The sequence below is a fragment of the Pinus tabuliformis genome, chromosome 7, assembly GCF_031772625.1.
Source record: "Pinus tabuliformis cultivar Carrire ecotype Pingquan chromosome 7, CPIR1, whole genome shotgun sequence".
NCBI lineage: Eukaryota > Viridiplantae > Streptophyta > Pinopsida > Pinales > Pinaceae > Pinus > Pinus tabuliformis.
The window spans coordinates 89,798,928-89,871,016 of NC_142293.1; the positions used below are offsets into that span (position 1 = coordinate 89,798,928).

Sequence of the window (72,089 nt, forward strand, 5' to 3'; positions counted from 1 at the left end):
ATGAAATCATTATTAACATTTCTTTTGTTCTCATCATGTGTTTCCTTTACTACCCTTTCACCACTGACCATTTCTTGTAGAAACTTATTAAAATTTATCTTCGATTCTTCCATTTTATCGTCCTTGCCATTCATCTTAGCTTCCATGCCATTGATCTTGTCTTCATTTACCTTTAGTGAGAGTGAAATTTGTTCTACTTGTTCTTGTAATTTTGATATATCATGTTGCATTTCTTCCTCTTCTTCACGGGTCATGCTAGAGCTTTCAGGTTGCTTACTAGGTGTTTCCATTTTCTTTCTTCAAGGCATTAATTAATGCTAATACTTCTTTACTATTCCCTCTGAATTCCTTCAAAATAATTTTTCAAACCATTCTTATGCAAAATTAAAAAAATTACACACCTTTTTTTCACTTTGTAGGAGCTCAATATTGAATCTGATGTATCTTTTTAATTTCAAAACATCCAGTTCTGAAATTGCAATAGGTAGTAGTCCTCTGCATCCCTTTTCCAATGCCACTAGTTTGATCGAATTTAGATTCTCGAAGGAAGAGTTATACACAATATCCCAAGATGACCTGATTATATACCTTTCAGAAGAGCAAACTTGTATGAAGTGCCATGTGTCACTGTTTTGACCTTCGGGTCTAAATTATATAAACAGGAAACTACAGTCCATCCTATTTCTATAACTTCTTACGAAATTTCAATCTGATGCTCAAAACAAAAGTTATGACGATTTTCCCCAGGTCACCTGTTTGGAATGTAATTCGGGAGTTTGCAAAAAGGCCAATTTCCTCATATCATATCTCCACAAATATAGCACAAAAAGCTTTGAATTTTGGACCTGAGATTCAGAACACCTTCTGCTCAAATGGGTTTTTTTTGGCATCTGAAACATCGCCAAAAAAAGTTACAGCGCAAATTCCATTATGACCTGTTTGGAGTAGCGAAACCCTAGAATCCAAAGCTCTAATACCAAATGTTATGAAACCAGCTCACAAAAAGATAGAAAAGATAAATCAACGCCTTAGAATCCAGCCTCTTCAAGGGGGCAACCTCATTTACATTACACAAATGAACAATTCCTAGATGCTACAAATGACAAGACCTCCTTTATATATATAGGAGTCTAAGGGGTCATAATATAATAAGAGCCGACATAACAATAATAAAGTAAGAGCACAATAATAACAATAGTGGGCTTCTATGGGGCACAATAATTACAATATGGGGACTACATGGACCCAACAATATAATAAGGGGGTTGTACTAATAACAATAAGGGGTTACCCTAGTAGTATAAGGACCTAAAATAACACTACTCTCCAGAAATGTGCGGAGAAGTCAGGCAACCAACACTGCTCTCCAGAAATGCATAGAGAAGTCTAGCAACCAACATTAATCTACATAATTGCACAGAGTAGTCTACTTGCCTACATTAAGAAACTGCCCAGAGGTGTCCTCCTAGGACCCCATCCCACAGTAGGGTCCTGTCATCATAAAATGTGCATTATTGTCCCTCAACTGCTCAGGCTGCACTGCATTAAGAAATTGCGTAGAGTAGGCAGCCAAACCTTTCTCTTGAAAATTGCGCAGATAATCTCAGCAGCAATCACTGTTCGCTGAAAATGTGCTTATCTATCTCCCAGTGACTACAGGAAAAGGTGACATGTTGCATGACTCTCAAGGAGTTGAGGAGAAGGAACAAGAAACTAGTTTATGATTGGGACCTCATGTAAACTCTGTCAGATGTATGATCATCTCGAGGGTAAGTATGGTAAGTAAATAATATATTTTCAAGTACATATCTTAGTGAAGCTTGAAGGACTGCTTGTTATTTTCATATCATTATGTAAACAATGTCGCGCTAGTGTCATCACAATCATTTGAAGACATATTTCAATTGTCGCACTTGTCGCTCTCAACCTGTGAGTCAATCTCAATGAGAACATGTTATCTTGTTAGCTTGAGGTGTCTTGTCATTGACTCGTGCTCAATTTGTGATCACATTGTTGTGTCTACGTGAGTACACTTGTTTTCACACTTAGTCAATCCCTGAAAAATATGTTGAGCAGACAACCCTCCATTAACCAAACCCAATCTCCACGACCTTGCACTACTGCCCAAAATTGCGCAGAGCTTGAGGTTGTCCTCTGAATATTTTTCTCTATGCAATTCTGGAAATGAGGTAGCTGAATGACTCTTAGAACTACGAAGAATTTGCCTAAGAAACCAATCTAGTATGCAGTTCCCGCAAGACCTCTCATTAAGCCTCGAGTTGGTCATCTGGAGAAAGAACTTGCGCTATGACCTTGGGTTGTACTGAGCTCCAAAATTGTATAGCTTTGTCCTACTGCCCTTCTTCCCCATTCTACAACCAGGCCAAGAATTGCGCAGAGCTGTCCTTCCATTCCATCCTTCTTCCCCGCTCTGCAACCAGCTCAGAAATTGTGCATATCTATCCTACCAACCCTTCTTTCCCTATTTACAACCAGCCCAGGATTTGCGTAGAGTTGTCCTGCCCAACCCTTCTTCCCCGCTCTACAACCAAATCATAAATTACACAGAATTTTCAAAGCTAGGACTGCCTCTTAGGATTGTGAAGTTTTTACCAGCAACTCCCATAACCCGACCTTGTGTTCCTCTGGAAAACTACACATATTTAACTGCTAGTGCCTCCTGCTTCCTGCACTATCTTCCTAGATAAATTACATAGATACCAGTTGGATGACCTGTCGAGTTCTCCCTTGGAAAATTGCGCAGATTGGCCCAACAGCTCCCCGACACGTTGCTTTTCCTTCCTCCCACAAATTTCACAGTCTTTCCTCCCAATTGGGTTTTGCCCCGTAGATGTCATTGTTGTCTCGGATTGCGAAATTTTGTCTCCTAGTGAAATTTACGCAATTTTTCCCGACAGTGCTCTGGAGCCTTGCATCGAAACCTGTGTTGTTCTCCTGTAGTATTAGTGCCTTGTCCCTCTCCTAGTCACCTGCACCGAAATGGAAAACAATGCATCATGATAGACTAGGAGATTTTTTGGATTTGATGTCGGCTCATCATGAGTGATTTCAAGAAAAGGTACATCAATGAAACATGGTGCAAAAATGAATGGGATGGAAAATAGGCACATAATAGAAGACTTGCTCACAGTTGAATGAACATATGAAGCACATCGAGCAAGCAAGAGAAAGGGAGACATTCACATGCACCATCAAGAAAAGAGCAAGACTGTTGAGGACCCCACACAATTTTCCATGCAGAGGTGATGACATGTTACATCGAGAGCATATCGTCACTCAGTAGCACAAAATCTCAACACGAGCACCAGAGTCAGCTCGTACATGTCAACAGTGTCATGTCGAGTTGTGTCATGAGATGTCTCGACCACATCACTACTATGGGCTATACTTGTTGTAATCAATGTAATGTAAAGTGGAAGTCCAAGAGACCCACATTTGAAGTCGCAGATTCACGTAAATTCAAAAAGTCATAGGACGTCAAATAGTCATGATGTAATTCTAAGAGTCACAAGGGTTAGTTATACCCCCTTGGCTATATATACCCCTCCATTTTATGAGCAAAGGAATTTTCACCTTGGCTCCTCCCACATAGCCTTGAGAGTCTATAGTATGTTCTTTGAGGAGCGAGGAGTGGCTCCAATGTCCCACTACTGGCGCTAGTGATGTATGGTGTACAGATGTGTCTTCAGTCTTTTGCTTAATTTAGACACTTGTCTCAAGCCAACAAGTTTTCATGCATGTTTTGTATCCATTTGTAAGACTACTCTTTAAACGTTTGTAATGCATGTTTTCTTAACCTGTACTAAGATAGTTGAACTACTTCAGTTATTTTAATACTCATATTGTTGAAGATGTGTCGTATTTCTTGTCATTGTTGTCCCATCCATGTGGACTACTCTGTTGGAAATTAAATAGACCATATTTGTTTATTTCTTGGTGTTAACGACCATCACCTCTCTGTGGACTATTCCACTGGACGGTGTATGTATTTTCCTTGAGCTTTGGTTTTCATGACTACTGCACCCACTGTGGACTATTCCGCTAGATGTTGGACAACCCCTTCTTGTTGTTCGTGTGTGTCTCTTCCTGGGTTGGGACTATTCCCCCTCATCAAGAGGCTCACTTTTATCTCCCCCTTTCAACAATAAGAGAACCCGGACACAGAGTTACATTAAGAACTCACCAGGCATACTCACCTCACTTTCTTGAAGTTACAAGCATAATACTCTCATGTGTTGAATAGCAAGAGCTAAGTAAAATCTCTAAGATAATCGAAACTGGGCAATCATACCAATGAGACTCCTACACCTAATAGTGTGAGGTCTAGTTGAGACTTCATATCAGGGAGATCCCCTTTGTTGGTGGTTCCAGCACCGTCAACAAACTCAAAAATACATTGGATTCTGTAAAAAGAAAATCATTGAGACAATGACCCTTTCAGTTCCTTCCTATTTGCAGTGAACACAAAAATTTTGGAGTGTTTTGAGGGCAATGTGTATGAAATCCATGTCATGTGAATCACTTTGAGATAAATCCACTGATTTTGTCCCACCAAACAACTGTTTGTATACATGCCCGAATTGTTCTGACTTTCCTTCTAAGAATACGGTATGGTAATACTCAGAATTGAGTCAGGACCTTCTCTTCTCTTAGGAAGAAATTGTGCATAGGAGTTGGAAAAAGTAATGAGAAATCTCATGGGAGGAAAAAGGAATGTTGGATATGTCTTTCGAAAATTGGAACGAATAGTGGGTAGGAGATGCCTCAGATTTGACATTGAATGAGGGGTGTTTTTGCATAGGTAAGAGAATCATCGAGTTAAAATAGTTAGCTCTGATACCATTACCAGCTAGGATGAATAAATCCACGCTTGAATGAATTTCTTCAACTCATAGCATGCATATATACAAGAGGAATTGACCTTTGTTTCATCTTCTAAGAGCTCCAAATGACTTTTCTTATTCACCTATGACCATTCATATTTCTCTTATATTAATACTTTCAAATTTAGTTACAATGTACCTCAATCCTTAAGGATTAGGCATCTAACATTTCCCCCATAATTTGAAGGGGTTTTTTGTGAGTCCAAGCATCGTTCTCAACATTTCAATTTTTTCTGTTCCAAGTGCTTTGGTGAAGATGTTTGCAATTTTCTCATTTGAGGATCAATGTCTCAAATGAATATTTTTTTCTTCTACATGATATTGAACTAGATGGTACTTAGTGTTGATGTGATTGGTTCAACCATGGAATATAGGATTCTTGGCCAATTTTACAACAAAATTATTGTTAACCAAAATAGGACAATGTACCCGTTCTCCTGAAAATTTTATAGGTATTTTCCTGAGCCAGACAATCTTTTTGACACTTGCACTTCTTGCTTCCCTCCCTTCTCTCAGAAGCTTTTTGAATATTTCACTTCTCACTTCCACTCCCCGCTTCCAACAACCTTCAACTAGATTTTCTAAGGTCTAGGGTTAAAATGTGAGCAAGGTCATGGCAAATAAAACTACCAATGGGTATGAAAATAAACTCAAGGAATGGTAAGAACTACATGGGTGAGCCAAGGAACTCCATGCAAACAAGATAAGAGAGTTGAGAAATTCAACATAATCAGAAACTTTTTTTTTACTTGGGGATCTAGTTGTTATCTCATGTGAAACGTTGAGGACGAGTTTATGAGGTGCCTTGAGTGGAACCGTTGTGTTCGTCGCTATTAGATAGAGGAATTTTAGTTTCTAGCTCCTCCAAAAGATGGATTAAAAGGTCTGAAATCATGCCTAGACTTCATCATTAAGGGCACCTTAGGCCTTATGATAGTGTTCATAGGCCAGTTATGGCTAGCTCAGGGTAGTGGGCATCATGTAACATAAAGGACGAGGGAGATGGCTTGAATAAATAATTCACTACTAAACTCAACCCAAGCAGAGATTCGCTATCCTAGTTGTTAGAGTTATTCATTACCAAGTGTCTTACAAATAGTTGCAACAAAGTATTAACGTCTCAGGTTACATATGGCATGCCAACAATGGATTCAACCACAAGGTTGAGAAACCCTAGGTAAATATTTCAAGAGATTGTGGACATGAGTCTTGGTGCAATTTTAGCCAAATCACATGCATGCCATTGTCTTTTATTCAAAATTACACCTTAAGGAAGAAACTCTAGCTTTTGGCTTATGTCTGTGTGATGTGCATTTTAATCCAAAAATTTCACGCCTAGAAGAACTAGTCCAAGGGACGAAAAAACTTTGCAAAAACTTAAACTGTGAGTAGAGAAGTATGTTGCTCCAATTGATGCTTCCTTATATTTACTAAAAAAAACCCATGAATGACCTTGTTCAAGCATCCATGCAAAATTCCTGACAATGTCACATATTGCAAGCCTTCTTTTACATTAATCTTTTTTCTTGGAAAGATTTCAATTAGAAATTAAGTATGTTATATGATTCAAGGTACATGCAATCTCTTTGCTTCTCACTATGGTTTTAATTTTGCATAAATATTCCAGAATTTTTTAGTATTCTGATAAAATGTTGGATTGATAGGAAAATATTTGAATTATTCTTATGGTGTTGTTTGTTTCAACACAGAGTTGGTGAAATTAATCTATTCTATCAAGTCAAAGCATATTCATAAAATCTAAGTCTTGTGTGTGTTGGTGAAAATAAATTGCTAACTTATGTTAAGTTTGAAATTAAATTGGTGAAAATAATCTGCTAACGTCTCCACAGGATTTCCGTTGTTCCTGTTGAGCTGATGGTCCCATTTGTACAATGTCTCCATTAGTCAAAGTTCACTCTTAGTAGTGTGATGAGAGCGCGCTCGAGTTTAGAAGCTCTGGATCAAGGTTTACAGGTTCATGCCCACATTATGAAAACTAGATTTGAGGTAGACAAGTTTGTGGGTACTACTCTTGTGGAGATGTATGCCAAAAGTGAATGAATGGAAGAATTTTCTAGGGTATTTTACCAAGTGTACGAGCCGAATGTTGTCACATGGACTGTTATGATCTCAGGATATACTCAAAATGGGAAACTCTTGAAGGCACTGAAGGTTTACAATTGAATTCTTGAGTTTGGAATTGTGAAAATATCATTAATTATGGTTAGAGTTCTAAGAGCATGGGCATCCTAGGAATTATTGGACTTGGCTCACAAATTCACACAATATTGTAAAAATTGGTATATTCTCATATGTCACTATGGGTAATGCTCATTTTTACATGTGTCTCAAGTTTGGGTATATAGAGTCAATGACAAGTGTTCAATATAATGCTTGAAAGGCATATAGATTCTTGGAATTCAGTGATAGTCAAATGTGTACAGGGTGGGAATAGTGATGAGGTTGTACAAATGTTTCAGCAAACCATACAAGTTCAAACCAGACCAGTTCAAACTAGACCAGTTCACTTTTACAAGTTTTCTTAGGGCATGCCCTAGTCTAGAAGCTCGTAAACTGGGCATATCGAGGCAATGCAAAATCACCAGGTTTGGCTTTGAGCCTTTGTACGAAGTGCACTTGTTAACATGTATCAGAAATGTCGAATGTTGCACCATTTTTTCCAAATGTTTGATGAAATGCTTATATGAAATGTATCATGGACTGTAATGATTGTTTTATATGCTCAACATGAGCATGGAAAGAAGGCTTTGAAACTCTCTTGTGAAATGTTCGGGACAGGAATGGGTGCAAAAGAGTATACCTTCACAGGTATACTTCTTGCCTATTCCAGCCTAACAACCCTGAAACATGTAAAAATGGTTCATGCTTATATTATTAGGACCAGATTTGACATAAGTCTCCATGCAAAATGGCCTTATTAACATGTATGGAAAATGCAACAGTATAGTTGATGCATTTCACGTGTTTTAACATAATGTTTTCTTGAGATGTTGTTTCATGGAATGAAATAAGAGTGGGATGCACACTGAATGTTCATGAAAAGGACGACCTTAAACTATTTGGTCGGATGTAAATTGTGGGTATAGAGCTAGATGAGTTCACTTTACCCAATGCTCTTAGGGCATGTGCGAACCTAGAAGATGTATAATAAGGTGAATGCATCCATAGTTACACAATCAAAACTAGTCATGAGTCTAATATCTAGGTTGCAACATCTCTCCCTGATATGTATACAAAGTTTGCAAGCATCAAGTCTGCTTGTAAGATTTTTAATAAAAATCCTGAATGCATCTTGATTTCATGGAGTGCCATTATTACAGGATATACCCAAAATGGGTATTGGGAAGAGGCATTAAAAAACTTTGGCTAAATTCTACAAGCAGGCTCAAAGCCAAATCAATTTAGTTTTTTCGGCATCATCGATGCTTGTGCCAACCTAACAATACTGGAAATTGGAAAGCAGGTTTGCTATCCAAAGTGGGATTGACTCACATATCTTTGTTGGAAATGTCATTGTTGACATGTATGCAAAGTATGGAAGATTGGGAGATGCACAAAAATTATTTTCCACAAAATGTGAATGTGATGCTCCCTCATGGAACATAATGATTTATGTATTTGCACAACATGGATATGGCAAGAGGCTCTCCAACTCTTCGACCAAATGCAACAAGTCGGTTTGAAGCCAAATAATATCACTTTTGTTTCTGTTATGTCGGTTTGTAGTAGCATTGGATTAGTGGATGAAGGGAGTGGGTTGTTCAATTCCATTGATCAAGATTATGGCATTACATTAACAATGGAGCATTGTGTGTGTATGGTTGACTTTTTTGGTCATCCTGGGAAATTAAATGACACTGAAGATTTAATAAATAAAATGTTGTTTGAACCAAATGCTTTGGTATGGCAGACCTTGTTGTTTTCCTGTAGAATCCATGGAAATGTGGATTTAGGGAAACAAGCAACAAAACATATTCTCAAGTTGGAACCCTAAGATGCTCCAACATATTTTCTTTTGTCCAATATATATGTTGTAGTTGGAAGGTGGGATTGTCTCACAAATGTGACGAAAAGATGAAAGAGAAAGGATTTTAAAAAGTAACCAAGAGTCAGCTGGATTGAGGTCAAAGGTAGGGTGCATAGTGTCAATGTCAAAGACAAAAGGCATCCACAAATAAAAGTGATATGTGAGAATATGGAGGAATTAACCAAGCTGATGAAGGAGGAAAGGTATGTGCTAATACAAACTTTGTTTTGCACGATATAGAGGATGAGTAGAAAAAATATTTTTTGTCCTATCATAGTGAGAAACTAGCAATTGTGTTTGGGCTTATTAGTATTCTTGGGAGAATGCCTATTCGAATTATCAAGAAGATTTTCATTTGTGGTGATTGTCATACTGCTTCTAATCTCATTTCTAAAATTGCAGGGCCAGAAATTATTGTGAGGGATGCCAGTTAGTATCATCATTTCAAGGATGGAATATGTTCTTGTGGGTATTTTTGGCGATACTAAAACAAGAGACAATTATATGTATGTGATTCCCTCTTACAAGGAAAACTAATTGATTCCCAATCTCTAGCCTCTTGCATCAACAATCTATACTCCAAGCATTAGAAGATGATCAACACTAAATTAACAAAAATTAGGATCAAAGCCCAACTAGTCTTTCTGAGAAGACACAAGTAACGTAAAATTTTATTTGCTTGGTAGAGCCAACCTTGTTGTTGGTAAGCACTATTGTGATCTAGATTCATGCCCCATTGTTCTCTTTTATTTCTAGTATCTTGTTACCTAGAACTAGAGGACATAATTACTAATGCAGAAGACAGTTTTTCCCAAAATTTGTTTCTTTGCTTCTGTTTGGTGAAACACAAAAGAAAAGAGCAACAATATTTGTTGTATCTAGATACAATCTTAGCAAAGGTATTTAACTTTTGCAAGATTAGATACCTGCTTGAAGAAAGATCACAAAATGGTGCTAGATGTTGATGGGATGCAGGAAATGGATTAAGTGTTAGGTGAAGCCTTTCACACCCTTATAAGATCATCGAGCTAGCACAAGAATTTTTCCACCAGAAAGAGCCCCTAAAAACTTACCACTATTACGATGTACAAAACATACATTAATATATAGACCATTTCAGTGGCTGGAATGAGTGGTGAATGTCAATTTCATGGTAATTTGCAATACTCACCTCATTATTTGAGTATTAGATATTCTTTGGAAAAAATTATGGAAGTATTATTACCTCTAATAAAGGTGTTGGAGAATTGACATTCAACCACGGAAACTTTACTTGTAAAATATTTTGATTATCTCTCTTATGTAAGTTATTCATATGATGTCAAATTTCAGGGTCTGTATTATAATACACCCAAATTTCCACTTTGCATATGCTTTGGATTTAACACATTCGTTGATTCAACAATTTATGGAGGGTACTAGTTTTTTCTCTGACACTTTTGCAAAAGGAGAAAGAGTAGTTGTTAGAGAGTAAAAAATAGGGTTTGTTTTCGCCAAGATGAATCCCCTACTCGGTTGAATCATAAATGAAAGCTTATGAATCTTGGGGAGACTATTTCTTATTTGGGCAAGTCCTTCGGTAAATAGTTTTTCAATTGTTGATAATTGGATATGGATGATATCCAAGTTTTAAAATTAAAAATTCAAGCTTGGAGTAATATTGACTTACTACCTTGTAAGAAGATTGCAATTGTTGATAAATTTCTAGCAGTGAGTCGCATTGGTTTCTCTGTCTTTTTTTCTTCTCAAGTAGCCTATAAAATGTTGGAACAGGTACTCCAAAATTTTATTAGGCAAGCAAGGTGGGGTAAAAGGGATTGATATGGTGTCTTTGAGTTTTTTGTAATTTCACTTTATCAAGTGATCAAGGGGGATTGGACATCCCCAACATTAATAGACACATGGTTTCCATTGTTCCTTTGGATTTGTGTAACATCTCTACAATTTCTTTTTTTGGGATTCTGTCAGACGTTGATATACTCTCTGCCTATAAATATTACTAATGTTTTGGGACATTTATGTTAGTGTAAGTTTCTTCTTAAATTTAACCTCTTTGCTACATGTTTTAGAATATATATAGAAACTCAAATTTTGATTGTACTTCACTTTCGATATATTTCACTTGCTTATTGGCTTCCACATTCCCATTTCTATCGGCATTCAGTTGTACCTATTGGTCCAATAGTTAGTTTTAAAATCATTGCCTATATATGCAATTTAAAGGACTACCATAACTCTCACATAATTCTTTAAAGGGTGCCAGCTCAAAGGTAGAGCACCTACTTTATACGCAAGAGGTTGGTGGTTTGATTCCACTGTGTTCTAATATGAATTAATCAATGATATTGTAGTTTTCTTTTTAATTAAATACTTTTAATATTGGTTTATTTCGATGGTGAGATATTTTTTTAGATTCATTATTTTATATTGTCTCTAAAGAGACAAAAGTGATGCTGTATTATCTTTAAATATAATTTTTTATTTTCTCTAGAGAGACAATAGTCCGGATCAAAGACATTGCCTCTTTAAAGACAATATGTCGTTAATCCCAACTATTGTCTCTAGAGAGACAAAAAAGAAATTGTCTCTAGAGAGTCAAAACTGAAATTGTCTCTAGATAGACAAAAATGCTTATGTTATATATTGTCTTTATAGAGACAATATTTTAAGACAATTTAATTTGAGACGCCCCCTTAAAGACAATATTTAAGACAATACATAAGCTTTCTTTTGTCTCAAGTTAAGATAATTTACCCAAAAATTGTCTTAAATATTGTCTTAAAACCACCCTTTGGGTTGTAGTATATAAAATGAGTTATGATTTTTTAATTACGTGATATTGATAAACCATGGTGTTGACACATTATTGTAATAAAACATATATACAACTTAACAAAATCCTTTATATGTATATAACCATTTTAATCTAGATGAACCTTCTCTTTCCTATGGGTTAGTTTTAAAAGGAGTTGTCTAATGAGGTCACAAATTTTTTTTGTGAGAAATTGCTCAAAAAATTCTAATTATTGGAGTGTTGAATCCTTTTTTTATGATAGAACTAGATTCAAAACCAACAAAAACTTATGAGAAACCCAAAATCTTAAAGTTCAAAAAATATAATCAAAATTACTAAAAATTTCAAAAATTTATTAAAATCTTACCAAAATTTCCATTATTTTATAGACAACATCATTGGTCTGTTACACAATTTTTTTTAAATATTTAAGAAAAATACACACAAAACGTAAGCGGAACTTGCAATGTTGTGATGGTCAGTACGCGACTATGGATATCATCATGCGATAAATCCTTTTATGCAAATTATAACTTCCGTCGTAAATTTCTGGGCTGCTAGGAAGTGTTATTATTTTATTATAAAAAAATCATGTATTCGAATGCACACGCAACTTGCAATGTTGTGAGGGTCAGTACGCGACTATGGATATCATAATGCGATTATAAGTTCCATCCTTATCATCAAAATTATAAGTTCCGCCATAAATTTGTGGGCACTCGGAAGCGTTATTATTTTATTATAAAAAATAATGTATTAAAATTGTGGGGATAGAGAGGGTTGGAATTTCAAAACAGATTACGCAGTCAAATTTGACAGTCTTACTTAGAAAACCTCCAACAAATTTACAGTCTGTCGCTTTAAACCACTCTCCCCTCCCCTTCCTGCCCCGCTAAATCTGTTCCTGAAAACGTACGTCTCCTGTGAGTCGAGGCACTTAACGTACCTCTCCCTTAGGGTGTCCTTATGACTCTCCCTTATGGTGTCCTTATGGTGTTTAGGCCTTACGACACGTTTGGGTCAATCCCCCTCCCCCTTCCTGCCCGGCTAAATCTGTTCCTGAAAACGTACGTCTCCTGTTAGTCGAGTCACTTAACGTACCTCTCCCTTATGGTGTTTAGGCCTTACGGCACCTTTGGGTCAATCCCTCTCCCTTATGGTGTTTAGGCGGTCAATCCTTGGACTGTTGATAGCGGGGTGGGCTGTTTCGACATCAGAGATGATTGCGACAGTCTTCGCAAGCTCAAGAAAAATCACCGAGTGACATGCCAATCAAATTCCATCGCTCGAGAAAGGTAATCGTATCGTTATGGTTCGTTATATGGATGGTTTATATTTTATAAGTATTTTATATAATAAAATTTGGTTGAATTTCCAGTTTAATACAAAATTGCAGTTTCAAGGTGACAACGCAAAAGGGAAGGCCGTATTCATTTCCACGTATAAAAAGAAAAGTTCGGTATTCAAATAAATCATAATGTTGTACGGGTAAAAGTTCTTTTCAATGAAGTTCAGTTATTACGTTAACATTAATGCCGTCTTATCTGAACAACTTCTCCGCCGGCGGCGCCTTCAATGCATTTGTTGAGACAAAGGAAACCAGAAATTGCGTCATCTTCCGAGTTGCCTGCCAGTGCCAGTTGTGTTAAACACCTTATTATAGCCTTATTCTAATGAGGTTTGAGGAGTTGCTCATTAATTTGTACGAAATGGTTGCCGTCTTATTTGAACAAATTCTCCGCCGGCGGCGCTTTCAATGCATTTGTTGAGACAAAGGAAACCAGAAATTGCGTCATCTTCCGAGTTGCCTGACAGTGCCAGTTGTGTTAAACACTTTTATTGTAATGAGGTTGAGGAGTTGCTGGAAAAGTTACTAAAATTTTGGTTAAATTTCACAACGATTTTTGTAAATCTAAATTATAGTTGTTAAACTTCAAAATTTTAAAAGTTTTAGAAATTTTTAATAATATTTCCACCATAAAAACAAAATTCAAACACTACAATTATAAAAATTTTAAATTTTTTCACCTAAATTCCAACTACCTTTAACAATCCGAATCAGTCAATTCCTAGGCCTAGGCCTCGGTAGACTACTGGATGAAACCGATGAAACTGAAAAATGTTCATTTCAATGATTCCACCCGGCACCATGCTTCTTCTTCAATGTACATGTGTCTCTATATGCCGGTCAAATTTGCCATCGCCATACAACCCAGTTACTCTCCAAGCTGGCACGCCTTTAAATACTATGGTGCCATTATATTCATTCATCTATCCATTATCCAATTCTCCCCAACGGCAAGTGTTTGTCAGATTAAGCAAAATATTGTTTGCTTCTTTGCTCCCCCACTCGAACACAGAATCGTGTGTTACTTCATCTTTAATTGACTCCATCATTCCAAATGGACTATCGATCAATTGATCATCGCTGTCTGCTTAATTTAATTAATATTGCAATGTTAATGGTAGCAGTGACATCTTCTGTAATTGTAGCGAATACGAATGGGTTAAAGGTAGGTTACTACCGGGATAGGTGCCCTGAGGCCGAGGCAATTGTAAGTGCCGTGGCCAAAGCCGTGACAGCAAATCCTGGCGTTGCACCTGCTCTCATCAGAATGCATTTCCACGACTGCTTTGTGAGAGTAAGTATACATTCTTATAATTACATATCACATATATGTAGTGGTATATATCAATCTCATGCGATAATTTGGTCATTGATGGTTGCAGGGTTGCGATCAGGCCTGGAAATTTGTGCACGTCTAAAATATATTGGAGTTCCGTCATTTTAATGCATTAAAAATTCAAATCGCAAAAATCTATTATATCGGAATTTACAAATCCTTAAAATTATTTATTATAATTAATGTTGAGTTGACAAAAATCTAATCATAATGTACATATTACACATAGGTGATTCACATGGTGATGCAGTAGGATTGCTTTGTACTTATAGGCCGACTACATGGCTATAGCAAGGTGGCAGGGCTATGGCTAGCGTGCTATATTCTTTCAAGCTCTGGTTGTTGAGAATTAATGGGACATTATGAGCACTACACGGCTATGGTAGCGCAAGAGCTAACCAGCTTGCTATCGGGCCTTTAATGCACCCGGCTTCACCATACATACATGCCCATGCCATCCATCATTTCTCCTGGAGCTCGACGACAACTTTTTCCGAAAACGGGTGACCCACCACCTCCGAGCTGGCACATGCTGTGCTGGCGCATTTTCAAACCAACGCCGGTGCATTTTCAAACGATCCCTCGCGACAAACATTCATTTGCTCCATTCGCGCTCTCGGAACAGGTCCTCTTCAACCCTCTCGAGCATTCGTTTCTCTTGCTCACGGTGCTGGCTCACCTCGCAGGGCCGCTCATGGTGTTGAACCCCGGCAGCCTGTGCCCCAGGCGTAAGGTAAATTATACTCTGTGAACAATGACATCCACCATTTTGGCTAGCGCCCGGAAGGCCCATGCATACAAATTCCACCCCGTGCTGCTATAAATCGTCTGCATTGGCAGCTCCCTAGCGTCCGGCGAAACAGATACATTCAAGGTCTCCATTTGGGCGCAGGTTCGAGCGACGCTGAAGGTGAGAGAATAGTAGGACCCTTTCTTTACCTCGATTCTTTGGGTCAGTCGTGCCTCGTTTCCAAGCCTTGCAGTGTTGATCATATCCATTTATCATTGCAGCATCATCCATTTATCATTGCAGCATCATCTGTAGTTCACATCTGAAACACACAATTTGGTCTGCTGATGCTGCAATGGGAGGCATTACTTCCTAACATTTTAGCACGAGTAACAACTGCAATTACGATTTAGTTACATTTTCTTGAATACATTTCTGGCGTTTGGCAATCGTTGTTTATAAATATTTTTGACAATTTTAACATTATATAATTCATTTATTTTCTTTATAATTGTGTGTTTAGATTATCATTATGAGCCTTCTCAAACAAATTTACTTTGACATAGAGGCCTAAGGAATCAGGATCTGCAAAACCGAATTGTGTTAACATTGCACAAAGGTTTAAAGACCTTTTTCCTTCAAAAATAAGATTAAGGAACAATCCCTAACACTGTTAACATTGTACATAGGTTTGAAGATCATTTTAATTAAGTGCAATTTATTTATTTTTTATTTATTTATTTTTTTTAGGGTTATAATTTTCGGTAAGATTATGATTTTGTATTATTTAAATTGTTTTTTGAATAGATAAATAGATTAGTTCTATGAAAATTCTTTCTACTCACACATCTGGATTATGAGATTTAGATTATGTAGATTTTACAACTTAAACTTGTGATTCTAACTTTTTCTTATTAAATTTCAACAAATTAAACAAAAAAATATAACAAAAAAACACCAAAATATAAAAGATTTGACTTAATTAAACTAACCCTTACCAAATGGAATATTATAAAAGCATGCTTTCAATGTTTAAATCAATGAAAACTATAGCGACTCCCGACCCACAAGATTAAACATTTCTATGAAACAAAGATATCAGAAATTGCAATAGTAAATGGTTTAATCAAACAGTCAGAAATATGGCAATGAATCTAAATCAATGAAAACTACAGCTACTCCCGAGCCACAAGATTAAACATTTCTATGAAACAAAGATATCAGAAATTGCAATATTAAATGGTTTAATCAAACAGTCAGAAATATGGCAATGAATCGAAAAAATATGTCCAAGCAAATATCAGTGGGAAAAAGCCACTCAAGGTTATACATCAAATCCTTCAAGAAAATAAGTAAAATTTCATGCTGGAACACATTTTCCCTTTTAATTTTCATTCATCCAGCCCAATTTTGAACCAAAATTGAAAAAATATTAATACAGAACATGAAAAAAATTATAAATTTGCATGTGAGAAAACACAACTAAATTTGCATGGGGAGAAAACACACTACTTTTCGTCTGACATCAATATCTACTATAAGCTGTGTATAATCATGTCTCACATAACTAAATATCAGGAATCTACAAATTTTACAACTAAAAATGAAAGGTATCATGTTTACATTTTCTAAAAAGTATTTTATAAGGGAACAAATTACATAATCTCCCATATCTATCTAATTGGGACCCTGATATATGTAAGATCTTGAGCCTGCCAAACTTTAGGGCCTGCTCATATCTAGAGGGTTTAAAACTATCTTTTCTTGTGCCCAAACTGGGGTGAGAACATGTTCTGTGCTTAATATACAACAAACAATATATAATTCAGCTTAAGCCATATATAGATCAAGGCAAGTGATCAAAGTTCCAGCCCTTCCCATTTTATAGTGGGTTACTGTATCATGTTGATGCAAACATGGAACCCCAACGTTACCCCTATTAATACAGAGTTGTGGATCCATGTTAAAATGAATTATTGTATTGTGTTAATGCTGAGTTGGGGGCATGCTAAAATAGGTTACTGTATTATATTAAGTTGGGTGTTAGGGTTCAAAACTCATTACACATCAAATAAATATTAAAAACTCGTCCAAAAGCCCAAACAAAAAGATTCAATCCGTAACATATGCAATAGCAAATTCATCCAATAATCTACATAGGAGAATGCCACTGTGAAAACATATACCCACCATAGCGCACAAACTATCTATAACCTGATACCATCAACCACAAAATCCATGAAGAGATGGCATATCTGCAACTGAAAATTAAAACAGCAGAGAAAAATTCTTTTAGTTCTTTTCATGTCCCTAAATGCCCCTTACACAGGTGAAAGCCTAGTCTCTGAAAGCCTAATCTCTGAAAACAACCTTGATATTAGACTTCAGCCAAAGATACAATTCTGATATATACCATACAATGACAAGAAGCACCTTTCACCAATGCAAATAACCCAGAACTAAATAATATTGCATTTCTAATTTATGAGCTGATATGCCAACCAGTCTTCAACCAGCAACTAATATACCATGCAATACTCTGAAATAACACCATTCACTGATAAATATGAGCATCATTAACAAGCTGGAAATTGTAGGGCCATTATACAAACTCAATAAAGAAAATACATGGCATTAAGTATAACAGAGGAACCTGATATCATACACAGCAATGAACCTTCATTTCAATATTCAGCCCCTTGAGGAATATCAGCAGGGATGACTACAGAAATTCGAGCTCTTCATTCCTCAATCTTTAGCCTCTGCCACAGTCCTGAATACGCTACAGGAGTTTACTTGGTGACTGATATACACGCACATCAACTAGATGTATCTCGGCCTCCTTTTAATCTTAAGCTTCAGCCACTGAGGATAGTTAATGCAGCCAGCATATAAAGAGATAATTCAGCCCAACGATATAATTGCTGCTGCCTGTGCATAAGCGGGTACTACTATTCTCATTGGAAATGATTTAATAGAATGTGCCCAGAACCACTGTGCAAAATATGAAACTGCTACAGCTATCGAATTCTTGAGTTGGTTCATGGTTTCACCATCATTTTTTTTTTTACATTTTGGATGTTGGCAAAGAGGTAATATTTGGTGTGCCTTGTTGAAGAAGTCCATTCACACTTAACACCAGAAGTGTATGCAGATTGATTTTTCCATGAGAATAAAGATTTCTGCATCAAGCCAATTACCTTTTCGGGGTAATAATGTCCATTGGAAGTTTTGATATGGAAGACATATTAGAGCTAAGCTAAAGGTTACCTAGATTTTCTAGAGTCCATTTCTATATTAGCATGTTTTTTAGGGATCTTGGACATATGTTCATATGCAATATTAAGGGTAGCCCCTTCAGGAACAACAAAAACATCCATATCATTGATTTAGATGCACCATACTTCCAATTGGAAATACCCAATCATATTTTTGTCTATACATAGTTTAAGGTTTAAGTTCTTAATGTTGCTGCAACAACAAGCACTCTCCCAAATGTGTGCCCCCCAAGATGTCTGTAAACAACACAAAAATTAACCATATAACCTACAAGCCAATGGCCCTTCTTGTGGAGCTTATCACTGGCAATAATTGAGGGATATGCATTGCTTGTAAAGCCCAGTCTATGAAATTCTCTTGTTGTCAGTCTTTTTGTTGTAGCTAATGGGGTAAGGAGAAATTTACTGAACCAGGCAATGGATCCATTATGCCTACAGGATTTACTAATTTTCTCATAAAAAACTCATCTGAAAATTCACTATTGCAGGTTACTGCAACATTGACTTTTGCTGCTGCCTGTGCATAAGCGGGTACTACTATTCTCATTGGAAATGATTTAAGAGAATGTGCCCAGAACTCGTCCATGGAAATTTGTGGAGACTCTGAGGGTATGTGCACTTATACGAATCTTACAAGAACAAGTCAAGAGTGAGAAAATTAGTGGGCATTAAAATTGCAGTTTTTGCAAAGTTATGAGTTCCTGACTTTGAACTCAACTACTGTCTAAGAAGCATACCGTAGTGCAAGAGAGGATTGGCAAAAGAGATATAAGAATGTAGAACAAGCATAGAAGGACCAAAACTTAATTGATAAGACATTGGAGCAGGCAACATTTCACAGGCATTTGTTTTCAAGCCTACAAGTTGTACGCTAGTTTGCAAAACCTGTTCACTTTCAAAACATTAAGGTTTGTTCTTCTATTTGAAATATAAAAAATATGGAAAACTTTTTGTCATCATCTGCATGTCAAACCATCAAACTTTGTCCATGTCAACTCACTTGCAAGGCACGCCAACATAACTATTTATATTTATAATGTTATACCAGCTTCATTTTTGCTTTGCAAGAATTAGACAGGGGATTGGCTTAATTTTCAGAGGCAGGAAAAGGAATTAGACTGAAAGAAATCAGACAAACAAACGTAAACAGAGAAGTGAGAAATCATTGTGCAAAATCAAAATTGCTTCTTGTTTTCAAAACGGAAGAAAGATACAATGGTAACTGAATTCAGGTGGTTGTATATGAAAGATAAGGGCACATTGTTGAAGAGTTTAAAATCTCAAGCAGATGTATTAAGCATCAATTTGTGAATAATATCTTTTTCTGCGTAGACAAAACAGTAAAAAAAGTCATTTTAGTTGTGCTATAATAGTAACTTAGAAAGTAGTATCAAGATATGAAACTAGGTGATAGTCCTTGTTTATATATATAACAACGAAAAATCCTCTAACAGCAGTAAAGTTAAATTGCCAATCAAACAGGAATAAAGTTTAAATAATCAAGAAAGCATATATATATAACTGAATGAATTCAATTGGGAATTAATTTTGAATCAAAATTATAAGACTCTGTATCTGCTCTATGGCTAATGTACAATTGCAGATTTATCATACTCCTATGAAAAAATTGTGTCGTGCACATACAACAACGGGAGCAGTGAGCTGCTACTACAGGATTGTTAGAGGTACACTTATCATCAAAAATATAAAAGGTTTCTCCAAGTACTAGTTCATTTTGAATGACAGGATCACTGCCAACAATGCTCTGAGATGAATTTCCATACAAGTCCCAAGCTTTATCAATCAAATCGGATGCCACAACCATCGAAAACAAGTAATGATGTAGAGTCTTGGCAGAAGTGCTGGAAGATTGTTGATGTTGAGATTGTGCTGCAGGGACCACAGCCTCTGAGCATTGATCTAGTTCACCTCTTGGCTGCAACTCTTTCCAATTGACAACTTCGAAGCTGGCACTGCACTTTTCTTCTGTGAATGGAAGCTCCTAGATGGAGGAGACATTACTAATGTTTGAATTTAGTAATGTCTTCAATTTGTATTTAAGCTCCTGGATGGAGGAGACATTTCTGCAAACAAAGCCCTTCATTATTTCTAATTATGGTTAAATACCTACTAGTCACTTCTATCACATTGGTTAGGCAGAGATTAATGATGCATTTAATACTTTGCTTGTTTCGATCTATTTTGGAATTATTCCTATTATACCTACAATGGGGAAATAAGCAAGGAATTGGGATGTTTGAAATGGGGCAGGTTTTGAAGTGCCACTTTCAAAATTTCAGAAATGGGAAATTGCATGTGTTATCATGTTCTCCAAAAGGGAAAGAGGTTGATTTACCTGGAAAATAAATAAACTGCTTTAGTGTCCAAGAAGATGTTAGAACCCCCCCACCAAACTAACATAAATAGAACTTACGCAAGGAGTTATAATAATATTCTTTTCCTACCTACTCTTGAACGACATTTTCCCTAACTATCATGCCCTGAGTTTGTTCCTGTCCTTGAAGAATTTGTTGAAAAGGTTCACAGTAAGGATAACTTGAAAAATATTTGTTGAATGTAACGTGTTGATAGCCATCTATTGCGACTGATGAGAAGGGGCAATGAAATGAAATCAATATGATCTTAATTGTCAATGAAGCAAGGTCATTTGGATTGGATTATTATATAATTTGTTATCTATCTTGGTAGTTTCTGGGTGGAAAAATTGGAGGAATTGGCTTCCAGACCCATTTTAGTGGCATGTCCTCATTTGGAAAATAATGCAAGTGGATATGCTATTGGAGTGGTCTTGATGGCAGGGGGTAAGTCGGTATGCTATCATTCTAATATGTATCATAGGGGTTGGGGGGTTGTCTTGAACTACCTTATGTATGATAAGGAACTCTATGTGACATCCAGTTTAAAATTATGGAAATTATGTTCTTAGATTGGTTAATTTCATAGTGTCGACCATTCTCTGATTAGGTTTGAGCAAGGAACGGTTTTAACGGTGGGCTCTGAAGTACTTAATGCCCACATCGGAACAGTATCAGTATGGAGTCTCTCACAATGCTTGGTTGATAAAGATGGATGAAAAGTGAGGGTTGGGTCCTCTCTGAATGCTTGTCATCTCAATGTCGGAGAAAATCGGTGGAGGAAGTGCTATCAATCCTCATTAGGCCAACCATCCACGTCGTTCCCTTCTTCCAACTCCCTAGTCCCTTCTTCTTTTCATGGATCCACACTCTATAAAAGCCCACGTCAGGCTTCTGTAAACACCAATGTTAGTCTGTCAGTTCTGAAATTACGACGAGCTTGGATGGGATTTTGTGTCAAGATGTCTAGAGGAGGACTCTCTACTAGTTTTCTACGTTGCATTTTTCATATTTTGGGGCTCTTATGGGTCGTGGAACAGAATTTACCAGCGCCCACTAGAAATGGTAAGAATTTAATGCATGTTTTCCTGTTTCTGAGATTACTAATACTAGATTGAATTGATGGATGAACTGTTGCCATAATGCATATATCCGTAGGTTTGTTGCCGAATGGGGACTTCACGTACGCCCCGAAGCCCTCCCCCATGAACGGCACAGTGGTCATCGACAAGAATTCTATTCCCTTCTAGCAGATTAGGGGCTTCGTGGAGTACATATCCTCTGGGAAAAAGCAAGGCGATATGGTGCTTATAGTTCCAAATGGAGTTCACGCTGCGAGGCTTGGAAACGAGGCACAACTGACCCAAAGAATCGAGGTAAAGAAAGGGTCCTACTATTCTCTCACCTTCAGCGTTGCTCAAACCTGCGCCCAAATGGAGACCTTGAATGTATCTATTCCGCCAGGCGCTGGGGAGCTGCTAATGCAGACGATTTATAACAACACGGGGTGGGATTCGTATGCATGGACCTTCCGGGTGCCGGCCAAAATGGTGGATGTGAACAATAATTTACCTTACGCCTGGGGCACAGCCTGCTGGGATTCAACACCGTGAGCGGACCTGCGAGGTGAGCCAGCACCGTGAGCAGGAGAAATGTCTGCCTGAGAGGGTTGCAGAGGACCTGTTCGGGGAGCGCGAATGGAGCAAATGAATGTTTGGCGCGAGGAATCGTTTGAAAATGCTTGGCCATTGGTTTGAAAATGCGCCAGTGCCACGGGTACTAGCTCGGAGGTGGTGGGTCCCCCGTTTTCGGAAAAAGTTGTTGTCGAGCTCCTGGAGAAACAATGGATGGCATGGGCATGTATGTATGGTGAGGCCACTATCGGGGTCATTAAAGGCTCGATAGCAGGCTGGTTAGCTCTTGCCCTATGGTAGAGCTATGGCTAGCGTGCTATATTCTTTTAAGCTCTGGTTGTTGAGAATTAATGGGACATTATGAGAGTAATCGTCGGCCATATGAATATTGATGACAGAATTTAATGACCTATTTACTAGCATTGGAATTCACTCTCTTGCAAAGAATCTACCACTTTCGCTAACCATATGTGGTTTGATGAATTATGTGTTTTATGGTTTCACATTTTCCTTTGCCATTGCTCTTTCTTGCTAATTGGAAAAAGCAATAACATCCCTACAATCTTTTAATTTACCCTACTGCACTCTTGAATTTGTTAGCATCTGAATATGGCATGCTTTCTTGTTCAAAACTGCTAGACTAGTGGTATCAACCTTTCATGTATGTAATCATTATTTACTTATGCTGTTATTTTATTGTAAAACCTGAAAAATACTTACAAGTTATGTAAAATTTGATATGGTATACAACCCTTGAGGAAATTTTGAAGTAAATTAAGGTGTGGTTGCTTTATTTACTTATGTTGTTAGTTATTGTAAAACCTGGAAAATACTTACAAGTTATATGTAAATTTTGATATGGTATACAACCTTTTAGGAAATTTTGAAATAAATTAAGGCGTGATTTCTTCCAACCAACTTAGGGGAAATTTTGAAGTAAATTAACGCATGATTTCTTCCAACCAGCTTGTGGAGCACCTCAAACTCAGGTTGTAGCCTAATACACCCTCAAATTTAAGAAAAAAAAATGTGTATTTTATTTTTTGTATTCTAATCTATTATGTGTTTTATGGTTTTATGTTATTTGGTAGTTTTGGGAAGTTGAGGATTTTGAATTTTCAAAATTGGAGTAGATAAGAGGTTTAATGTTATTTGGTAGTTTTCTGGAATGGGAAGTTGAACATTTTGAATTTTCAAAATTAGAATAGATAAAAGGTTTTAAGGTATTAGATTTATTTATGAATCAAAATTTCAAAACCATTTTCTTTCTATTTCTCTCCAATTTTTTGCATGATGTTCTGGCAATTGTTTTAAAAAGATTTTAAGGTTTGCAACCTTGTTAAATAAGGAACTTCCCAGTACCCACGACTTAGTAATATATCCAATACTCATCCAAATAAAGTTTAAGTAATTAACTAAATGTAGTGTGCTTAGAATGTTCAGTATCTAAAGTTTAAGTAACTAACTAAAGGTAGCGTAAAACTTTCGGTATCTAAACTCTGTTCTTGTTGTATAACGATCTCTAAGGTTATTTGGTAGTTTTCTAGAATCAAAAGTTGAGGATTTTGAATTTTTAAAATTCGAGTGGATAAAAAGTTTAATGCTATTGGGTATTTTTTCTAGAATTGGAAGTTGAAGATTTTGAATTTTCAAAATTGGAATAGATAAGAGGTTTTTAAAGTATTAGATCTATTTATGAATCAAAATTTCAAAATCAACATTTTCGTCCAATTCTCCCCAATTTTGTGCATGATGTTCTCACAATTGTTTTACAAAAATTTTAAGGTTCGAAACTTTGTTAAATAAGGAACTTCATAACTAAGGAGCTTGTCCAAACCTAGTAAGCTATCCAACAATTTTAAGTAATCCAACACTCATTAAAATAAATTTTAAGTAATTAACTGAAGCGTAAAATTTTCAGTATCTAAAATCTGTATAACAGTCTTTAATGCTATTTGTTAGTTTTTCTAGAAACAAAAGTTGAAGATTTTAAATTTTCAAAATTGGAGTGGATAAGATGTTTAATGTTATTTGGTAGTTTTTTGGAATCCAAAATTGAGGATTTTGAATTTTTAGAATTGCAGTGTATAAGAGGTTTTTAACCAATTTAACTAATTTAACTAAAATATAACCAATTTAATCCTATTTCAAATATGACTAGACATTAAATCTATTTATATGTTTAAAAAATCACTATGAACCATCATATTTGACAACTATACTTTGAAATTATATGCTATTGACAAGTCGTTAATTTCTTGGTGATAATTTTAACAAATCACGGTTTGACTTTTGGATTTTTTTTTTTTTTTTCAAATACATACACGAATTCCTATAAAAAACCAAGAAATAATACATATTTTTTAATTCAAACTTCACTAACAAAAATTATTTTTTTTATTTTTTTAAGAAATGGTGATATAGCTATTGGATTCCTTTTTTCAAATGCATATAGAAATTCCTATAAAAAAAATACCAGATACAGATTTCTTAACTCAAACTTCAAATTATGAATATTTTTTTTGGAAATTAAAAATATAGAAATCATAAATCAAAAATTAAATTGAATTTTAAATCATTTATACATCTTAACCTTACCATACTTGAATGAATTTAGAGGGGCTGAAATTTACTTGAAATTGTGTTTTACTTTTATTTTTATTTTTATTTAATGAAGTTAAAAAAATGAAAACCAAATATTTGTTTTCTATTTTTAGTGAGACATTATTTTTTTGGATTTGGAAATTAAAATAAAACTAGATTGAAAACTAACTGGTGTCAGTTGCATTTTTATTTTTATTTAATTAAGTTTAAAAAATGAAAAACAAATAGTTCTTTTTAATTTTAGTCAAACACATCCTTTTTTTTGGATCTGGAAATTGTAATAAAACTAGAATTCGAGTCTAGTGAGGAAAGATTGAAAACTTTCATATATAATATATGTATAGACTAGAATATGTTAAAAATAATGTTTCCAGGTTGACAAATGTCTGAACATTTTGTCCTCTGTACATTGTTGCACATGTGTTGCTAATGGTAAAACTACATAAAATATTATAGAATAATGAAAAATGTCTGTGATTAGAAGTTTAAAAGCCTTTTTAGAATAATGAAAAAGGTCTGTGATTAGAATTTTATGAGCCTTTTTAGAATAACAAAAAAGGTTCATAATTAGAATTTTCCCTCCCTTGTTTTGGAGTTTACAAGGAAAATCGCTTCAATCTAGTTTGTACACGCATGAGAAGGATCTGTTTATGCTGAAGGTCGTTTATGAATTGAACTCTAGTCTTCTGTTAAAAAAACCCTAAATTATTGTTCTAGCAACGTTTGGAATTGTCAATGTTTATGAATTGAATTTTAGTCTTATCTGTTAAAAAAAAACATAAATTATTGTTCTAGCAACATTTGGAATTGTCAACCCAAAAATAAATTTACGAGAACAATTTGTAATTGTTCAATCCTCTTGCTTTACTGTTGAAAATTTATAGCTGAATGATCAACTAAAAATCCACACTGTCCATATTTGTTTTCAAGTGTTTCGCTGCTTGAAGATTGTCCAAATTGGGGATCCCCTGTTGATATTTCAGCGATTTGTTTTTGTTAGAGATGGATATATCTATGTGACGTCTAGAAGTTTGCAATTATAAGCACAACTTTCATAATTTGGTTTAAAAAATGTTGTGTTAATCATGAATAAACGCTGGTAGTTGTTACTTTTAGTAAATTTCCATAATTCCACTATATTTTCAACATCATACAATGTAATATGATTAGTATTATACTGACATTGGAGGCTTGGATGACCATGCTCACGCTGTGGATGTTCTATGAAAACTATATGATTCTACTTCGAAGCTTTATGAACAAACATAGAATTATTTCTTGATTATTACATAGAAGAGTTAAATGAGGAAAGATCCAATACTACTAGTTTAGTTTATTACAATGAAAGGTGATTTATTGGGGTAAAACGTAAAGTGAAGGGCATGTAAAATGCAAAAACGTCATGAAATTCTAATTTGAAGGGCAAAGAGAATTTGAAATTCCAAAACTGGTTGCGATGGATCCATACTGATCGATTCTACAACAGGAAATCAAGAAGAGAAAGACTCACCTGCAAATAATCTGAGGCTCCATGGGTTCGAAATAATTGATGAAGCAAAGTCCATTTTGGAGGACAAATTCTCGAACGTCGTCTCATGCGCTGACATCCTTGCCTTTGCTGCAAGAGATAGCGCCCACCAAGTAATTCACCTACCCATACCCTCTCTTTATCGCTCTGTGATATTGTAACTATATCTTTATATTCATATTACCGTATATTGGTATTCCCGAATGCTGGTGGATTAATTTAGGAAGTGCTAGCAGGACGAAGATACGGAAGGATCTCTCGAGCATCAAACATCCCAAGGAATCTCCCTGCTCCAGAATTCAATGTAAACCAACTCACACAAATTTTCGCTGCAAAATATTTGTCACAGGAAGACATGGTCACTCTCTCAGGTCGCTACCATCCGACTGCTACTGATTAACAATAATGATGAGCATCAATCATATTTTAACATAATTTAATATATTTTCAGGGGCGCATTCTATCGGGGTTTCTCATTGCTCTTCATTCAGCGCAAACAGGCTTTATAATTTCAGTGGAATAGTTCATCACGACCCCAGTATGGATTCTCGATTCGCTTTGTCACTGAAAGCCAAATTCCCAATCCCTACTTCTAATTCAAACTCTGATCCAACTGTGCATTTGGATTCATTGACACCCAGACAATTAGATGAGAAATATTACTTGGATCTTCAAGTAAAACGTGGAGTGCTGACCTCTGATCAGACATTGATGTGGAGTCCATCCATGTTGAAATGATAATTTCAATTGCAGCAATTTTATTTTTTTTTTTCGGAAAACTGTCATGGGTTTCCCTGCACCGCCTTTTACCGAACAATGGTATTTCTCCAAGGGCAGCGATCACACCCATAGGCTGACACGTGGCGTGAGCAGTTTTGCCAAAACTACTTTCCCCAGCGCGTAAAGTGCGGTAAGAAGGGCCGTGTGATTTTGCTGACAGTCGTCTGATTGATATCAAGGTTCGATGTACAGGCCTGCACCATGGAGCTGTTCATTACGTGACGTGAATTGCCATTCTCATTAATGGCCAGTTTTATCAGTAAAATAATTAATGAAATTTACTACGATCGTAGATTGTAGGTGAAGACTTTTAATTTTATTATTTTTTTAATTCATGGGAGTATGGCACAAGTAAAAAAATGTAACGTCATTTTTGTTGTTCGTTGACTATGCAATGTAATACGTAGCACGCAGAAGCGTGAAAGTAAGTTGAATTTTTTTTTTACACATAGCAGTGTAAAATTTGCAAGGAGAGACAGAGTGAAATTTCTTTCTGGAACTGAAGTGTTCTTGTGTAATCCCTCTGTTGGAGGAAGATTTTTTTTTTTTTTTAACACCAGTCCTGTTAATGAATGCAAAGTTTTTTTTTGGTGCCTTAAAAAAACTCTGTTTCTCTGTGTCAAAACAGAGTATTATTCTCTGTTCAATTATTTTTGTTTGGAATTATCAGAAATTCCCAACATGGTATCAGAGCTTGTCCAGGCTCTTTGAAGGTGTCAAAGAAGCTGAAGGAAGGGTTTCTTGCTGCAGCAGCTTCTCCAGCAGAGTGAAGACTCAGTCAAGAAAGAATCCAAGGTATTTCTCAAGTTAGTTTTTGTGTTACTATTGAGGACAGTCAGTTCTTTTAAATACACAGTCAAGTATTTTGAAGCATAGTTAAGAGTGCAAGAATGGCTGGAGCCACACTAGCATGGGTATCTGTAATACTCAGCTCCCACAATTTAATGGGAAAAACTATGACTATTGGGCAATAACTATGAAAGCTTTGCTTGCTTCCCAAGACTTATGGGAATTTTTTGAGGATGGTTTTGAAGAACCAGCAGATGAAAATGAGTTTAATAATTTAACTCAGGCAGAGAAAGATCTGTTGAAGAGCAATAAGAAGAAGGATTCTAAAGCCCTCTACTTTTTGTATCAAGCAGTGCATGAGAGTGTGTTTCCAAGGATAGCAGCAGCCAAGAGATCCAAAGAAGCATGGCAAACTCTCAAGATAGCCTATCAAGGCATGGAGAAAGTGAAGACAACAAAACTACAGTTGTTGAGGAGAGATTTTGAGACTCTCTGCATGAAGGAGTCAGATAATATTGACTCATTCTTCACACATGTGATTGGTCTGGTCACACAGATAAGGTCTCATGGAGAGATTCTTGAAGAAAGGAGGATTGTGGAGAAAATATTGAGGATCCTACCCTCAAGGTTTGATGTGATTGTCACCACCATAGAAGAGACAAAGGATCTCACAAACTTCTCAGTTGATGAACTACATGCATCACTGATAACACATGAGCAAAAACTCATCTCTAGAGCATGCCTTTAAGACCCAGATGTTCTTTGGAAGAGGAAGAGTTCAAGGTAGAGGAAACAAGAGAGGAAGAGGCAGAAGCCAAAACAGAGGTGGAAGAAATAGTCCAGCAATTGCTCAAGGAAGAGGCAGCAATCCAAATCAGAACCAAGGCCAAGGTAGCAGCCAACCAAGTGGACAACATCATGCTCAAGGACAAAGGTATGATAAATCCAATGTCCAATGTCACTATTGTAAAAAATATGGGCATTATGCAAATGAATGTAGGAAGAAGCAGCATGATATGAGTAATAGAACTAGTGCAAATTTCACTAGAGAAAATATCAGCCAAGATAATTTGTTTTTTGCTTGTAATATGACTGAAGAAAAGAGTGAAGATGTATGGTTCCTAGACTTTGGTTCCAGTAACCATATGACAGGAAACATAGCCCTGTTTTCTATGTTAGATCAGAGTGTGAAGTCACAAGTCACACTAGGGACTGATAATAAAGTTTCTGTTACGGGAAAAGGAGAAGTAAATGTCTTAACAAAGAAAAGTGAAAAGAAAACTATATCAAATGTTTATTATGTTCCCTGGAATGAAATGTAACCTCATAAGTGTTGGACAACTTATTCAAAAGGGGTACAATGTTTTCTTTGTGGATGATGTATGCACCATCATGGATAAAAGACCCAGCAAACAATGTATTGCTGAAGTGAAGATGACAAGGAATAGGATGTTCCCTCTCAGGATGAAAGCAGATTTAAAAAATGGAGAAGAAATAGCAGCAGTGACACAAGAGGCTTTCCAAAGCGAACCAAAAGATGAAAATTGGTTGTTGCACTCAAGATTTGGACATATCAACTTTGGAGGTCTTAACTTGTTGAATAGAAAAGGAATGGTAAGAGGATTACCATTGATAGAGAAACCAGACAGCCTTTGTGAAGTTTGTATCTTGGGGAAACAACACAGAGAAAGTTTTCCATATGGGAAAAGCATAAGGGCAAAAGAAACCTTAGAGATTGTCCACTCAGATTTATGTGGACCGATGCAAACTCCATCACTTGCAAGCAACCACTATATACTAACATTTATTGATGATTTTACTAGAAAAACTTGGGTTTATTTCCTGAAGAACAAAAGTGAAGTGTTTGAAAGATTTTGCAATTTCAAAGCACTTGTAGAAAACCAAAGCGGGCTGCATATCAAAGTTCTAAGAACTGATAGAGGAGGTGAGTATATCTCCAAAGAATTTCTACGTTTTTGTAGAGAAAATGGAATTCATAAGCAGTTTACCACTAGGTACACTCCGCAGCAAAATGGAGTTGCCGAAAGGAAGAATAGGACAATCATGGATATGGCGAGGAGTATGTTAAAGGCAAAGCATTTTCCAAATGATTATTGGGCTGAAGCTGTACACTGTGCAGCGTACATTTTGAATAGATGCCCTACAAAAGCAGTCATGAACAGAGTGCTGGAAGAAGCATAGAGTGAGACAAAGCAAGGTGTCACCCACATGAAATTTTTTGGATGTGTGGCTTATGCACACATTCCAGATCAACTAAGGAAGAATTTGGACAGCAAAGGGGAGAAATGTATTTTCATTGGATACAGTGAGGAATTCAAAGCTCACAGGTTGTATAACCCATCCACCAAGAAGCTTATTGTGAGTAGAGATGTTCAATTCATTGAGGAGGAAGCTTGGTATGGAAGCATAGAGAAAACAATGAATGTTAAAAACTCTTTGTCTCATGATGAAGATGATGAGGAGATGGCTGAAATACATCCCCAAACAGCAGCACCAACACAAGGGCAGCAAGAGACACCCTTGAGGAGAAATGAAAGTGCTTCTTCAAGCACTTGTACACCAAATGAAAGATGTAAGAAGTTCAGAAATTTAAGTGACATTTATGAACAAGAGGCAGCAAATGAAGGTATGAACTCTTTGTTTGCTTTATACTATCATGTTGACGACCTTGTTCATTTCGAAGAAGCAATTAAGGATAGGAAATGGATAGAAGCTATGGATGAGGAGATCAAAGCCATAGAAAGAAACAAGACATGGGATTTAGTTGAACTACCAAAAGGAAAAGAAGTCATTGGAGTTAAATGGGTCTACAAGACCAAGAGTAATGCTAAAGGCAAAATAGAAAGACACAAGGCAAGGCTTGTTGTCAAAGGATATAAGCAGCAGTATGGGAGAGACTATGAGGAAACTTTCGCACCGGTTGCTAGAATGGAAACCGTGAGAGCAGTGATGTCCATAGCAGCACAAAACAAGTGGAAAGTTTACCAAATGAACGTGAAGTCAGCATTCCTAAATGGAGTGTTAATGGAAGAGGTTTACATTGAACAACCTCTAGGCTATGAAAAGAAAGGCCAAGAGCACAAAGTGTGCAGATTGAAGAAAGCTATTTATGGGCTGAAGCAAGCACCAAGAGCGTGGTACAGTAGGATAGATTCCTATCTACTGGAAAATGGATTTGAAAAGTGTGAGGGAGAACCCACCCTCTACATCAAAGAAAAATATGGTAAAATACTAATTGTTGTGTTATATGTTGATGATGTTATTTTCACAGGTAATGATGATTACCTTATTGAAAATTTCAAAATAGTCATGAAAGAAGAATTTGAAATGACTGACATGGGTTTGCTGAGATACTTCTTAAGAATAGAAGAAGAACAAAATGGAAATGGGATTTTTATCTCACAAGCGAAATATGTTAATGAAGTGTTGGAAAGATTTAATATGCAAGAGAGCAAAGCAGCGATCACTCCCACAGTGATGGGATTAAAACTCGGCAAAGAGGACAAGAACAAGGATTTTGATCCTAGTTTGTACAAGAGCATAGTTGGCAGCCTCGTGTATTTGACTGCAACTAGGCCGGATATAATGCATGCTGTCAGTTTGATTTCCAGATTCATGGAGAGGCCAAAAGAAACACATTGGCAGGCAGCAAAAAGGATTCTGAGGTATGTTAAAGGTACTAAAAGGTTTGGCATTTTATATACTGCTTCACAATGTTCATATTTAATTGGATACACTGATAGTGATTGGGCTGGAAGTGTAGATGATTAGAAAAGCACATCGGTTATGTTTTTCACATGGGTTCAGGAGCCATTTCATGGGCTTCTAAAAAACAGCCTATTGTAGCATTGTCTACAGCAGAACCAGAATATGTGGCAGCTACAGCAGCAGCGTGTTAAGCAATTTGGATGAGAAGGATGTTAAGGAGTTTATGCCAAGAGCAAGCAAAAGGAATTGTGATTTTTTGTGACAATAGTTCAGCTATTGCATTATCCAAAAATTCTGTGTTTCATAAGAGAACGAAACACATTGACACAAAGTTTTATTACATCAGGGAATTGGTAAACAATGGAGAAATTGTTTTAGAACACTGCAGAACTCAGGAGCAGGTTGCAGATATTATGACCAAACCATTGGGGCAGAAAAGTTTTGAGTTTTTGAGGAAATGTCTGGGTATGACTGATAACCCAGCAGTTGAAATTAAAGGGGAGTGTTGAAATGATAATTTCAACTGCAGCGTTTTTTTTTTTTCTGGAAAACTGCCATGGGTTTCCCCGCACCGCCTTTTACCGAACAGTGGTATTTCTCCAAGGGTAGCGATCACACCCATAGGCTGACACATGGTGTGAGCAGTTTTGCCAAAACTACTTTCCCCGGCGCGTAAAGTGCGGTAAAAAGGGTCGTGCGATTTTGCTGACAGCCGTCCTATTGATATCAAGGTTCGATGTAGAGGCTTGCACCATGGAGCTGTTCATCACGTGACATGAATTGCCATTCTCATTAATGGCCAGTTTTATCAGTAAAATAATTAATGAAATTTACTACGGTCGTAGAATGTAGGTGAAGACTTTTAATTTTATTATTTTTTTAATTCACGGGAGTATGGCACAAGTAAAAAAACATAACGTCATTTTTGTTGTTCGTTGACTATCCAATGTAATACGCAGCACGCAGAAACATGAAAGTAAGTTGAAATTTTTTTTTACACACAGCGGTGTAAAATTTGCAAGGAGAGACAGAGTGAAATTTCTTTCTGGAACTGAAGCGTTCTTGTGTAATCCCTCTGTTGGAGGAAGAATTTTTTTTTGTAACATCAGTCCTGTTAATGAATGCAATTTTTTTTTTTGGTGCCTTAAAAAAATTCTGTTTCTCTGTGTCAAAACAGAGCATTATTCTCTGTTCAGTTATTTTTGTTTGGAATTATCAGAAATTCCCAACAATCGACAGCCATAATGGTGAAGATCAACTCCAAATACCCATCTATTTGGAGGAAGAAATTTGGAAGGGAAATGGTGATGATGGGTGAAGTAGATGTGTTGACAGCGTTGCAGGGGGAGATTTGGAAAAATTGCCGGATTGTCAACTAACCAAACTCAAATGGAAGCGAAGGAACTGTGAAACCAGACATGCCAGAGCCAACTATGATTTATTGCAATTATCTTATATTTATTTTCCAAGTGGGATGCAATTTCACTAGAGTGCATTACTAGTATAGTATTGTTTGTTTTATAAACTAGCATTTGCACCATTTGTTGCAAAGGAAATGCCGTAAGGCATAAATTCAAGAAGCATTGTGACCTATAAAGAATCATTGAAGATGAAAATTAGTAGGTGAAGGGTAAAGAGCTCGTACCCAATGTTCATTGCATTAAATAGGTCTTGTTCTTTTTGGAAACATTTTGGCTATGACATCTGGCCAAAAAAAACTTCTCATTTTTAGCAGGCTATGGAATGACTTCAACTAGAAGGAGACAATATTGGATACTATTGCAGGTATTGAGGAGCAGAATGTTGTCCTCGTTAGTAAGATGAATAAGGGAAACAAGAAAAGAGGAACTACGAAGGGTTGAAAAGGGAAGAAAGAGAAGCCAAGTTCTTGTAACCAGGGAAAGAAGGACTTGAGCCACATCAAGTGCTTCCAGTGTCAAAAATTTGGGCACTTTTCTTCCAATGTCATCAAAAGAAGGGGAAAGAGATTATAATTTGAGAAAGAGATGAGGCAAGTAAGAATTTCCAAGGTCCAAAAATTTTTAATTACACCGAATAGAGAGGGACTTCTACAAAGCATGAATGGTTCTCGTGTTTCTATCTGTTGGAGGAGAAGAAATAGAGAGGTACAGAAAAACCTTGCTACTATTTCTCAAGGAACTGTAGTATTTGAAGAAACTCTCCACCATACTTCCACCATATTTGGCAACAAAAAACCCGATTAAGGTATGCATTATAATTCGAAAAATTTCACTCTTTTTGTGACTGCCTTGGATGTCCAGGGCTTAGATTTTGGAAAGCTTCGACTTGATCTCAGCAAATGGCTTCCAGAATTTATAGCCGATGATAGAGAGAATGCAAAGCCCAGAAGCTCGACTACAAGTTTTAAGCTTGCGGGTAAGGTTAAAGGAGGAACTTTAATTGTGACATTCCATTATATGATCCTGAACAAGGAGTTGTGGCAATTGCCAAAAAGTGTTGGTGATGTACATTTTCGTCACAGATTATCAAAGCAATCTATAAGTCCATCAATATGTGCATTAGGAGTTCATGTATCTGACTCCATATCTGCACCCAAGACAAATCATGAACATATAACTGATTTGAGCCTAGAAGACCCTGTTAATGAGAGCCCTTCTACAACTAGCGTGCAAGTTCAACCGACAGAAGATGTGAAGGGGTCCAGTTTGGCATCCTTGTTTTCTCTTGAAGCAAAAATCAGCTCATTCCCTCCAGTCAGTCATCGAGATCGATCTATTTGTATTTTTAGAGAGGCTGCTTCGAAGAATGATAATAAAGTTGTTATTCTAGAGGATGATATTGAGTTCACAGTTGTTGAGAAGGGGGTGGAGATGAGCGGTGGAAATCTGTCAAAATTACTGGATGGAAATAAGATTTGTGAAGTGAATAGTTTGACATCTAGAGAAGAGGACAGTAGGATGGAGAATGGCACAAGTGTCTCACAGGTTCAGCAATCAATTTCTGTTGATTCCTATTTGGAGAAGAATGGTGACGCTCATGTGTCTCATGAGCATAAAAAAGAAAGACACAGCAATTTGGAAAACGCTTCTAATAGAGATGATGATGATTTGGTTGAGAGTGAATTCCTCAATATGCTTTGTAAAGATCATATTTTGTTTTGTTTAGGCGCTGTAAGTGAAACAGGCTCTAGCAATGTTTACCTTTTGCTTTAAACTTATTGTAGACAGATCTGAAGATGTCTTTCCTAGTCTGTTGAAGATGTATGATATATGAATCGTCTATAAGCACAATGAATATTTATCGAAGACATGCTGCTTCAGAGACTCATGTGTTCCTGAAGATGCTTCTAGGTTCAAACTAACTTCCAAACAATGAATTAAGTTTTTTAGTCTCAAACAATTGAATCTTTTTTTTTTTGCTACAGACTTCAAATTTTGGACTAGAATTGATAAGATGTGATCATATTTAAATTTCAATGCAGAATATCAATTGTACATTTGAATATTCTTCATCAAATCATACATTCAACAGTTCTAACAATCAATGACCATAGATCAATGTGCTTTACAAGGAGTAAAATAGTGCTTTGATTAGATTTGTATCAAGAGAAATTATTTTGGACTATCTAGAAGTATCTTGGATTTTGGTTTTGGTCTTATATATCTTATCAACCAAAGCTACTTCTCAGATGAGACTACAATTTTGATTGTCTTTGCCATATCCACACTGCTTAATTTAAATGTTGGCAAACAAACTAGACATTTGATATTATATTAAATCATCTACTGAAATTATTCCACGCTAACCCTAGCGCATTGATCAAGCCTTAGAAACTCTCCAAATCTTCCCCAATTCCAATCTCAGCATCACTAATTACCTCCTGTTTCTTTTTACAGCAGAGGATGTAAAAAATCCCACCAAGTTCATCACTTGTCTACCAGGGATCCTGGCACTCTTGCCAAAAGATCTTTGTTCTTTTTATCGAGAGGAATACTCTTTTGATCTCATATTTTATACACAAGTTTATGAAAGCGAAATCCAGAGTCAAGAATCTTCCCACTAGCAAAATAGCATGACTTATGCTGGGTCAAACTAGCCAAAAAAAATTTCTGCAATAAATCTGTTGTAACCTTTGGAACAATTTGTTTACATTGTGTACTGAACCTGTAATATGTATAGATAAATCATTTGTCTAGGACTTCTCTGCTAAGATTGAAAATATTTATTTTCCATTTAAATGAAAATTTCTATGATTTTAAGGTTGTTAACACTAATTGTTTTGCTCAATGCGAAGAAAAGATGGAAGAAGATAAAAAAATAAAGTAATCAGTTGAAGTTTCTTTAATGATTTGCTGAAGACTATAACAGAGTAGAATTTGTGTAAATGCAACCTCTTCAGTTAAACTTTCCTTGCTATCAATCACATGCTACAGTAAGAACATGGGTACTTAATAGGCAAAAGTAAGTTGAATTCCTGTGATAGACTAGAAAGCAGACATAACCCAAAATTCCCAACTCTAAATTCATAATGACTGATTTCATTCTTCTTTCTTCAGACTAACCATTATGGTTCGTGTTGGGGGACATACACTATCCCAAGGACTTCTATAGGTAGGCTTCTTTAAAAGAAGTGACTGTGAAGTTGAACAAATTTGTACCTCAAGCCTTAAAACTGTAAACAAATCAAGTACCTTTTGTTTTCAACATATTGTAGACAGATCTGAAGATGCCTTTTCTAGTCTGTTGAAGATGTATGATATATGAATAATCTATAAGAACAATGAATATTCATCAAAGATGTGCCGCTTCAAAGACTCATGTGTTCCTGAAGATGCTTCTAGGTTCAAACTGACTTCTAAACAGTGAATTAATTTTTTAGTCTCAAACAGTGGAATCTTGTTAATTCATTTCTGCTACAGACTTCAAATTTTGGACTAGAATTGATAAGATGTGATAGTATTTAAATTTCAATGCAAAATATCAAATGTACATTTGAATATTCTTCATCTAATCATACATTCAACAGTTCCAACAATCAATGACCATAGATCAATGCACTTTACAAGGAGTAAAATAGTGCTTTGATCAGATTTGTATCAAGAGAAATTATTTTGGACTATCTAGAAGTATCTTGGATTTTGGTTTTGGTCTTATATATCTTATCAATCGAAGCTACTTCTTAGATGAGACTACAATTTTGATTATCTTCAAAGCTCAAATTACGTAACACAAGTCAATGGTGTGCATTCAGTAAACTTCTAGACCTGTGTCTACAGTCGTTAAACCTCAGCAAACAAGACCAACAGCTACCACAAACTCAAAAGAAAGGTTAAATCATTTCGTAGGGTTTAAATTATAATGTAATAAACTTGAAGAGAAAAAATTGAACTATAATTAGGGTGAGACCAAGCTAAATGATTGAGGCCAAAGATGCTTCTCTGAATTTTGTTTAAAACACAAGGTCATCGGGCTTGCTACAAGATCAGATCTGAGCATATGATAATGCAAGGAGAGAGAGTTAATTGTCACAAATCTTACATCGGATAAGTGTCCTGAGTTTATTTTTGGATTATTAGTTAGGGTTACACCAAATCTATTCTATATGCCGCAGAAAGGAACCACAAATAATGGCCTTCAGATCTGTCTTGGAGAACCCTTTTAAAAATTTGAAATCTCTTCAGTTAAACTTGTCTTGCTAGCAATCACACACTAGAGTAAGACTTGGGCACCTCAGCTGAAAGTGCTATATCATCTGTCTATGGGGGGATTCTTAACCCACAATGGTTAGAACTCCACCATTGAAAGCATCAACATGGGCATTCCCATGATTGGGTGGCCCTACTAATCAGAACAATTTCTCAACTCTAATTTTTCAAGGGATATATGGAAAGTAGGCATGGATTTAGAGGGTAAAGCTGATGAAAATGGTTTGGTAAAGTCTGTTGACATAGAGAAAGTGGTGAGAAGGCTCATGCAAGGATATGAAGGGAGGGAATTAAGGAAGAATGTTGCCAAACTTAGGGACGCTGCAATCAAGGCAGTGATGCCCGGTGGTTCCTCACAAACTAATATTGACACATTTGTTGAGCGCATCAGAATCTTTCCCACCAGCAAAATAACATGACTTCTGCTGGGTCAAACTAGCGACAATTTTTTGCTACAATAAGTCTGAATGGGCCAAGAAACGAGATCCTTGAGGGTTAAACACCACAGACAAGAAACAGGGTTCCGGTCTCATAAATTTGCAATGGATCTTTTGGTAGAGCGATGACTAGTGGATCCATTTCCTTGGTTGAATCATAAAAACCCATGAGTGATTATGGACACTATACCTCAGATGTTCTGCAGTAATTTCAGGAAGCAGGGTCTGATTGAAAGTAGATCATAACTCTGCACTTAAGCTACTTTCCAAACTATTACAGTTAGCAGGGTTGATGTGCAAAGGGTGATACAAGTGAGCTTTCAAAGCCTACCTCATTGACATTTTTCCACGTTTAGTAACATAATAACACGTTGAGGTTTGATTTAGCACCCAGATCTCAATGCAATAATGGTATTGTTGGCAAATGGAAGGGCAAGATAAAGGGAAATAAAAATTCCAAGTTTACAAGCATGATCTACAACCTCCTCTAAGTTTGCTCGACTCGTTCCTATAATTGGAAATATCTTCTCTAAGTTTGCTCGGCTTGTTCCTATAACTGGAAATCTCTCGGTCAAGTTTTGAAGTAAGGCGATGAGTTTTAATGTGTTTTCCTTCAGTGCATTTGATGTCCAGAGGCCACATTCACTGTTTATAATTAGTTTCGTGTGTGAGGATCTCAGTAACATCAATTACCTAGATTAAAAACCATATAGGATAAAAGTCATTCCCACAAAGACAATTTTGATTCAAGTGAAGCAACACTCTAACTGAGCACCAAACTTCTTTTGCACACCTATCACAGGCCAGACAACTAGGCCAGAGCTCCAAGGATCTTGCCACAAAATAGAAACTCGTTACAACTGAACCAAATATGGAACTGGGTGTCTTGTTTTCTATTCTAAAATGGGGAACCGAGATGAGATGAGCACAGGAAAATGCCAGCTAAACGAATGGAATAACATGGTGGAGGTGTTAAATGAGACATTTCCTTAACCTGAAACCCTCTATGGAAATGAAAAGAAATCAGGAATCTAGAAGCGATAAGCAATTAGGAAACTGGCTAGATAGAAATGCAAATGAGAGGAGGGTTTCTGCCATGGCTGTCTAACTTCTGTCTACCTTCATTCTGCAACGCAAGCCCGTTGCAAGCCATGGCCGTCTAACTTCATTCTACAACACAAGCCAGTTGCAACCCATGGTCGTCTACCTTCACTCTGGACAAGTCATGGCCGTCTCCCTCCAGGCTTCGGAAGAAAAAGATGAAGGTTCGCTGCTGCAAGAAAAAGATGAAGTCTAGACTGTTATTATTTCAATTATAACTATATTTGTGATTAACAGTGGAAATTTTTTTAATAATCTAACATCAGATCAGACAGGTCATAATAAGACAGGTAAGATTAGAGGAGGGTTGATTTCAGAGGGAAATGCTTTACAGCGTAAATATTTTTTTGATTTGGGAGGATGGTAAAAAGTGGCTAGAATCTAGGAAAAATAATTTCAAAAAATCTTGTAGAGGCAGTGTTTGAATCGTGTTTTTGATGGTGGAAATGGATTCAGCACCATCAAAAACGTCTAACACACCTAAAATTTTGAAATTTAACAACTATGACTTGGATTTACAAAAATCCTCCAGCTAGTTAGATAAATATTTTAAAACTAACATATCCTAATGCATGTGAAAGGGGAGGTTCACGTAGATCGAGATCATTATATTTTGTAGGAAACACATCATTTTATGATATATCTATATCTATATATATATATATATATATATATATATATATATATATATATATATATATATATATATATATACACACACACACACACTAAAGATTACTATTAGATATTAGTTTTTCTGAAAAAGTAAGATTTTAGTTTTCAAGTAAGAATCACTATTAATTTAGCATTAACCAAATCAAATTATAATGTTTAATTTTGAAAAATAATTAATTAATTTTCAAGATTACTAAAAAAACATTATTTTTTTAAAACATTTGATTGCAACATAACTTGAAGGTCTTATTGCAGTGGTTGCACAATATAATGCCATATAGATAATTTCCTGACATATTTTATCCTAAATTTATGGATATAGTTGCAATAATCATGTTTGATTTTTAGATAGTTGTGTGGTGTTTTTTTATTCTTAATCTTTGCAAGAAAAACATCTAAAAATAAAATTCTTGAAAATAGCCCATGCTAAAGTATATAACATATTTATCATGTGTGACTTCCCACCACAATTTAAGCAAGTATTTGCATTAAAAAATGGTTAGGAATAAGATGTAAATAAATATACTTACAACGAGTTACTTCCCACCATTATATATGTTTACTTCAACCCTTATATAGGAGTAAAACTATAAATGTCTATGTTTACTAGTTGCTACTACCTACCAAAATTTATGCAATTCCTTGTGCCTGTGGAAGCTATTAATTTATCCACTTTGTTGTAGCTAAATCTTGCACATACCGCTCAAGTGCAGGAGGAGACACAAAAAGCTCCCTAGGGATAACCTCTAGGTTTATTGTAGACCAGTGTCTAGGACATCTTAAATAAATGAGTGCATGAAAGGTTATATGTGAGGGGTTTGCAGCACTCCAATTGTCACGTAAAAAGGTTATAGGAGGGGCTTGGTTCAATAAGCCTTCAATGAGGTAGATTCAAGCCAAATTATGGATCCAAATGTTGGGGGTATATTGGGGAAATCTCAAAGAGAAATGGCTTCTTCCTCTGGTGGCCAACACACAGAAATGAAACATCTTAAAATTGAAGTTGTAGGAATGGTGGAGAGGGGGAAAGGAAGGAGGAAATTTGATGCATAGGGATGTAACAACAGAATCTTAAGAAGTAATGTTCTAGTAGAAAGTGGAATTCTATGGATAGGGTTGTAAACAACACAGAATCTTAAACCATGGTTTTCCAGTGAAATGATAGAAATAGAGGAGTCAAAAAGAAGGTTTCAGATCAAACATGACATGGGTATCATTCTCTGCCAAAACCTAACGTAGATCTTGACTAATACAGGTCCTATAGGTTAATCAAATGCACAAATAAATTTTTAATTTTACAAGTACTACCACGCTAGTGAATAACACATATAGGTCTGTGATAAGCACAACTATTGTCTTCTATGAGCAGCTAAGATAAATCCATAGATTGAAGAGGAACCAATTGTGTTCATTTTACTATTTCAAAGGAAAAAAACACAGATGAATGAGAACACTGAGAGGAATATCTTGCACGTTAATCATGCATTGAATCAAAAGGGAATTGCCATTTATCTGAAAGGGTCCAAATAACCAGTCCATACATTCAACACGATATTAGTGAAGTCCCCCATGAATAAGAAAATAGGACCAAAATGGCTTCTCAAAATTCAAACTACTCGAGTGAGAAATTCTGGAACCTCTCTATAATATTGCTCCCCCATATTTATAAGAAAGGGGGAGAGCTTGAGTTACAATCACAAAAATCTCTGAGCCACAGCACCAGCTGTCTGCTAGACTAGCTCTCTCGGCTAGTGTAAGGCTTTGCTACATAAAAATTACAATTGGGATCGAATCCCTTCTTGGAAATAGAATACTACAGAAAGTCAAAAGAAATAGGAAGAAGATTGGAGGAAGAGGTCCTTTGTTGTCCCTGTGAAAGCTACAAATCAGGCCCAATCTCTGTCAAAGTGTACTTCCCATGCTGCTTGGCTTGTTTACTGTCTATTCTCCCTTAAATTCCTTCGGTGCTAACTCCAGAGGTGTGTAGCAGAATAGTTTTCTCATGAATGCGCCCACATCTGGTTTGAATGCGTCACCCCCCATTATTTACTGTCAAAGCTGTTGTTGGAATCGACTCTGTCATTTCAACCTTTATTTCATTTGGCACTGACTCCCAGACTTGTGTCACAGTGGGCTTCTTTTGGATCAGCCCATCCTGTGCTTTGAATGCACTTCATGTTCTTCTTAGGACCATAACTGCCTACCCATAAACTCATTTAAATCTCTGCAAAACACTGCCAAAGCACCATGGCCATGGGACCTTATCCTTTAAGAATAATGTGAAATAGGGGAATTATGCCATCTCCTTAAGCCCCCTTTCGTATAGCGCCACTTATGTTGTTATTTTCATGTAACCAAGGGCTAAGACCAATGGCTTAAACTTCAGGGCTAAATCCTTCAGACCAGTGTCTGGGAGCCTTTTTCCTTTATAACACAAAAATCCCTTTGATTGCCCCTTTCACCGTATCGGTTGATATACCGGACGTGAAATATTTTTAGATCATGCCATAATAACTTATCGCATCCAGGGGGCTTTTTCCTTTGTTACTTGGAATCTCACATCCTGACACTTGATAGCCTTTTACCTTTAGATTTTCCCCTTAACAGTTGCGATCGTTGATCTGTGGGGTGACATCATCACTGCCACGTGTCACCTTGTGAGTGGTGACATGTGTCACCCAGAAATGGCCCCATTTCACCCCTAAGAACGATGAAATTGAGTGACACGTGTCATCTACAACGTCAACATTCGTACTGCCATGTGTCCATCATACTTCCACATCATTGATGATGCCAGCTGCCATGTCAGCTCTAAGGATCAATCATATTGCATCACGTGGTCCCCAGGAAGAGAGAGAAAATAGCCTGCCCGACCTTGTTTTTGCATGGGTTTCCTTTGTATTCGGTTTTCATCCCTTCCCAAAACTTTTATAATGTATCGCAGAATCCCCCCCTGTATGGTATTGGAATGAGAACCCTTGTCAATCACCGATATTTCAGGATTGCGGGATGCAGGATTGCCCATCGCTGATATGTCGTACTGCCATACGGCCACATGGAAGAGAGAGAAGGGGGTGGCATGACCTTTGTTTTGTCGAGTATTTTCTTTGTTAACAATTTTTGGTCTCCCTGACGATTTACCAATATATCACAAGATCGACCCCCCTCAAGGTTTTGGAGTGTGTGGGATTGTTATGACTATGGGACTGCGGGGCGTGAGACCTACAGGATGCGGGATTGCGGGATCGTCGATATGTGATTTGTGAGATGCAGGACATGCAAGATACGAGATTGCGGGATGTGGGACTACGAGGCCCTCCAATGTGATTTTCCTTTATCTTTTAGTGTTTTTTCTTGGTTTTCTGGGCTTTCCAAAAGCAATCTTCAACAGGCTCTAACTTCTGATCTGCGAGTGGTTTTTTGGACTTATTTATACCATTGGAAAGCTCGTTGATCCAGGTGGATGTTGGTGGCCACCCACCTATCCCATTTGGATCCCCACAACTGTCTCTTTCATTTTTTCAGTTTCCTTAATTATAGCACAATTTACTAATTTTAGTAGTTTTTCGGGTCCTAAACTTCCAGAGCCGTTTTGAGGCCCTAAACGACGTTTTTTGGGAAATCCACCGCCAATGATTTTTTTGATAAAAATCGTCTTTTTTGTCGTAGTCCTCGGAGAGATCTTTCCAACGGGATATCATGCGCATCAAACGGAGATAATACGACCAATTGGCGACCCCGGGAAGTTGGCTGTCCAACTCACCCCAAAACGGGGCCCACAATTTGGCGTTTCATCTTCTAGGGTTAGGTTTTGGAATGTGAAGGGTTTTCCATTGTTTCTCAATAATAAATAGGCCTTCGAGCCTCATTGTAAATGGATTTCGGAACAGTTTAGAGGCATGTAGCCGACACATCTCTTCTCAGAGATAAGCTACCATCGCCCTAGCTGGGTTATTTCTATTTCTATTTGTAAGCATATTTCAATATTTCCCATTAATGAAATGAAGTATTATTTCCGCTGCATATCTGTATTTATGGTTATCTCTATATTTTATTGCGTTCCTGTTTAAATCCGGATCACTCGTTCCGAGCACTATACAATGGGGAGGGCCTCATTTATCCTGAGAGCTTTTGTGGCTCAAAATTTAGCATAAACCTTCACTTCTATTTGGCATATGAAGCAACTGATGACTGATAAAGCAGTGAGTGACAACATTGGCTCCTACTGGGGACAATGCCTTGCTGGCAAGGTGTTGAGAACCCGCAAACCAGTATCCTTCACCATTGGGCACAGAGTCAGTAATATTTGAATCTTTGTAACCAACAAAATCTCCATTGGACTTTTTTCCTCAATCTAAAATGAAAAAATAAAAATTCTAACAACTGGAAAGTAAATGTTGAGCTAGTGAGTTTATTTATGTACATTCCTACTTATGCACGGAACTTAATTTAGCTAAGTGTGTTCAACCCTTCAATGGAGCCAGGCCAGCATTAGAGTACTGCATTGTATGCCTTTACACTGTGGAAAAACAGAAATTAAAATGAGCATGCACCATAAAAAAAAATCGAACAAGGGACCTAATACATGCTCTTGAAATGGCCTCTGGTGCTGACTTAAGAATAGGCTCATGTACTCAGCCACATGGTCACGGAATAAACAAGGGATATTTGCAGCAACCTCTTCTTCACATACAGTCTCTTGACCGATGTCTTTTTCCTCATGGCAGCCACAAAAATATTCAACTCCTCAAATTTGGCTTTGAACTCTTCTTGAAAAACTTGTTGTTGGGAGCTTGATCCCCACTTGCTGGTAAATAGCTCCTTCTGTACCTCCATGGCCATTTCCTTCTCCTCTAAATAATATGAATCAAAAACTAGAGGAGATCCTTGATCCCACTCTCCATGTGAAAGATATGCATCATGGGCAGGAGCCTCTTTGCTGACCTCAAGATGGGCCTCTTCTTCTTTTTCAGCTTCCCATAATTGAGAGTGTGGTAGCTCTACCTCACTTGACTCTCCATCATAGTCATATTCATCAGAAGAAGGGGAAACATCAAAATCAATTGAATAAACCCTTTGAGAGTTTATTTGCAGCTTAGTGGTGTTTTCTTCTTCTCTTTCTTCCTCATGGGGTGATGCATCTTGATGTGAGTGGATATCTTCTTGGAATGGGCTCTCACATATATCATCAGCAGGGTCATTAACCTCAAGAATGTCTTCATCATTAAGCGGTGTACAACAATCTTCAAATAAAGCATTCGGTGGGTATAATTCTCTACAATAGTGATTGAAAGCTTTATGAAAACTTATTAGGGAAGATATGCTACCACAAGGCAGTGTTTTGCACTAGACTCTAGCACCTTCCTCTAATGACTACATAAACATATTCATTTGTACATCTTTAAGAGAAATACCTTGTTGTTCCTTGCATTCATGAAAATGTTTAAGGTGTTGGTCACGACTTCTCTCTATTTTCCCACTGAATTTAGCAATGTAGGTTTTAACCCTGTAGAGAAGTTACCTGCATACGAATTCTAAAATGCAGAAAATAAACAATGCGAGAGTATAACACATAAAACACATATACATAGCGATTTTCCCCTGGATCTCAAAACCATGAATACCAGCTTGATTTTTCATTATGTTCCTTTCAACATTACAATACATATACATACATGCTGAAGCATCTAATACCATGGACCGAAAACCATCACGCCCAAAACCATGTGCGAAAACGATGTACAAAACCATAGGTAGGTCCACCCACCTAATATAGGGTCCAAAAAAAAATTCCTCGGGGCGCTGCTTCGGACCCCGTAGAGGGGAGCTAACGGCCCCTCTCAAACCCCCTATGACCCCCCCCCCCCCCGATGCGCACTCAGCGCAACGAAGGGGGCTCCCCCCCGCCGCCCCCCAATCCCCCGGTTAACTGGGATAGCTAGTCGTGGAAAGAATATAATACAACCCAACATTCTCCCACTTGTTGTTTTCTTTCCACAAGGGGCCACAGGAGAGCTTAGCCATTTATCCAACCCTGCAATGCCCATTGTTTCTCTACACCAATAGAACTTCTCAGAGCTCACATATTTTGTCAATGCATCTGCAGTATTCTTCAAAGTGTCCAACTTTACCAGCAACACCTTTTTGTCTTCTATCATAACCCTCACAAAGGGATTTTGAGCATCAATGTGCTTTGTCTTTGAATGATAAGCAGGGTTCTTTGCCATGAAAATTACACTTTGGCTGTAACAATCTATCCTTATAGCTCCCTATACTAACCCCATACTTGAACACAATCGAGCTGCAACCAAACTGATTCCTTGCTTGCATGAGTGCCTACCATGTATTTTGCCTTTGTAGTTGATAGTGCCACTATAGAATTTTTCTTATTCATCCAACTGAATGTACCTCCAAATAGGTTAAACACATACCCACTTGTAGATCTTCTCTGATCCAGATCTCCAGCCCAGTCTGCATCAACAAAGCCATGAATATCCAACACTCTATCCAATCTTGGTCTTCCTTCGTAGCGCAAAGCATAATCACTAGTGCCATGCAAATACCTGAAAACCCGCTTCACTGTTGTCCAGTGCTGCTTCCCTGGTTTTGACATAAACCTACTGAACACTCTCACTACATGTGCAATGTCTGGTCTAGTACAGACCATTGCATATATCAGGCTACTAATTACACTTCCATATGGAACATAGGACATGTCCTCTTCCTCTTCTTGTGTCTTAGGACATTGTTCAGCAGATAACTTCACACCTATAGGAATAGGAACCTTCATTGGTTTACTATCTTGCATATTAAACCTCTGCAGTATTGTCTCAACATACTTCCCCTGGTTTAACCAGAGCTTACTCTTTGCCCGATCTCTTTTAATTTCCATTCTCAAAATATAGTTTGCAGCACAAAGATCTTTCATGTCAAATTTTGAGGACAATTGGTTCTTCAAATCCTGAATAATTTATTTGTCATTTCCAACCAGCAACATATCATCCACATACAAGACTAGATAAATAACACGGTTACCAATTAATTTAAAATGCACACAATGATCTACTTTTCTTTTGGTGAAGCCAAGTCCCCGTATAAATGTATCAAATTTCTGATACCACATCCTTGGTGACTATTTTAACCCATACGGATACTTTTTTAACTTGCATACTAGTTCTTTCTTACCCTTCATTGCAAAGCCTTCAAGCTGCTTCATGTAGATCTCTTCTTCCAGATCCCCGTGAAGAAATGTTGTCTTCACATCCATCTGTTCTACCTCAAAATCAAAAGCAACAACAACACATAAAAGTAATCCAATAGAAGCTATCTTGGCAATAGGAGAAAAAATATCACCAAAATCAATTCCCGGAACCTGGGAATAACCTTTTGCTACCAACCTAGCTTTGTATTTCTCCACCTTTCCTTCTGCATTTGTCTTCTTCTTGAACACCCATTTTCTGCCAATGGGTTTCCTTCCAGCCAACAACTCCACCAGATCCAAAGCCTCCTTTTTTTGCAAAGATGTCATTTCATCAACCATGGCCTCTTCCCAAAGTTTGCCATCCTCTAAATCTACAACTTCCTTCACATTTTTGGGATCATCATCAGTAATAGATAAAGCAAAATTTGAACAGAAAGCAGATGGACTATACCTTTTTGGCTGCCTTCTTTCTCGAACTGATCTTCTCACAACCGGATTTTGTAGATCTTCATCTTCTGATTCCTCTTCTGTTATAGAGTCCGATTATTCCTCCTTTATCTAAAACTCTATCTTCTTAGGTTCCTTTGGTTGAACTTTATGTTTAATAACATATTTCACCTCTCTGAACACCACATCTCGACTATACACAACCTTCCTTGTTACTGGGTTCCAATGTTTATAACCCTTTAAGCCATTCTTATACCCAATAAAGATGCACTTTTTAGATTTACTATCCAACTTTGTTCTTTTCTCCTTTGGAACATGTCCATATGCATCACATCCAAATACCCTCAGATGTGAAAGAGAGGGTTTCTTACCAGCCCATACCTCTTGTGGAGTCTTATCCTCCAACGTTGATGAAGGTGATCAGCTGACTAGGTAACATGTTGTCTCCACTGCCTCTGCCCAGAATTCTTCTCCTAACCCAGCACCACTCAACATGCTTCTTTCCCTTTCCATCAACGTCTTGTTCATTCTTTCTGCAACTCCATTTTTCTCAGGTGTGTATGGATTAGTTTTCTGCCATGCTATACCACACTTCTTAGAGAATTCTTCAAATTCCTTCTTGCAAAACTTTCCACCATTATCTGTTCTTAGCACCTTTATCTTCTTCTCTGTCTGGTTTTCCACCAGAGCCTTAAATTCTTTAAACCTGTCAAAGATTTCAAATTTCTTCTTAAGGAAATATATCCATGTATTCCTTAAGAAGTCATCTATAAATGATACATAGTACATAGACTTACCCAGTGATGGAACCTTCGGAGGTCCAAACACATCACTGTGCATAAGTTCTAATATTCGTTTCGCCCTCTTACCACCAAAGGGAAACTCACCCAATTTTGCTTCCCATATACACAATTTTCACATAAATCAAAATTCAGATAGCTATTAGTCATACCTTCTACCATACCTTTACCATGAAGTATTTGAAGGCCCTTCTCTCCAATATGTCCAAGCCTTTGATACCATAGCGTGGTCTTTTCTCCAGAGACCACTAGATTTTCTGCTCCACTTTCAGGAACCACATAATTGTTGCACCCATCAACAACAGTGCTACCTTGCAGATTGTACAGAGTTCCAATCCAAACTCCCTGCATCAATACCAGTGCTCCCGAACCATCTTGCATGTATCCTTCTTGACCACTATTTTTACACTTGCATCATCCATCTTGCTTACATAAATCAAATTTTTGGCTAATGCAGGAATATGCAGAGCACCCGGAAGTGTTCTAATCCTTCCACCTTGCAAATTCAACTTAACTTTTTTGTGACCAATGATTTTGGATTTCCTGTCATCCCCTAAGAGGACATCACCACCATCATATTTCTGATAGTCGCAGAACTACTTTCTATGGTGAGTGAAGTGAAAGGATGCACCTGAGTCAATCAACCATGCCTCATGATCTACATGTGTACTTGAAGAAGCCAAGTACACTTCCCCACTTTCATCTAAGGTGGTTTTCACCTTTGCAGAAGGGACTCAAAAAATTTCTTGTAGTCAATTAATCAATTAGCAAAGGTCATCCACCCCTTCACACATAGTCACATAGACCAACATACAAACTTAGGAAGATCACATGAATAACCTTTACTGGAGCAAGAAATTTGAAACCATTTCTATATAGAAACTCCACAAGAAAATGAAGCACTCCATAAATCTTGTAGATAAAATATTATCATTATTGTTCATACAGGAAACCACACACTTATAATTAACATAGTATTATTTGAAAACAATAAATAAAGATAATTTTAGGCACACACACACACACAACATGGTACTCAACCCCAAGGCTACTCTTGGTGGTTCAACAACCCTTACAAGCACTTGAGTGACTCTTCCCAAACCAATAGGTCCATTAGTCCACAAGATTCCAATGGGTTCTTTATCCTTACAAGAAAGTTTCTTCCCTCTATAATGCTTTCAGCCAACAAGTCTCTGTGATGGTTATTTAGGTCGTTTCTATCTCTCCAAAGCTTCAATTCTATGAAATCTAATCACTACTCTCTCTATTTTCTTACCTCCAACCTTGGTGAAATTTTCTTATAAAATTCTCATTGTGTCCTCTCTCTTTTATTGTCTGTGTATATTCACAAGACGATAATTAGAATGCATTCTCCCTTTCATTGTCTATGTGTGAGAAAGAACCATGGTAGAGTATCCTCTTCACTACCTATGCATCCAATTACCCCACACCAACTAACTTTCTATCCTTTTCCCAGATCCATGCAAGTTAACTATCTAATACAACCAATCCATCCTACATTTAATATTGTATCCTCTTCTTGCTTGTTGTTAGAGCTAAGGGACACATGGGCTTGTTGATGCCTCACTTACACACCTAGGTTAGTGTGGAAAAAATCCTCAACCCCAGAAGGTAATCTTGGTGGCCAACCAAGAGAAGGGGTTGTCACCTAATCCCAACTTCTTGTTAAATCTCTCTCCTAGTTAAGCTAAGGGGGGTGGTCCCTAAACAAGGTTAATGAAGTGAAATGTGGGGTTCTAGGAGACTAAGGTGAATGGAGATACTTACCAAAGATAATTTGATTTGAAAATGTAAATGAGCATATATATATATATATATATATATATATATATATATATATATATATATATATATATATACATGAGAAATATCAGTTGATATATTCGAAAGACAAGAAGTATTGACCAATGCTTAATGAAATAATTTCTGAAAGTAAATGACAAGTGTTTGCTCAAATGGAAATTAAAATACAATGATATGGAATCCTAAGAAACTAGTGTTATATCAAGAATGGAAAATAGATAACACTTGCAAATATAAGATGAAATTGTACTTATAATGGAAATTACCAAGTAGAAATAAATAATGGCATCCAAATAACTATGAGCTAAATAATAATCAATATAACAAGTACATGAGATAAAAAAAAATTGCAAGTAAAACTTAAAATGCTCAAGACATAACTAAATTGAAATGATGTGCAGCATATCTATGTGGTATGCAATTACCATAGTTATTTTTAATCTATATGCCTATCCTAAAGTGAAAATTTCACCCTTCAAGCTCTAACCAAGTGGTAAGGATTGGGGTGACTTGCAAGGAAGAGGGATTGAGGAAGCATTGATTCCATCATTAATGATACCCTTCCCCTCTTCCTTACAAACCATGTGTTTCATCATTCCTTCAAGGGGAAAAAGCCACCCTCATAACTATAGGGTCATGCACTTTACTTTACTCCATACCAAATGGAACAAATTTCAGGGAAAACTTGGTCCTATGTTATCTATACAGTCAACCTTATGCTTGGAGGTAAGTGACGGGCCTTCAAATTAGACATAAATTATGGCCCATATGACCATCCTTCAGAACACTAAACCTCTCATTTTTGCATTAGATGACATATTTTTAGCTTTAATATGTTAATTAGGAAGGTTTAGAGAATTGAATATTTGTGCCTAATATTATTTATTTTTGTATAATATTGTGAGAATATTAGGTAGATTATGATGATTTGGAGGAGGAGATAATATAAGGACTTGCTCCTTACTACAGGAGGATCAAGATTGGATAATAAATCAACAAGATATCATTAAATTATTGCATACATTATGGAGCTCGAGTGATTGAGAAAATCTAGGAATGTGTTCCATGTCATTTAATGCATATTCCTAGTGTTGGGAACCAAATCCACTATTTGAGGGATTTTGGAGGGCAAATCTTCCTTCTTTCAAATATAATTCTTTCTCATCATTTTTTACAAGTACTGATTCAAATTTTCCTCTAGAGACATGTATGTTTTAGTCTTCTTTTGGAAAGAACTTGTTCTTTGGTAACTCCACTTTCATTTTTAGCAGATACGTACTTGGATTGATTCAAATAATGATGTTTTGTGCTATTTTTAGCTTCTAAATCTTGGTATCCTTCATAGGAATTTGAGTATCCTTGGGCTTGGACATCCCAAGAGCCTCAGATCCCTTTTTTATAATTTTATTTTATTCTTTTCACTTCTTATTCACATGCATCTCTTATTCTTATTTTTCCTATTTCTGCATTAAGTATTGATGCTTCTTTTGTTGTAGGGTTGGGTTAAATGATTGAAGCAAGTTATTTTCAAGTTATTTACAAATTCACAAGCATGATGCATCCTTATAACAACTTTGAAAATTCATATTCATCATTGAGCTACTTGGATTGGTTTACTAGTTCACAAATCTAGAATTTATGGAAGTCCCTTGTAGCAAAATAGTAGTAATATTCTACTATTTTTTATAATGTATTAATGAACTTCATTGGAGTTGATTCCACATGTATTAAGTCATAAAAACATTTAATTTAATAAAAAAACTACCCTAATGCAATTTCACTTGGTTAGGTTAGGCATTTGATAGGTTAACTAGTTCTTAAATGGTCGGATTCTTCCTATCTTCTTGGACGAACATCTGGTTTTAACCTATGGAAAAATATGATACGAGATGTAGAATCTTTTCACATTGATGAAACAGAACGAACAGATTGGTTCAATTTTTGCCATATCCTGAAACTCCATTGAATCAATCCATTCTTTTTTTTTTACGAAAACGGAATTGAAGCAAAAAATTTATCAATTGACAATTAGGGGATACATACGTATTCTCAACATCGCGGATCGACTCCCATCATTTGTATTGAACCAATATCTATTCATGCAAATAATATCCTCTAATCGATAACTAGGCCAAAGAAAACATTTAATTATTTGTGTTGTATCTACGCTAAGATGTTGGTCTCTTCCCATGAGTTCTTCATCATTTTGTATGTCTTTTCCATTGGAAAATCCTACATGATCATTCTCCAGATCAAACCGATTCAAGATTCGAAATTCTCTACGACGTTTTGGAAGCAAAATATCTTCTAAATTGAGGGAACTAAAAATCTTTTTTTCATCCCCCAGAATTTTCCCGCGTTGCACAGATCCATCATAAAAATCTCCATCTATCAATTCTCCGGCTCTTTTTTTAAACTTCAATGAAATACTTACGATTTTATACATCAGGAATTGGTCATCCACTATGCTTGATAAACGATATGGTTGGAAGACCATTATTTTTTTATCTTCCCGTATTTCCAAGGAAAATTTTAAGAACCCCCCCTAAATTTATAAATATAATAAATGGGCGAATCTCCATGGTATATAGGAAAAATGGAAGGCGATTTTCTCAATAATATAATATGTATATATAATTTTTTGGCGAATCTCTCACTAGGCATGGCGAATATTTTACTCAATTATAAAATCTTGTAAGATCTTGGCGAGTCTTTCACTAAATAATAAAACTTTGTAAAGTCCTAGTGAATCTTAGCATAGGCTACATGCTGGTTTAATTCCCCCATTTAAATAGGCTATATTCCAGGTGAATACCATGGGTCAATACCATGTGCCATTTTGGTGAATACCATGGGTCAATACCATGTGCCATTTTTATTTTTATTAATTCTAATATTAGGGTTAATAATGGTTTTTTGCATGGTATTAATAACAATCTAGTCCATGGTATTTGTCTCATAGTATTTTGGCCATAGGTTTCACCTAAATATAACCCATTTTTTGAGTGTTCTTAAATATAAGGTGACTTATGGAGTAAATATAAAAAAATGTTTTATTTGTTTACCATACCTCTCGTTTATTTATATTTTTATTAATTTACCATACCTCTTTTACAAATATGGTATTTGGCCCATAGGATTCACTTAAATAAAACGTCTTTCTTGAGCCTTCATAAATATAACGAGGGTTATGGACTAAATATAAAAAGAGGTTTTATTTATTTACGATACGTCTAGTTTATTTATATTTTTATTTATTTACCATACCTTTTGAGAAAGTATAAAAAGACGTTTTATTTATTTACCATACCTCCACTTTACTTATATTTTTATTTGTTTACACCCTTACATGTATATAAGGTGACTTATGGAGTAAATATAAAAAATGTTTTATTTATTTACCATACCTCTCATTTATTTATATTTTTATTAATTTACCATACCTCTTTTATAAATATGGTATTTGGCCCATAGGATTCACTTAAATAAAACCTATTCTTGAAAATTGGCGAATGGATTCACTTAAATAAAACCTATTCTTGAAAATGGGCGAATGGAAGGTTGTAAGTCGTAATTTCAAGGGCTAAATTTACCTTTTTTACCCTCTCCCTTAAAATAAGGTGGGCTATTTGAGGTGATTTGTAAAAATGTACTATGATACAAAATATTCGCCCACTAAAAATTTAAAAACCCTTAATTTCGCCAAAGGGCGAACATTCGCCCCTAAAATTATCCTTGCTTATTTCATTGTCATTGCGTACCTTTCCCCGAACATTCCTCTTAAGAGCAAGTTCTTTCGATATTTTATTTGCACTGCTATTCTTCTGAATAGCAATGCAAAAGGCCATTAGACTCAGGTCAATATTTCTCTCTTGGATCCGAAGATATGTTCCCGGATCCTTCATTCCGAACATAACCCTGCAAATATTCGCCAGATAGAAGAAACGTTTTTTCCCTAAATGTCATGACACAGCCCTTTATCCTTGGGAATGATCCTCAGCCCTCGATCCTCATCCTCATCCTTGGGAACCTACAGCCTTGGGAGTAGTAATTTTCTGCTATTTTTTTAGCACGTGTTAACAATGGTATTTTGGAGTGATTCCACTTGGAATGGATTCCTAAGACATCCTCCGTAATAAAAAAATATATATAAATAAATAAAATAAAAAAATTCCTGTCCCATTTGCATTTTATTTACTTGGTCATTCAAGGAAGTATCTCCTCATGTAGCAATTTTGTTTCACTTGTAGCAATTTTGTTTCACCTGTAGCAATTATGTTTCGCCTGTAGCACTCACTTAGCAGGTGTAAACTTAACCATATTTTCTCCAAAATATTGGTTTTTTTATCTTAGGATTGAATCATGAACCCTATGATATAAATCCATTATTGAGGAATAATTAACACCAACTACGACATGCCCTTTTACAAATTATATTAAGCCTATTTATTCGAATTCATGCTCTTATAATTTCAATTACAAATTGTTGTTCTTTCCTAGGATTAATTTCTTTTCAAAGTAATATTTCCATTTTTGTAGTTAGTTTAGGCTTTGATTTCATGAAATTCAATCCATTACATGAGATCAACGAAGTAAGGACATGTTGTATGCTTCCGATATAGTGTTGACACCTCTTACATTTGTACGAATCCCAGGTTGATAATTTAATTCAGTAGCCTTGGGAGTTCCAACATTATTGTTGCAATAATGGGGCTCATCATTAAGTTTTAGAGACATAAATTAATACTAAAATCCCTAAATGAGATGTTTGAGTGAATGTTATTGCTTCCAAGAAAAGTAATGATATTAATGCTTAAAAATAAGAGACAATGTTCAAGTAAACAATATCAATATCTTCCAATGGAAAGTGAAAGTGAAAAATTAACTTAATGTAGCTCCGCAAGTTCCAAATAGATTGCTTGCAAGAAAATGAAATAGATGGAAAAACGATTCAATAAAGTGACACAATAAAGTTCATGAATAACCAAAATGACACGTAAATATGAATTGACAATGATAAATAAATGTATTCAAGAGACTTGTGAAACCTAGTAGGTGGATGGATAAACTAATCTAAGCTTGCCAAATAATTGTAAAATACTTGCTTGCACAAAAGAAATATTGCATGTGTTGTAGTATATTTCCATATACATGTATTCAATAAATGGAAATTGCAAAAATAAACCAATCTCAATTTATGCAAAAATGAAAATAGATATGAGTGTTATGTTAAGAGATTAATCATGCATGGATGATCTTAGCAATGAGATTAGCAAACGAGCATTATAGAAACTAAACTAAAGAGATTAGTCCACCCACAAGAAAATATCCTCCCTCTAAATGGTGAGAAGAGATACCATGGGAAAAATCTAAAGCTCCCTCACAAGAAAAAATAATCTTTTTATTAGTGATAATAATTAAAGTTAGACTTACCTCATCATGATGATCTTCTTGTTCCATCAATATCCTCATGGTCAACCTACATATGAATATTTCTTCATGTATTAGAGTTCCCAAGGATCGAACTGGATTTCCAAGTTACATTGTTTTCTTCCAGAGATTATTATTGTTGGGTGTTAATCATTATTTACATATTCTAGAGAAAGTATTAATCTTTTATACATCTGTAAGTAAGTAAAATTCTTCCTTTTAAACATCATACAATCATATTAAGCATGTTACCAGAGTCTACACACATTAATCTTAACCAAGACTCACTTCCAATGTGCACCCTTATGCCTCTTGTTCCATCATCTAGCTATTTGTCTTATAATGAGCCTACATCCTAACCCATTGCATTTCTTCATCCCTTTACTAGTATTGTTTCCACATTACATGGAATGTATACTAACCTTGTCATAGCGCTTCTCCCAAGAACTTTTCATAATGATGGTTCTTCTAGGATCATGATGATACACCTAAGAAAGATGACTACCTCTAATATAATGTTAGATAATGCAGGGATTAGCAATATGAAAAATGGTCTATCTATCTATTTTTAAATATTAGATGATTTCTACAAGGAAATTAGACTCTACATATGTTACTACCAAATTCTTCTATTTACAAAATTAAGTAAACAACAATGCATACTATTATAAAGGAAAGATCAATATTTATAGAGAACCTGACAGAGAGGGTGCCTTCTTCAATAGTAAAGATCCTTTACTTCTTCTTTCTTCGGATTTTTCTTTGGTTCTCCAGATTATTCAGCTATGTGAGCCTCACTTGTTTCCTTTCTCTTGTTGTTATGTAAACTAGGATAAATTTCCCTCTTATAATGTCCATACTCATTGGATTTAAAGAATTGAACCTTGTACATCTCATTCTTCTTGGACTTCATGATCTTTCCCTTCTTAAGCATCTTGACTCGAGTTAGAAAGGCTTGAGACTGTTCGTCTGATCCAATTTCATATTTTACCTTTATCCTTGATTCTTCCAAGATGCATTGTTCCCATAAATCATCAAAGTGATTTGAATCTTTCTTAGAGTATATTCTTGTGGAAAATCCACTCCATTCTGGTGGTAATGCATTTAATACACAAACAGTCATTTCTAAATCAGAAATTATCTCTCCAAGTCCTAGCAAGTGATTTCTTAATTGAGAGATATTCATAAATAAGGATGTCATGTCATCATCCTTTTATTTCTTCATCTTGTATATTTTATTCCAAAAATACATCTTTTGTCCTGATGTACTCACAGAGTACAAGTTCACTAACTTGTCATATATAGTCTTGGAAGTTTTCAAATTTGCAACCAATGGAACAAGAGGATCCTTAACAGATTCAACAATGATCCTTTGTGCCCATACTTCCCATTTCTTGTTCTTTTCTAGATCCTGAGCTTTGTCTTTGCTAGGTTCAATGATTCCACCAGTTACATACTCCATTACCTCATGTTCAGTAAGTGTCATGTCAATTCTTTTCTTCTTGGCTAGGTAATTTGATGCTTCAATGAACTTATTTCTCTCCTTGCAAAAACAACCCATATGACTTGTGGATTCAAACATAGAGTAATAATATGATACTTAATTCATAACCAATAATCTCCTCTTCCTTAATGATTTCTTCAACCTTTCTTGACGCCATCGAGACCTTTGAAGAAACTTCAATTATGTCCTTGAAATATGTTTCCTAAGATTCCTTCGACAACATCTTTAAAGAGTGATGAATTACACCAAGATCCTTTTGATTCTTCCTTATTTCAAAGACCCTTTAGATAGATATCCTTTTCATGAGAGACAATCTTTCTTGTAGTCTTCCTTTCAAGACTTATTTTGATGAGAGCTTGATGTACTATTGATATTCTTCAATGTATAAATCCTCCTTCCATATCAATAGGCCTTGTTAGCTCTGCTATTCAATTCAACATTTCGAGGATCAAATATAGGCCTAATCGGGTCATTTTCTCTCAAAAAAAGGATGTGCATCAGTTGTTTTTCTCCTGCTCCTCTATTTTTGTGTACTCCCATAGCCCCCGCTGCATGTGTTTTCCTCCATTCCACCTCTAAATTGCTATGAAAGCCTATGTTCTTTCGGCCCCCTAGATGCTAGCAATTAAACCCATGTAACCATGGTAGAATGACCACGCGCCTTTTCCTTCGGCAACCCGTGTGATTAAACCCACACCATTCGATCATTTCATCACGATCCGATGGTCTCCGCTGCTTTCCTCTCTCATTAAACCCAGTTTACTTTTCCCACCAGCGATTGCGTTCACCACAATCTAACGACGTTCGCTCCTCCTGATGCCACAAGCTGCCTGCACGTTAGCTCGCGAGGAAAGTGGTATTGACCCTGTCCCATCCGCCACACGTCACAATCCTAATGGAATCGCTACCCCGCGTACGTTTTCCCCCTTCTCACCAAAAGCGGTGCGATCAATACCGCCTGCCACTTGAAACCGTTCTCCCGGCAGTTAAATCCTCGCGCAACTTCCGCCCCCGATCACCGTTGGATCAGTCTGCCCGAGATCCAATGGCCTGAGATTATCCTTCGCCTCACCTTCCCGATAGCCCCTATCGCACTCTCTCCGTAGTTGATCTATGCAATCCAATGGTCCGCCTAGTTCCTTCGTTCACTCTGTCCACCTGCCATGAAGTCCACGCTCCTTAACAGCTCTGTGCACCCAAAGGACGAGCTTAATCAGTTCCTGGTACCATTTGTGGCAGATCCTCAACCACTTCCTTCAAGAAGCAGAATGGCCAAGAAAAAAAAGACCGTCCTCGAGCAGTTAAAGCATTTATTAGTTATGGAACTTCTTCTGTACAACACTCCACCTGTTCAGGTAGGACAACCAAGTACCAGAGAATGTCAAATTCATTCATTAAAGCAGGAGATCGTAGCAGAGGCCCATTTTAGATAGTTAATGTGGTTGGTGGTCCATTATGACCCCTCCTCGTATAGGATAGTAGATCATTTTTGTAATCAACCTTTATATATACCCCGAAACAAGATGTATTGAAGGTTGATGGTTGTAGTTTTGATGTGAGGTTCAACTTTTGGAGACTGTAACTACTGTGATACTTGCAGCATCTGGTCTTCATTTTCAGCTAATACAAGCTTCTTTTGTTGTTAATTGCTCACTTTCCACTTCTACTCTGTTCTAGGTTGTGCCTATTATGCATTTATTCAAGTGCTCTTGATATTTAGCATTAGAGGGGCTGTCATCCCACCTCTGTGTTGAAGTCTAGTATGTGTGATTGACTGTGTTATGCAGGTTTCTATTTACTTAGTGCCAAAGAGCTGTCATCCTATCTGTGCATTAGGAAATAGATTTGCAAACCTCTTTACTGGTTGCAGTTGGCCATCACATGGTCTTGTGCATCTGCTGGTGTGGTCAGTATTCTCCATTTTCACCTAATCCTCAAACTGTGAGTGATTGGTGGTCTAAAGCCTTGTAGTCTGGGGGTGTTCACCCATGTCTAGGGTTAAGCATAGTAGAAGTGGTTATCTGGCTTGAATATGCATCAATCCTTCCATTCGTCCATCCATTTCCAACATTTTTTTTGAGTTTGTAATGTTTCCGAGCATCTCTGAGATACAACCTAGGAGAGTTTCTTGGGGTGATAACATTAATTTGCACCGTTGCCAGGGAGAGGAGATTGAAGCTCAGCTTCCCTGGGAGACGACACAGTTCCATATTTTGATGATGGACAAGGTCTGGACGCATTTCTAGTTGTAATCATCTATCTGGCAACTCAACTGGAGGAAGACCAACCTTTGGCGACTCCACATTATAGTCCTGGCTCAATTTGTGAGACACACTCGAAGAAATCCGCAGAAATCACCAGCTGTTCCAGTGCCTGACCCTGAGAAGATTGTTAAACCGAAGAAAACATCACAAAAAGGGGCATCAGGATTAGGTAAGCCTAAGAAAACTTATGCATCTCTGAAAGATAAGGCTGTAGTTGAGAGTATACAATTTGAAGATATTGAGCCTAGTGTTTCTAGTGAGAAACTTCCTTTAGAGATTCATATAACTCCTTGTTTTGTTAGTTCCCCTTTGAATCTCAGTCCAAAGAAAGCTTCCCATATAGTCCATATCATCCCTTTGTCTTTGTCATCCATTTCATTGTTTCATACTCCTCAATCTGCCAGTGTCCTTCAACATACCCCAGTCATGGCAGGGCAGCAAGCACCTACAAAGATATAAATGATTGTAGCTGCCATATATGGACCTCTGGTCTTGCTCGTTCCTTTGAACACTATGCCTGTAGGAGAATATTAGAAATATATGCCCAAGTTCACTGGCACAGAGGGAGTAACAACTGAAGAACACCTTGAGGCTTTCTATAGTTATGCTGATAACTTAGATATAAGTGAAAATGATGTTTGGATGAGAGTTTTTGTACAGAGCCTTGATGGAGAGGCTAGGAAGTGGTTCAAAGAATTGCCCCCTAGATCTATTGTTGATATTGAAGCCTTAGATGAAGCATTTTTGAAGCACTGGGGAGATAAAAAAGACTTGCTATACTACCATACTGAGTTTGGTAACCTGAAGAGGGAAAATGGGGAATCATTGCCTGATTTTAATAAAATATTCAATCGTATGTATAGTAAGATACCAGCTGAGGTAAAGCCTACCCCCACCTCTGCCAAACTCACTTATGCCAATGCTTTTGACTCTAATTTCTACCTATTATTGGGAGAAAGAAGATGTGCCACTCTATGCAGGATGCAACACTAGAGGTGGAATCCAATATTGTGGCTGCAGAAAAGCTAAAGAGTCATGCTGATAGAAGGAGGCAGAGAGGTGAGGCTTCTTCTTCCTCTGCTTCATCTTCAGAACCCAAATTAGACAAAATGACTAAGATGATAGAGTCATTGGTTGCTGAAATATCTAAGTTGAAGGTTGAGCAGAATTCAGGAAAGACAAGGCAGCAGAACACATTTGCTCCAAGAAATCCAAATCCATTCAGAAGAGCAAATGAACAAATGCAAATCATTCAAAAAGGAAAAGAACCAAATGAAGAACAGAAAGTTAAATCCCCTTTTCATAATGTATTCATGGAGGAGGAATAATTTGAAGAAGAGGAGAATTTCATTGTATAGAAGATAAAGGCAGTTTTCCCTTTTTGACTTTGGCTGCATACGAAGAATTTTTGCTGCAAGAACAAGACAATCAAAGGTGGGATAGAGAGGCTGTTCTACAAACTGAGGAACAACAAAGATACAAGCTGAGGTCAAAAGAAAATAATGTCAAGGAGAATGCTGCCCAAAGAGCTGTTGTCTAAACAGAGTCACAGAATACCAGACAGAAAGGGCCAACAGCTAATCCAGTCATCTTCAAAGCTCCAGCTCAAGAGGTAAGAGGTCCTGACAAGTCACCTTCCCCTTTCAGCTTTGAAGCAAAAGTACAGAAGTTAAAAATATATGTGCCTCTATTAGAACTTGTAAAGAGTGAAGTGTTTAGAAAGCCTATCCTTGAAGCTCTTGAGCTGAAAGCCACACAAGCCTCCACCGACTCTATAAATTTGCAAGATGACAAACCTGTGGTTGTGCTCATCCCAATGACCGAACCTGCCGATGATAATTCTCCATCTTTTTATGTCTCTTTGACCATTCATGACAAAATCCTCCAAAACTTCATGCTAGATAGAGGGGCCAGCCACAATCTGATGCCAAAAGCTGTCATGGAAGAGTTAGGCCTTGATATCACCAAACCATACCATGATCTATTCTCATTTGATTCAAGGAAAGTAAAATTTTTGGGATTGATTAAAGATTTAGCCATTACCCTAACCCGGCTACCCATGAAGAGCATGGTGATGGACATTGTGGTAGCAGATGTCCCTCCCAAATTTGGCATGTTGTTGTCAAGAGGATGGATTAATAGACTAGGTGGGACATTGCAGAATGACCTATCTTATGCCATTGTCCCAGTTTTTGGAGGAGAAAGCACAAGATTATACAGAGAAGGACATTTGGCACATATCATCAGTGATGAGAAGAATCCTGTTAATCATCCTATTTATGTTGTTCACACTGATTTTGGAGCATGTGTCCTCCAAATTGAAGAATCTCAGAAGGCCTCCTTGCAGCTCAAGAAACCAATTGTTCAGGCTGAGGAGGAGCAGATTGATGATGATGATGAAGTGAATAGGTTTCTTCAAGTCATTGATGAGTTCTTTGAAATGCAAATTGACCAAGAAAATGAAGCTTTAGAAGAAGACCCCCAATTCCAGCTTAGAAACAAAATTGGCAACAATAGTATTGTCCAGCTTCCCAACAATCATATACCTAAGGGTTTAATTTCTCTTGAAAGACTGTTTGACTAGAATGACGTGCCTTATAAAGCTGCCCAAAATGAAGATAAGTCTAAAGTATGTACGCATGATATAGGGAGTCCCGGTCAGCCTAGATACATAAATCTATCCACTCATGTTTCTGCTGACTAATGTTCTAGATACTGCAATTTAATGAGGGAGTTTGTTGATGTCTTTGCCCGAGAATATAGTGACCTGAAAACGTATGAGAAGAAAATCATCCCGCACAAAATTCCTTTGCAAAAAGACACCATCCCTTTCAAACAAAAGTTGAGGCCAATAAACCCTTTGCCCCTTCCTCTGATTGAACAAGAACAAAATGAGGAAGAAGACATGACAAAAAGGATCATCGATTTGGCAGAGGTATACCAAGTTAGGGAACAACTGGTTGAAAGGGTTGCAGCACATCAGAAGAAGATCAAGCATGCTTTTGACAAAGAGACAAAATCAGATAATTTTCAGGTGGGAGACTTGGTTCTGAAGTGGGATGCACTAAAGGAAAAGAAAGGAAACCATGGAAAGTTTGATGCTTTCTAGACAAGGCCTTTCATCATTTCTCAGATTCAAGGGAACAATACCTTCATGCTGAAAATCATAGAAGGAGAGGCAGTTTTTGATGGTCCATTTAATGGGCGTTTTCTGAAAATTTATGTGATTTAAGGGCTTTGGCCTTAAAGTTGTAAATATTCTATTTTATCAGTTTTTAGTGTAGGATCAGTCAGACTCCATGCCCAAAGGAACAATAGGAATTTTGGCTAATTTTTTTTCATTAGAAAGGCTATGGTTTGTAGGTTCTTGAGACCTCACAGAGAGGATCTCATCCCTAGAAGGAGCCAGTGTTAGCTCTGATATTCAATTCAGCATTTCGAGGATCAAATACAGGCTTGATCGGGTTGTTTGCTCTCAAAAAAAGGATGTGCATCAGTTGTTCTTCTCCTGCTCCATTTTTGTGTACTCCCATAGCCCCTGCTGCATGTGTTTTCCTCCATTCCACCTCTAAATTGCTGTGAAAGCCTATGTTCTTTCGCCCCCTAGGTGCTAGCGATTAAACCCATGTAACAACACTAGCATGACCGTGCGCCTTTTCCTACGGCAACCTGTGCGATTAAACCCGCACTGTTCGATCATTTCATCACGATTTGACGGTCTCCGCTGCTTTCCTTGCTCATTAAACCCAGTTTAATTTTCCCACCAGTGATCACATTCACCACAATCTAACGACGTTCGCTCCTCTCGATGCCACAAGATGCCCGCATGTTAGCTCGCGGGGAAAGTGGTATTGACCCTGTCCCATCCGCCACGCATCACAATCCTAATGGAATCACTACCCCATGTACGTTTATCGCCTACTCACCAAAATCAGTACGATCAATACCGCCCGCCTCTTGAAACCGTTCTCCGGGTCGTTAAATCCCCGCGCAGCTTCTGCCCTCGATCACCGTTGGATCTATCTGCCTGAGATCCAACAACCTGTGATCGTCCTTCGCCTCACCTTCTCGATAGCCCCTGTCGCGCTATCTCCGCCTTTCATCTATGCAATCTGACGGTCTGCCTAGTTCCTCCGTTCACTCTGTCCACCCGCCATGAAGTCCATGTTCTTTAACTTCTCTGTGCACCCAAAGGACGAGCTTAATTAGTTCCTGTTACCGTTTTTGGCAGATCCTCAACCACTGCATTCAAGAAGTGGAATGGCCAAGCGAAAAAAGACCGGCCTCGAGCAGTTAAAGCATTTATTAGTTATGGAATTTCTTCTGTACAACACTCCACTTGTTCAGGAAGGACAACCGAGTACCAGAGAATGTCAAATTCATTCATTAAAGCAGCAGATCGTAGCAGAGGCCCATTTTAGATAGTTAATGTGGTTGGTGGTCCATTATGACCCCTCCTCGTATAGGATAATAGAGCATTTTTGTAATCAACCTCTATATATACTCAAAAACAAGATGTATTGAAGATTGATGGTTGTAGTTTTGATGTGAGCTTCAACTTCTGGAGACTGTAACTACTGTGATACTTGCAGTGCCTGGTCTTCATTTTCAGCTAATACAAGCTTCTTTTGCTGTTAATTGCTCACTTTCCATTTCTACTCTGTTCTAGGCTGTACCTGTTATGCATTTATTCATGTGCTCTTGATATTTAGCATTAGAGGGGCTGTCATCCCACCTCTGTCTTGAAGTCTAGTATGTGTGATTGAATGTGTTATGCGGGTTTCTGTTTACTTAGTGCCAGAGAGCTGTCATCTTATCTGTGCATTAGGAAATAGATTTGCAGACCTCTTTACTGGATGCAGTCGGCCATCACATGGTCTTGTGCATCTGCTAGTGTGGTTAGTATTCTCCATTTTCACCTAATCCTCAAACTGTGAGTGATTGGTGGTCTAAAGCCTTGTATTCTAGGGGTGTTCACCCATGTTTGGGATTAAGCATAGTAGAAGTGGTTATCTGGCTTGAATATGCATCAGTCCTTCCATTCATCCATCCATTTCCAACATTTTTGTTGAGTTTGTAATGTTCTCGAGCATCTCTGAGATACAACCTAGGAGAGTTTCTTGGGGTGATAACAAGTCTTCTAATTCCCTTCTTTCACAAATACTTCCCCTTGACAAGCAAAACCTTCTTTGTGTCCATAAGAGAATGTTTCCAGTTGCCTTCTTGTTCACCTTAGCTCTGATACGATGTTGAAAAATCCAAAGTGGAATGTTATTAATTCCAATATTCCTTAACCTTATCATTGCTTGTGAACTTAGATAATCTTGTTTGTGTTATTTAGTTAGATATTTTAATTAAACAAGTATCAAGAACAAAAAAATGACAATAGAGGACACACAAATTAGGCTCTTATCTAGGGAAAAACCCTTCCAAGGAGAAAACCAAGAACACTCTTCTTTTCTTATAGAATCTGCTTCAAATGAGACATAAAGACCCAAGTCTTGGATCAAGTCCTCCTCCAAATACCAATTCATCCTTTCCATGCAAGTCCTTATCTTGATCTTTCTCTAACTAGCTCTAATATTGTAAGTTGGAATTGCCAACTTCAAGCCTATAAATTTGACATGGAAGCTTCAATACTACTTCTTTGACGTGCAACATCGGCCCTGTAGCAGCTGTAAAAACCATAATCCAGCTTCCTCTTGAGACCTTCCTTGAAAAATATTAATCCTTCCAAGGTGAACTAGATCAAGACAGAATATTCTTCCTTCTAGCAACAAGAGATTGCAATTCGTCCTGATATAACTCCAATCTACAATTTCAGACCTTTTGGGAAGATACAAAAGCGCTTCTCATTTGCATGTGTGAGAGAGATAGAACCCAAGACAATAATTTTTTTCCTTCCTCTCTTCTTCTAAATCTTTGCTCTCTTCTTCTTCGGCTTCCCAGCTACAGAACATAATTCCTTCTTGAGATCAAACTTGTGAGTGAGTGGATTTCAAATGAGTTCAAGCGTCTCCTTTATATAGCATTTCCAAGGGGTTGAATTCCCTCCTTTAGGCCGACTTGAAGCTGTCAGGGCCGACTTGTACTTTTATAGTTTCCAAGACTTTCTAGACTCAAAAATAATTATTTTTCAAATTACATTTTTCTTCGAAGGGTCTTATTAACATGATGTTGAATTATTTGACTCATTACAATAAATCATAAGAGCTAACAAACCTTAGAAGCATGAAGAGCATGATTTTACCTATAATACCGTCAATATGACTCACCGAGGACCAACATGATGACTACAACATTGTTATTTGTTTCTTGAATGGAATTCAACATAGTCAATGGCATATGCAAGGAAAGTTGGTAAGTATTCAAAAAAGCAAGACAAGATCCAAGGCTAGTTGGGCTGCCTTGAGGAGAGAATCTCCCATGTTAAGAAACACGTACAAAACTTTCCTCAATTCCATCAAATATCGAGGATGGGTCTTGATATTCGCAATCCAAGCCATTCCTCTAGCAATTAGTGTATGTTGGGCGCATCATGATCCTTTTTATCTTTTGGTTTATCTGCGCTATTAATCAATTTAGGCCTTATTCTGGGGTAAAAATTATGGTAAGAGTGAGGCAAACAATATTTCAAGTAATTTAATTGTTATAATTCTACGAATTTATAGAAGACCTTGTTGTGGGGAAAAGTATCCGACTCGGAATGACCCTATCCCTACTCTAAGGGTGATAGTTCCTTAGCAACAACTGAAAGTAAAGCTTTGATATTTTTCCTTTATGAAAGTATAGAGAAGGAAGAAAAGATTGACCAACCGATGTCTTTCGCTTTTGTCGATCCTGTCTTCTCTCTTTGCCTCTTGTTCCCAGCTCCTTGCTCCCTTTGCCGGCCCAGCTACACAAAGATCCTGCAAAAACAAGAGAGGGAAACTACAAGAAACATGTACTCATAACTGATGCATGGATTAGAATGGATCAAATATACAGATAAAAACAATACATCATTGCAATACAAGTATATAGGAGAACATCAAAAGCTTTATTGATAGAAGAAAAAGGTTCTGAGAAGGTTACAACCATAAATGGCTCCAATCCAGCAGCACCTCCCCAGCAGCAAGAAATCTCCTCTTCTCCTCTATAAAAGCAATCACCCAATAGCTCTAACTGTAAACCAACAGCACTTCCTTGCTTGCACAAAATTCCAGCCTCTCTAGACCTCATAGAAGAGCTCTATATTTAGGGTAGAAGGAGAAAGGATGAGTCAGCTTGAGACTGACATAAAGCTGCCTTGTGTCCTCTCCCTCTTCAGTTAAACTTCAGTTCTTGAGTCCACTTGGAGATCCTTGCTTCCACATGGAGATCAAGTACCTCTTACTCATCATAGGGCGAATTCCTTGAACCAAGTGTCAGTTTGGAAGCTTCCTGGGCAGTCGACACCTTGCAGAATGACTGTGCCACTTGGCCAATCTCGCCCAGCGCAGGTAGCCTTCATTGGTTTTGACTTTCAGCGCAGGTACAAGGAGGAGCAGTTGACATTCAGCGCAGATGCTCAGTGGAGCAGCTGACATGATCCAAAAATAGCCTGTTTTTGAGTGTTTTCAGGTGGAGAACTGATAGGAAGTGCTGTGGTTTGCTGACCTTGTTCCTCTAGGGGTAAGAACAACATGTTTAGGGACTGAGGATCCCTGTAATTATCGACATTTCATGCTCCATGCTGCGAGGCACAAAAATGTCTATAACAGTTGCCCCCTAAAGTATGAGGCCGTTTATCGGGTGAAATGCTTTATCCAGAGGGTCCGAAGTTCATTCAAGTGCTGAGAGGTGCCCTGTAATACAATACAATACAATACATTATTTTTCATTCTGTTTTCATGATCTAGCTGAGGCGGGCATTCCCATGCTCAACTTTATAAATACATTTTGGTACATATAACAGACGATCGTCTGATGGTAGACTGATAATTTTCTGCTGAAATTATCATCCTTTAAATAGGATGATCATCTGCTGTAATGATGTACATGACAAATGCTTTTATATTTCCTGAATATATATCGCAGCCCGGATGGATGAAACTAGATCCGGGGTCTTCAAACTCGTTCGATCTTCACTCTAAGTACAGGTCGATCCATGTGAGAATTGCGCTGAAGTCGAACATGGAAAGACATCGCTTGATTACCGGTCAATGATGAAAACCGTTAACAAGCGCGAGAGGAATCACCGATAATGATAATGACCCTCAAGGTACTGCAGTACAATCCACGTGGCATGAATAAAGGACTTGGCGTCGAACGCCACGCAAAATCTTCTGGTCGAAGGTCATTGATGTATACCTGTCGCCGGAAGTGAGAAACTTGCCATTGAGGCATGCAAGCTTCAAAGTACTGATGGGATTGTTCCTAGATCAACTTCTTGGATAATGAGCTGAAGTAGACAAGAAGCGATCCGTCAAAGGAGGGCCTTAATGAATCCCACATCAATGACACGGAACGGAGCTAATGATTTTAGTGGAGGTGAAAACAAACTGTGACATATGATTCAGGGTGGCGATCATGAATGGATGAAGGATAATGTATGGCAGTGGATGGGACACGGTTGACACTTTCAGAATGACCTCTCTTGAACATATAACGACACTGATGCGATGGATCGGTAGCATTACCCCAAAATGTGGATGGTTTGGCGAAGACCATGGTGATGAGACCGGTGAATGAAACAACCCAACCCGATGTGGTACGGAAGAAAAGTGTCATGTTCAAGCGCGACTTGCTACCATTAAGCTTTGATGCTCTCCCAATTTTTCCCCAGTCATTTCTGACCAGTACCTCTTTATTTTTGTCAAGCTTGAGGAGGATAACATATGCTTGTTCTATAACCTGCCCTTCGGGCAAGCCCATCGCTATGATTTAACGAGCTTAGCGATAGGGAAACTCGTTCTCGTCTAAAGACAAGTTTGTCGCTATTTAATCATTTTAACGAGTCTAACGACAAGGAAAACTCGGTCCTTTTCATTTTTAGAGAGTCTGAAAAGGTACAGAAAGTTAACTCCATAATTCCTTTTTCGTCATCTAATCCCTTAAGTCTGAAAAAGTATAAAACAATACAGAAGGGATGGGTGTTCGATACTTTTAACGAGCCGAACAAGACAAGCGCTCGATCTTTTTGTGTAATAATCCCTCAGGTCCAAAAAGATTAAAGTCTAAAAGAGGGATAGCTCTTCCGGTCCTTTTAACGAGCTGGAAGGCCAAAACTCGGCAAACTTTTCATATTTTACGAGTCTGAAAAGAGCTCAAAGAGGACTCGTCTTTTGAGGAACGAGTGATAAACAGGGATAGCAACTGATTCCAGGTACAAATTGGAATTTTCCAATCACGGCAGTGTCACAAGGATGGCTAGGTGAAATCACTCTTCGCAGATGTTCTTCAAAATGGATAAACACACAAATGGAAGTGAATGATCGGCCAAATGACGGTGGAGGTGACGGTGCACAAACACGACCAAGGCTTTTATGGCTGATGAATTTACGATCTCAAAAGGGTATTTACCGGTTCATTTTTTCTTAATGAGCTTGAACTCTAAAGGAAAGCCTGCTCATAAACTTATGTTTATTTTTTAACGAGCATGAACTATGCGCTAAAACTGCTCGGATCTTGCGTTTATTTTTTAACGAGCATGAACTATGTGCTAAAACTGCTCGATATACCAGTCATAAAAATAAGAATGCCTCCTCTAAGGATCCATTTTTTATAGAGCTTGCGCCTTACCACAGCTATGCTCCAACTCCTCCTTCCTTTATGTAAGTTCGGAAAACGGTTAATCTTAAAACCAGATAAATAACCGCCCCTAGCTTGCACTCCAGAAGGTTTGCATGCCCCCAGGTATAGGATAGAATTTCGAGGCTGCCCCTCCTCTCCCCTACCTCTGCTTTTCTTTGGGTGTTCACAGTTACTTGTCATCTTGCCAATCTAATGTTAACGATACTAGTCTTCTCGTTATTTTAAGGGGTCTTACGCGGTACTCAGTCTTCCCGTCGGCCCAACTTTTAACGAACAGCTATTTGTGACAAGAGAAGAACACTTCTCAAAGACAAAACATTGGTATTATTGAGGGAGGCTTGCCTCTTTCTTATTATCCGAAGAGGGTTCTATTTGCTGCCGTAAATCAATCTCTTTCTTCGGCGATGTCTATCATTAGGTTACTCAAAGATGGTTACCCTATGTCACAACAATAGAATCTCTTTCTTTGGAGGCTGCCCCTACTTATCCTTCAAAACATTTGTTTTAATGGGTGAGGCTTGCTTTTCCCCAAAGATGGTTACTTCTTGTCGCAATAAGGGAAATCCTATTTGGGCATTGCCCACCTCTTTAGACAAAGGTGAATTACTCTTTTGCCAAACACATAACTTTAACAAAAGAATACTATTCCAGAACAACCCCTCTTCCATCCACGGACGGGGTACGGACTAGTCATATTCTTCTGCGGAAATTCTACCTTATACCCAGGGTTTCTTCTGCCCGAAGCAGACCAGGGTGCATGCCCCCTGGGTTCCAGTCTTTCTTTCCGAATCACTCGCACTCATCGGGAAGGAGGACTGGGGGTGGAGGCGAATCTTGTGTGAACAGACCATTTAGGAATGGTATTTGACTATTTGCGATGCGAGATCCCGGAAATGAAAGTTGGTCTACGAGCTTGACCACCCTTCCTTCGTGTGGAAAACACATTACTCTAAAGAGTGAGGAGACTATCGCTCCCATGCAATAAATATAGTCACGTCCAAGGAGTAGGTTATAATCCAAGGGTCCTTGGACGACCATCACGTTCAAATTAACGGTCTTCCCTTTCAATGTAACAGGCACATTGGGGAGGATTCCTAATGGTCGACTGGTTCCTTTATCAAAACCTGAGAGATTTCTTAACTCAGGTAAAAGCGCCGGGGAACCCAGTGCTTTCCAAGAAACAGAGGAAAGGATACTCACAGACGCCCCTTCATCAATGATAGTACCAGCCATGATCATTCTATAGATTTGGACAATGATTCTGAATGGTACACTGGCTGGTAACCGGGGTCTGCCTAGTTGATTCCAATCAAAGGATACAACCAGGTTGCTTGGTGGTGGGACCGAATATACGGCCGGATATGACCCTGATGATGTTCCTTCCTGCGATAAAGGAATGGGCGCATTGCCCTGACGCTCATCAGAGTCGGTGCTGATGAAAAGAACCTGGATGGTGTCATCCTTATTCTCTTCAGTGAGGGTGTCGCATGAAGATGACTCTTCGGTGACGGTGTTATTTGAAGATGAAACTTCTGAAGGTAGAACCGGGTCAACTGCCGTATCGACCTTTGGAATTTCGTCCGGTCTGGATTCAGTAGGTTCATTTTCAGTGACTGACGCTTCAGCCGACCACTTGAGCGGGCCAGCTGTATTTTCAACCAACGAAGGACTTGGCACGAGTTTTTTGTATCCAGGAGGAAGTTTTACCGGTGAAACCGGACGATCTTCCAAAACTCTCTTCGCTTCGTCTAAGAAGGGACAACGGTTGATGGCATGACTGCCTTCACACAACTTACAGGGGAATCTTACTCCCCCTTTTTGTCTTGATCCTTCACTTTCACTGGTTGACGGAAAGCAATCAACCTGATTGTCAGAGGTTGATGCCCCCGAATTGTGCAGACGAGGGGACCACTCCCTTAGTATCCGGGGAATACAGGGACAATCTCTGTGGAAATGGTCTCCTCTACATATGACACATGGCGATTTAGGCCCGGTCTGTGCAGTGGGTGGGTTTTTGTCAGATGTCTTTTGCTTGCCCCCAGTCGCCTTAGGCTCCTTCTTCTTCTTCTCTTTCTTCTTCTTCTCCTTCTTCTCCTTGGGAGGCTGACTTTTGCCGGCTCTACCTTGCGAAGATGAAGGATTGGAGGAAGAGTTATCAGAAGTAGAAGGCTGGTGGGCAGCTCTAGACTGATCTAACAGTTGACTCGATTGATCAGGAACCATGGTGGCCTGAACTACATTGGTCGAGAACAGCCAAACTGGCAGGCCTATTGTCAGTCCTGGAAGCGACAATGTGGCCATATGGGGCGCACCAACTTCTCCCCAAGAGGAGAAAGGACTAGGACTTCCATCTTGTGGACTTCCTTGGTTGGGGCGTTCCATGTTCTCAACTCACAGATCAACGCGGGAATAAGAGGTGATTATGTTCCGTTTAAAATGAATTTTATAACGACGCTTTATTAGACACAACTTTGCTTTTTCATGTTTTAAGAGTCGAGAAAAAGCTAAAGATGACTCTAGTCGCCTTCGATGTATTAACGAACCCGAAGTGACAAATGCTCGGTTGGACTTTTTCAGTTATAGAGTTTGAAAAAGGCCAAAAGAAACTGCTCTGGAGATCTAGGCAGAGGGTGTGCCAAACCTTTCGCGAAACCACAGAATACGTTTTACGGTACGGGTGGTCGATCTTCGTGAATGCTGTGTTCACTGCATCGCGATCAGTAGGGCGGCCGACACGGCTTCCTAAGGATAAAGGCTTTATTCCTATAGGGGTCTCCCAATATACTCGACGGTACGCGGGAGCACAAGTCCGTATTGATACTTATCGCTTCACCGTGGAGGAATCACCCAACCACTCAACGCTAAGATATCACGTTTAACGACGCCGGAACACGTCTCTAGCTTAGACCTCTATGTGTTTGCGTTATGTTTCAATGCGTTGTTATGTAAATTCAATTCATTTTAATGTTGATCTTGCTTAGCAGTTTGCCTTTAAGGATCACCACGAGATGTATATATACAACTTCCTAAATGCAATCTAAGATGAGAAGCAAAACTTTTCAATCTTT

At 37.5% G+C, this 72,089-nt stretch overlaps 1 pseudogene; it reads left to right on the top strand.

Moving 5' to 3' along the window:
• Positions 1–14,226: 14,226 nt before the first annotated feature.
• LOC149245404 (peroxidase 5-like) lies at positions 14,227–33,256 on the top strand (annotated as a pseudogene).
• The last annotated feature ends 38,833 nt before the right edge of the window (positions 33,257–72,089 follow it).